This window comes from the organism of the source record quoted next, unplaced genomic scaffold (genome assembly GCF_019419815.1).
Source record: "Pyrus x bretschneideri cultivar Hongxiangsu unplaced genomic scaffold, Pyrus_bretschneideri_v1 Contig18, whole genome shotgun sequence".
NCBI classification, from domain to species: Eukaryota; Viridiplantae; Streptophyta; class Magnoliopsida; order Rosales; family Rosaceae; genus Pyrus; species Pyrus x bretschneideri.
Window position 1 is genome coordinate 7177000 of NW_025999479.1, and position 72089 is coordinate 7249088.

General features: G+C 35.7%; 5 protein-coding genes and 1 pseudogene across 8 annotated transcripts; 2 read left to right on the forward strand and 4 right to left on the reverse strand.

Moving 5' to 3' along the window:
- Positions 1-7106: 7106 nt before the first annotated feature.
- On the reverse strand, positions 7107-10448 carry LOC103967762 (annotated as a pseudogene).
- A 1551-nt stretch (positions 10449-11999) lies between these two features.
- On the reverse strand, positions 12000-14778 carry LOC103967754 (cyclin-D5-1). Of its 3 annotated transcripts, none has more exons than XM_009381054.3 (6): positions 14444-14778; positions 13539-13828; positions 13363-13449; positions 12962-13256; positions 12745-12878; positions 12000-12670 (listed from the first exon to the last, which is right to left on the reverse strand). In XM_009381054.3, the coding sequence occupies exons 2-6, from the start codon at positions 13803-13805 to the stop codon at positions 12464-12466; spliced, it is 990 nt and encodes a 329-aa protein (XP_009379329.2). In that variant the 5' UTR covers positions 13806-13828; positions 14444-14778; the 3' UTR covers positions 12000-12463. The 3 variants fall into 3 exon arrangements, with proteins under 3 accessions (XP_009379329.2, XP_048437999.1, XP_048437998.1); XM_048582042.1 differs by having other exon boundaries at positions 13539-13876; positions 14442-14775; XM_048582041.1 differs by lacking the exon at positions 14444-14778 and having other exon boundaries at positions 13539-14428.
- Positions 14779-26026: 11248 nt separating this feature from the next.
- Positions 26027-30428, reverse strand: LOC103967753 (formin-like protein 6). Its single transcript, XM_048582043.1, is given in 6 exon segments — positions 26027-27325; positions 27421-27662; positions 28713-28912; positions 28996-29030; positions 29032-30302; positions 30305-30428. Coding segments are annotated over 6 exon segments (2664 nt in total). The 3' UTR covers positions 26027-26533.
- Positions 30429-42844: 12416 nt separating this feature from the next.
- Positions 42845-44801, forward strand: LOC103967752 (glucan endo-1,3-beta-D-glucosidase). Its single transcript, XM_009381052.3, has 3 exons — positions 42845-43190; positions 43307-44443; positions 44538-44801. The coding sequence occupies exons 1-3, from the start codon at positions 43130-43132 to the stop codon at positions 44567-44569; spliced, it is 1230 nt and encodes a 409-aa protein (XP_009379327.2). The 5' UTR covers positions 42845-43129; the 3' UTR covers positions 44570-44801.
- A 116-nt stretch (positions 44802-44917) lies between these two features.
- Positions 44918-48206, reverse strand: LOC103967751. Its single transcript, XM_048582044.1, has 5 exons — positions 48078-48206; positions 46084-46236; positions 45914-45986; positions 45766-45831; positions 44918-45220 (listed from the first exon to the last, which is right to left on the reverse strand). The coding sequence occupies exons 2-5, from the start codon at positions 46113-46115 to the stop codon at positions 45125-45127; spliced, it is 267 nt and encodes an 88-aa protein (XP_048438001.1). The 5' UTR covers positions 46116-46236; positions 48078-48206; the 3' UTR covers positions 44918-45124.
- Positions 48207-66101: 17895 nt separating this feature from the next.
- Positions 66102-70601, forward strand: LOC103967749 (BTB/POZ domain-containing protein NPY2-like). 2 transcript variants are annotated; one of them, XM_009381049.3, is made up of 5 exons: positions 66102-66514; positions 67494-67619; positions 68129-68198; positions 68445-69605; positions 69764-70601. In XM_009381049.3, the coding sequence occupies exons 2-5, from the start codon at positions 67558-67560 to the stop codon at positions 70349-70351; spliced, it is 1881 nt and encodes a 626-aa protein (XP_009379324.2). In that variant the 5' UTR covers positions 66102-66514; positions 67494-67557; the 3' UTR covers positions 70352-70601. The 2 variants fall into 2 exon arrangements, with proteins under 2 accessions (XP_009379324.2, XP_009379322.2); XM_009381047.3 differs by having other exon boundaries at positions 66103-66514; positions 67449-67619.
- Positions 70602-72089: the final 1488 nt, after the last annotated feature.

The window sequence follows — 72089 nt, forward strand, 5'->3', positions numbered from 1 at the left end:
GCCAAAAATGAACCAAATTGGTTTATAATAGCAAAATGTTTTCCAAAATAGTAGAATGTGAACAAATATATAATAAAGAGCAAGTAGAAAAACGATACTTACCAATATTGACAATGGATTGTTTGGAGAGAATGTTATACACAATATTTTTATAGAAACTTTAATGAAACACTCCCAATATTGTTAACTTTGACTGAAAAGGACATTTTTATCTTAAAAAGTCACTCCTAATACTATTCACTTACACCTTTATTTTGTCATTTTCGTTAAAACTAAAGTTTTTGAGAACTTTTTGTTAGTTTTGTATCTTGAATTTTGTAATAGGGATAGATAAAGATGTGATTGTCCTATATATATTTTGGTAAATCATTTTGGTTATATCCTTCTGTTATCATGCTTGCTCTGGATTCTACAAGTTTTTTTAAAGTTTATTTGGTTGCTGAAAAAAAAAACTGTGAAATGAAGGGTTTCAGAGTTTGATCATTTGTGTCTTAAATTTGATAAGGTTTCTTTCCCCTATATAATTTTGGTTGGTACTTATAGATTTTCATCGTAAATTATTGTGTTCTCTTACAAAGAAGTTCATTTTTGACGCTTATGTAAACTTCACTACATAACTCAATTTCAATTAGAGAAAGAGGAAGAGAGGAACTGGATTAAGCTAGCAATAAAGCAATTGGAAGCAAATAGAGTTCTTTGATTAATAAACTCATAGAGTTAAAAATTGTCTTACCTCCAAAAATTGAATACATCTCCCGCTTCTAGCAAACTGATAGGGAACTTTGTTATCACATGTTTGAAATCATCTATATAGGTCGATAAACTTTTAATAACACATGATTGATATTGGTATATAGACCCAACATCTTTAGCTAATGTTATAGTTTTAGACATAAAAATTGATTGTACATATCAGTTTTAAATCTATCAACCATGTCATTCAACAGATACTACAAACTGCCATATTTTTTAAACTCTGTGCAAAGGAATTTACATACAACCCAATGGTCCAAATTTTCTATCTTTCCTACAACAATTACCCGTAAGCATCCATATCCATTTCAAATTTTGATCCTTAAGATCAAATTTTTATCCATTAATTATTGACATTGCTTAATTTAGTTGTAATTTAAAGTTCTGATTTTTTCAGTTTTTGTTATTTCCTTTACAAAACAGCTTTGATCTTCCACAGGACTACTTTGTCTGGCTTCCAAAAGATCTCTGTCTCGATGTGAGTAGGTTTTTTCGATCTGTATGAATTCCCCAACCATCTGTTATGCCTATATGTTTGTTCCTTGCTATAAATATGATGAACAAATATACATATATGTACAACTTTTTATAAATTTTACACATTTTTAAAACCTGCAGCAACGCGCAGGCACAATTACTAGTATGTACTAAAAAATGGTGAGTATACTAATTCTCTCCCGAAAAAAGTCATAGAAATTTAGATTAGTGAGTCATTAAACCACTAAAAAAATACCGAAATTCGTCATTTTCTGTAGGCCACATCATATTTGTGAATTTTTCAACTCCTTCGGGAGTTGTCGCGTAATCGACTCCCAAAAGATTCGTAAAGTGGAAGGAAAAAATGTTGGCCAATGTAGCTGTGGTAAGGCTTGTCACTAGGAATGGGCAAATTATTTAGGGTATAAATGATTACGGTTACCCATTTATTTAAAATTCACTATTACAGTTATGAGTAGGGCTGGTTCAGGTCGTGATTCCGAACCGAAACCCAAAGTCCGAATCCCAAACCGACTCTCTTCGAGATAGGATTCAAAAACCCGAAACCGTACCAAAATTTTGATATTCCCGAATTTCGGGAATCCCGAAATTGTTTCGGTTTTTCGGTTCGAGATCAGGAATGAATGCAGTCAGAAGATGTCAACCTAATTTTAGGAAAATCTAATGAATGTAGTCCCCCAAATAACAAATTTCCAATCCCTTACTCCCAAATTTGCGACATCCCATCAAAAATCAAACAGTCAAGGTGCGAAGAAGTCGTCGATCAAAATTCAAAAGCAGAAAAATACAAAGAAATCAGGCAAGCAGTAACTAAAATTAGGGGATTTTCAAAGCAAAAATCCTAATTTTAATTCTAAATCCCCAAATTGAAAGTTCAAAACCCTAATCCTCAATTTCAGAATCCAAATCCAAATCAAGGTATAATAATTTCATGAAGTTTGGCACCTTTAGATTAGAGAAGCTTCGATTTGGAGGTTGTTGGGGGTGGAACCGTGGAAGTTTAGATTTGGGATATGGTGTAGTGGTCGATGACTCGATGGACGACGTGTTGAGTTTGTGACAAAGGGAGGAGGAGGAAAGCAGAGAGTGCAGAGACGATTCGAGGGATTAGAGAGAGTGTTGAGTCCGAGGTTGTTGCCATAGCAGAGGAGGAGATGAGAAAGTGCAGAGAGATCCAAGAGGTTAGAAAGAGAGAGGTCATTTGAGAGATAAGAGAGAGTGTGAGGTCTTTTAGCCAACAGTTGAGATTTAATCTCAACCGAATCCAACGCTTATGGTTTATTCAAGTATATATAACATATAAATAAATATATATATATATATGTATGTATGTATATATCAGCTCGGGATTACCGAACATTTGACAACCCATTCCCAAATCCCATACCACAGTCTCAGGATTATTTCGGCATGGGTTACCAAACCGTTCGGGATTTTTTCGGTCGGGTTCGGGTAATTTGGGATTTTTTTTCCAACCCTAGTGATGGGTAATTCTTTAAAAAATTAAACATTTATGTGTATAACATTTATCTGTGAAAATTTAAATAATTAATAATGGATATTACCAGTGATAATAAACGTATACCCATTTAACTGATTATTTTAATATATGTGCAGAAGTTAAAAGTTTATTTTGTTCTAACGAAAAATAGGTGACCAGAAAAATCAAACAAGCAGCTTATGCATGTTAGAGTTTTGACTGAATGTTTGTAAGTCCCCTTCCCCAATGGGGCTTATAAGGAATTTTCCCTTTAGATTAGTAAAGGGTAAATTACATTTTACCTTCTCAAGTTTAGAGTCGATTGCAACTCCTTGTAAAATCTTTAAAACATTTCAATTTCATACATTTACTTATCATTTTATTTCAATTACATACATCCGTTAGAAAATTTGTTAAGTAAACCGTTAAGTGATGACGTGGCAAATATGGATCCACATTTATGCTGACGTGGCTACCAAATTTGTGTCATGTAGCAAAAAAAAATTTATACCTTTAAAATATAATAATTTACCCTTCAAAAAGAAAAAAATAAAAAAATAAAACCCAATACCCACCTTCTCCCTCTCCTCCACTTTCTTCACCTCCCCTCCCATCCAAAAACCCCGCCTCCTCGAGCTGGCCCAAGCTACAGTAAATCGCCACCAGCACATGCAAGCTCATGGTCAGGAATTGCCATTTAAAAGTTATAATAAGTTTTTCAGTGGGATGTGAAAGACATCTTTTGTTCAAAATCAATTGTCCTTTACTAGATCTCTAGATTGATTAGAGGATCCTTTCAATTCGCTAGAATCCGTTACTTGAACGAAGCTAGATCTTGTGGAATCATACCTTGCTAAAAAACCGATCATTATTTCACAACCACACTTTGTCTAACCAATTGCCTGTTGATATGTTCCTCAAAAAATCCGATCCCTGCAGATTCTTCCTTCAATTGGGGTTTTTGGTGCGTACAAGTACTTTTGTTGGAACTTTGATATATAAGTAATGGAATGTTTAGAGTATCCCCATTTCCCGATAAAATGATCTTGTCAATATCAGTATAAATGACCTCATTTCCCGATAAAATGATCTTGTCAATATCAGTATAAATGACCTTTCTCTCATGATTGGCTATAGCAGTCATTCCGAAATCTAAAGCCACTTGGCATTTCAATCCTTTTCCAACAATGCACTCGGTAGCACCACGAGGTGCATTTAGTTATCTTACATGAGACTCGGGATATTCCTCACTCCGTGGCACCTTTGGCTTGCCTCTGGTTGTCTCACAATCCCTTATACAGCCTATCCCTTATCAGTACCTGACCAACCAGGTCCAATAGAAGTAAGCCCGACAGCCAACCGAGCAACAATAACAGAAGTGACAGAAATCAGTATATTCATGTTAAGTTCGTCGCATCCAAAAAAAAAAAAGATTTACTATTGAACTAGGACCAAGATTAAAATATAAAAATAAATAAAAAATCCTTCACTCGAGGAGGCCTGCTCTTCTTTTATTGAAATAAGTGTCAATGGTTTGATTCAAAAATAAATAAGCTTACATAAAAAAGACAACATAAAGATTCCGAAAGAAGCTATGCTAACTTAAAAAATTGCTTTTGTGATAAATTCATACAAATCAATTGAATGTTGAGGTGCAACAGCTGACTGGACATCTAGAGGTAAAACACTGTTTTGAAGCGGGCCAAGAAAGCGGTACCAAATCAAGGCAAACTCTAAATACTAGATATGACCTCAAAATAACAGGGGTCAAAAGAGGACCCATATGAGGTGAAAATCTCAGGATTCTATAGAGTGGCCGTAAAGGTGAGTTGTGATAGAAATGTCTTGTTTATCTAGACGAATAGGCGGAATGGCTATCGTAATTCCCAAAAAAAATCACAACTTTCAGTAATAAAATTTTTAAAATAGTAAAACCAAAACAAGTGGCACAATATGTGACTCGCCCAAAACAATATCTTAGGGCATGCAGTATGTCGTTGGACAACAACTATGTTGTTTCCCAGAGTGCAAAGAACCAACCAAACTAACCTAATAGATAAATGGGGCTTTTGGATCTAGGTCCAAAAACTTAGATAATTTTTGGGACCGAGTCCAGTTATCCAATTACATATTTTGATATCAATTTTGCCCTTTCAGATAAAAATATTTAAATTCTTTAATTTTTTATCATTTATTCAGTTTTTAAATTTTGAATATTTAAATACTCAAACTAAAATATTATCTAGTAACTACCTACCTATTGTCTAGGAAGAAAATGCTTTATACCTACAAAGCAGATATAATCTACCCGCAAAACAAAAATAAACTACCTATTGTATTGGAAGAAAAATGCTGGGAACCTACATGGCGGAACATAAAAATATAAATATGATATAATATACCTCCATTAAAGGAACGAATTTGGAGGGAAGAACACAAAAATATCACCCATGAAAAGAAGAGACAAAATAGAGGAGGATTGATAGAGAGAATTGTTTGGAAGAAGGAAAAAATGAGGGATGAAACAGACTGGGGGTTGAGATGATTATATGGCTATAACTAATTCTACAATTAAGGGATTAGTTAAACCACAAATTATCTCATAATTAAGAATTTTTGTGTATTTACTACAATTCGTAAGCCTAAGGGGTAAATATGGTACAAACTACAAATAAACATACATGGAATCTCAATTATTGGACTTATTTCAATGAAGTGGACTAATTCTACTAATCTCTCATAAAATTGGATCTATATCAAATTATCCCTAGATAAATTAGGAATACATAACCAAAAATAGCAATTGGATTGGAGAACACGATTGCATTATAAGGTCGCAATTGAACAAATTTTAATATATTTCACTTACTAAATTGTATAGAAATGTATTCATTTCGTATGTATTGACTCCATTTATGATACTATCGAAGTGAAACAAGAGATCTAAAGAACAACCAAGGCTAGAATATATTAAATGATACACCTTACATATAACAAAATTATTAGTTCGAATACTTTAATTGGAGTACAAAATATTAAATTTCAGTATTAATTAAGAAATTTAATAATAAAAAATTATCAAATCCTTCCTAAAATCATGCAAAAATTAATACCGAATAACCGTATTTTATTTGTATATATTAGTACATTTTAAATTCAAAAAGGGTACATTTTATTTCAAAATATGGGCGAAAAGTGAATGGATTTTACATTAAGAAAATTGGTACATTTTACGTAAAAAAAATTGGTACATTTACATATATATATATAACAAATTGGTACATTTTTTAATTAACAATGGGAACATCATACATAAATTATGGGTAAAAGATTACAAAAATAAAAGTACAAATAAAAGTTTAGAAATATGGGCCAAAAAAATAAATATACAGGTACAAATTAAATTTAAAAAGAAAATTGGTACATATTAAAAAATGGTTACAAATTGACAATGGGTATAAATAAAAATAGAAATATATGATACAGAATTCATAAATATAAATATAAGTATGTAACGGTTCTAACACTAAATTGATCTACTTGGAAATGGTTAAACAATTTTTAATTATAAAATGAGCTGACATGTAAATTTTTTTTATTATTGAAATAATGATGTGGATAAATATCAAAGGACCTTGATAAAAAAAATTTAAAAAGAAATAAATGAAGTAGAAAAATCAGGAATAAAATCCTAATTTCACCTTTGACAAAAACAAAACAGCGGAGGAGAGAGATGTTTACTAGTGGACCTTCCCTTACTATTGTTTATTCACATCATTGATCTTTCTTTTTTTTTTTTTTATCTTTGAATAAAACTATATGCATTAATAAATAAAATTCACATTGAATCATATATTACACAGTGAAGATGATGAGTAAAGTTGTAGCAAATAGCACGAAGATTTTTCATATCTATTTTCTTTAGTTGGCAATGTCATTCTGTTTTGTTTCCCTATTTTCTTGTTCAGTGGTGAGAAGTTAAAACTTACTTGCTCCTTTTGTTTCCTCTTGAATAAACATACTGCTTGCATTTTTTTGCTCTTATCTGTTGATGTCTCAACATTGCTTAGTTTCTTAGCCTTTGGAATATCAAAGGCCTTACACATATTGTTGAGAGCTCACCTTCAATTGTGGGATTCCTCAATTAAGTATATTTAAATGACCACACCACATTATATTTTAACGTTTTGCACTGTTTAATTTTTAGTGCTTCCTCTAGATATTATCATTGGTAAAAATTCATTCAAATCCGAAATCAGTACTCAAGCATGATGAAAGGGATTGCAAATTCATACTAAAAAAAACACATTATAAAGAAAGTAAACCATAAACCTTATTTATTCAATGGAAGCCAAGAAGAAACTAAGATCAACAACCCTCAAAAGAGCCATATTACATGCACAACCAACACTTAGGTACATAATTGAAGATCATACTAGCTAGCCTGCGGGCGTTTCAGAGAATTATTATGCAATATAAAGTAAGATAGCCATTGCCCCCCTCCCTCCTAAACCAAAAGAGATCTCAAACTCCACGGTAGGTTTTGATAGCACACTCGGATTGCATTGCCTCTGGTGTTTCAACGAAGTGAAGGTAACTGACATGATCAAATGGTTTATAGGATAAGGGGTGTTTGTCGTCGATCAGCTCTTCTGGAACTTGTACAGTTAAGGAATGAGAAGAGTCCCATGGATAATCTGGTTTTGTTCAGTTTCAGACCACTTGGTGAAAACAAGACGGCACTCTGCCATTGCACCATGCCAGCAAAGACAAAGTTACTTAAAAGATGGAAAATACTTAAACTCTCTATATTTCATGTCCATCCAATTAAATCAAAAGATAAAATAAAAATTTGAAACTCCATAATTAATTAATCATACACCCCTTTCCTTTTACTAACAAGTTGAAATTAAGAAAGTGAGTTATATACGTACCATGAAAGTGTCGCCTGCCATAACTATAAATGATGTGGGTGAAGGCTCAGCACAAACCACTGACCATCCTTTGTTTTCACTTCCAAACCATTCACCTCCTTTTGGTGAAGAATGGATATGAAGGTCTTGTCCGTGTGAGGAGTAGTCCCACGTTGGTTTCATTCTCCGTCTGTTCTTTATACTTAAAGCATCTGAGCAGGTAATTTGTTGACGCCATGTGATATTCATAAAGCCTCTCTACCCCATAAACATCAAACACCATTTTTGTCACCAGTTGAGTCAGCTCAGCCACCAGATTTGAGAAGGTACAAGCTTTTTCACTACTCAAAGAAATAACACAGTATTAGCAAGGCATAATATATACGTACCAAAAAAATGGTGAGTATACTACATTATATCCTGAAAAAAGTTACAGAAATTTAGATTAGGTCATTAAACCAATAAAAACATACCAAAATTAGTCATTTCCTGCAGGCCAAATCATATTTGTGAATTTTTCTACTCCTTCAGGAGTTGTTGCGTAATCGACTCCCAAGGATTTGTAGAGAGGAAGGAAAGAATATTGGCTAACATAGCTGGGATCACTGTTCTTCTGGCATTTGGTTTCAACTGGAAGATCAAATAGACCTTTAATCACAGAAAACATGTCGTTGTGAAGGCCCAAAGGTACTCCGTGGTAAGTGGCTTCAAAGCAGCCAGAGTCTTCAACTGCTTAATTGCTGGACTTGTTTGCATGTCGACTTCCATGCCTCAGTTCCAGGCTTCAAATTTTCAACATTGGTTAAATCTACAACAGGAAGCTTGGCCTCACCTTCTGAACCCATGATAAGTATCCCTCTCTTGAACTGTATATTTTAGCTAGTTCTTGGAAATATAAGTAACTATCTTACCAAGTTTTGGGGAATTGGTGCACTGATATGCATGGTAACGAAAAGATTATATATAGCAACAATTTAGACAAAGCTTTTTACCAACAGAATGACAAATCTAGTTAATCCAACGCCCTTCACGTATTGATAATGTTATCATCGCTATCCAATATTGACTGAAGATCCTTTTTGCATTATTAGCTTGCCACTAATGTAAAAATAATGCAAGAGAGATGTAAAATACCACATGGTCCGATTTTTGTTTCTTTTTTTCTCTAGGTCCTTGTTCCGTCCTTTAGTATTTAGTTTTCTTTGTTTTTGTGTGTGGTTGTTTCTTCCATATCAAATTAATATATCTTTAATTTCAAGGTTCTTTAATTTCACTCTGGTAGTTCACTACTTTGTCGAAGTTCTGATTCTAAAGTTTTTAGTTACAATTAGTGCTGATAGACCTTATTTCCTGTCATCATTAGTTACAAGTTAGGGGGGAAAAACACCGGAACTCTACACACAATCTCAACAGGATGCATGGCTAAAGATCGAAACAGGGATGAGCCAGGAAGAGGGATATCCACAGGGGAAGAGAAACAGTACAGATCAGTAAAGAAATTAGGGGGGGAAACAGTAGAAGCTAAGAAAAGAGAAGAGGAAGAAAGAAAGGGGGAAAGGCGACCGACCCCGTCGGCAGCTAGGGTCGGAGCCACCAGATTTGCTCAAAATTAAAATCCTCATACTAAAAGTGAGAAGATCTCAACATAGAGAGAAAGACTCTCATTCGGAGAGAACTTTTTTTACCAACAAAAATATGACATTTTGAAGCTTTGGAAGAAATAGTTTCATTTCTTGATCCGAGTTCATATTGGGAGTGCCTAAAACCGTACTTAGTTTTGTGTGTTGGATTTTGTGTACCTTTTTTATTAGAAAATGATAACTACTCTTTTTTTTTCATACACATCACTGTTTAATCATGTTTATTGTTTTTAACTCAACGAACGAAAGTCAAAAATATATATGTATAGAAAGAGTAAAAAACTGTGGTTGTCATTTCTCTTGCTTATTTGTTATCACCATATGAAGGGGTTATTGAAAACTTTGCAAACTCGCTAGTCGTCACTAGTTACTGTTAAAAAATTTGGTTTATTTGTTTGGTTCAAACAGTCAAACACACTAGGGTCCCCTGCTAAAAAAGTGTTGTGCAGCAGAGATTGGTAAAAACTAACTAAAGTTGGCCCTTCCAACTCACGATACACTGCTTTTGTGAAGCACCATCACTCCAACCCTTGAGATTAAGTAGCTTCTAGCTTGTAACCTTGGTGGGAGCAATAGGGTGATGGAACATCAACTGGGTTCTATTGGTTTGCTAATGTTGCCTTTTCCAAACCAATAGAGAGATGGAGATTGCATGTTTACAGCTCGGAGCTTTGCTAAGTAATTGTGAGTCGTTGATGCGTTGTGAAAACGTCATATTCATGACAATTTGAAATTCTGCTAGCATCAGTAGCTCACATGTGCATAAGTGATTGTGAGTCGTTGATGCATTGTGAAAACGCCATAACTTTGTGATAATGGAATGTCGTGCTAGTCCTAGCTAGGTGAAAGTAACCTTTGTTTCTCTCTAACTACCATGCTCTCAAGATGTTAATGTCCAACATTTTTCTTCTTTCAATTTTCCTTCAATCCCCCTCAGGTTATTTTCTTCTTAAAAGAAGTGAAATGTTTGTTCATACCATAAGCCAACAACATCCATCTGTATGAAAGCGTGGTCCATATTCACCTCTGAGCATCCTAGCCTGCAATTCTGGCAAACATGGTTGCAAATTACATAATTACCTAATCACAATAACCATCTTAATAACATAATGGAACTTCATTTTGGTGTTAATCTGGAAACTAAAAAGCTTTTGTTCCCTACATTATTGGTTTTGACTTTTGGGACCCTAAAATTTCTGAATTTGTTATCATTAAAGATCACAAAATACCACTTTCGTTGCGACTTAGTACTACAGTCGAGAGATATTCCTCTTCACTTTTAAGTGAGAGGTCTTAAGTTTGATTATCGACAAATGCGTATTTGAACTACATTATTACTAGCTTATTATGAGGATAAGCCCACCTCTTCCTCCTTTATTGTAAATAATATTGTTTGTTAAATATATATATATATATATATATATATATCACTTTTGTTTAACCGTACACATCTCTGTATTAATATTTATCGTGCCATGTGACATCTCTTGCCAAATAATAATCCAAGACAAATTGTGTGTAGATTTTGGGTGGATTTTGTGACCACGTTTGACCCCCAATTCTGCACAGGATTAAATACAAGGCTATTTTAGGGTGAAGGTGCTGAACTGTCTCCAACCCAAGGGATTAAATAGAGATGCTAAAACTGAAAGTAAAAACACACAACCAAAAACGACAGCAGCAATTTCTGCAGAATGCAATTTAAAAGCTAAACAGAATTTATGTATACTTTCATTGATGAGGTTGGTTTCCTTCCCCGTGATACAGTGAGACATATTGGCCAGAAGATGAGTCTGACCCAAATTTGCATCACAAACTCCCAGCCCTAAATAATACACGTCTTTTCTCCTTCTACACACTCCAGTTAATTTTCACCCACTAATTCTCCTCCCAATTCATTCAATCCAAAGACCGGAAACAGTAAGGGGCGCACAAGGAAAGAGCAGGGGGTGTGCAAAAATCTTTTCCATTTTTTAAAATTAATTTTACACGAATATATATAGAAAACAGAATTATGAAGCAGGCAGTGTGGTTTTCTGGTTCAGGCTAAAATACAATGGTGTACTATGACAGACTGGCCTATGAATCCTAAGAAAGCATGTGAGGCTTCTGACACCATTTTTGCTATGAATCTTATGCACCCAAATCCAACCGCCCTACCCCAAATGTTTGGGTCTCTATGTTCATAATGATGGTTCATTTGGGTCCTACAACTTCTCTCAAATGGTTGCAAATATCAGCAATTGCTTTTCTGGTGAATTCAAATGCCCCATCCATGCAAATCATACCCCGACCTTCATTCATTTTCTTCATTCATTTTCTTTTGTTGTATAGGGCGTGATCTACCTAAAGATTCTAGAGAGCACACATATTCTCAAATTCACGTCAAGAGTTCGATTCTTGCACCTTTACAGGCGAAAGTGCAACCCCTAATAGTGAAAGGGGAGTAGTTTCCCACTCATCAAAAGGGAAAACACAACATTCCCAGCAAATATAATCACATCACCTTTATATATGTATATAATTTTTTGCAGTGGCCCAAATACAACATAGACATATCAAATCAAGCAAAAACAATTCTTCACTCCTCATGGCTTTCAGCCTTTAGAAAGACAGATAGGAAGCATCCCAACCACCCCCCGCCCCCCTTTTTTTACCATAAAAGTAGGGTTAGCTAGTGATGTATAAGTACTTATAAATTAATGTTCTCTATCATGAAACACAAATAAATAAATTAAATTAAATAATCGCAAACGAAAATACAACTGTTTTCTTCAAATCGTCATGGCCACGGATTAAAAAACCATGCCCAAAACAACAACAAATTGAAGAAAATAAAACGTTGGTAAGCAATAGTGGCACTCTGAAAGCAAATACTACTCAAAATTACTATCCACAAACTTCAGTCAACTTCTTCTTACTTTTTACTTTATTTACTTTTTCACTTTTCTTCCCGTCCTCTTGGTTGTCACCAGCTAAAATCTTTTGTTTGGTATTGGAAATTGGAACCCCAATCATCAAATCCCAAACCACATATACCATAAATTGGTAGAAATTAATTATGGCACTCATTAGACCTATAATTTAAACCCCCCCCCCCCCCCCCCCCCAATCTTTTAAAATATCATGAGTCATTTATTTTTCCCTCTCTATAATTCAATAAAAAACCAACAAATTAATCAAAAACCTCTATCGTAAACCTTCTTGGTTGGGCAACTTTGATCAGAAGAGTCGCTGAATGTAAGCCTTCTCTTAGTGCCAAATGATGAAGTTTCAAGCACTTCCATCGAGCTTGATGAAGGGGAAATTGAAAACTTGGGTGCTGGTGTCTTAGCTTTTCTTTCCACCACTCCCTGCATAAAATTATAGCAGGAATATATACGTTCCTGTTCCAATGGAAATTAATTAAGATTAGTTAACTTAAAAAAATCAGTGAACAGTGTATAATTAGTAGGCTCACATAATCTTGGGACTGCAAGAATGAGATCACATTCATCTTAATCTCCAGAATCTTTCTAGTTAACCGACCATCAAATGCTGCTAAAACTGCAGCAGCTGCAATAATCGACGGCCGAGTATCCATTAAATCAATTTCTGCATTACAGAAATCAGGTTGATTAGGAAATGCAACAAATTATGCAAATTTAATTATAATTGGGAATATGGGATTAGATTACCTTTTGCCATTGCCATAATAAGTTTTATAGCATTAGAAACTAGTCCTTCTGGCCTTGCTTGATCAGCACAAAACTTATTGATGAAGTAATGCAGATAAGCAAAAGGAGTGATTGAACCCAACTTCCATTCCAATGTATTCAACACCAAAAGCTCCATTCTTTGAATGACTTTGCTTTCAAAATCATAATCCGAAACCGAAAACTCTGATAAAGTTGGTATTTTGCATTCTTCCATCTTAGCAGCCAAGGATAAACATGCCACTGATAACAATCTAATAGCCCACAATTTCTCATCCTATGTATTAAAACAAAAAAACCAATAAAAATCCAAATATTACTAGCAAAACATATATACTACAGAAACCCAGTTTGCAAAACGTTAAAAGTATTAGTTAACTTACATCAATGGATAGTTTTGAAAGAAACCTATCAAAGTAAGTCACTGATAAGTAAGCTGTTTGCAACTGGAACCCAAAAACTGCCCCCGTCTGCAAAATCCACAAACTTTCAGGGACTGAACAAGAAATATAAAAACAACAATCTGGGAAAGTTAAGAGCTTTAGGGAGAGTGACATGCATTGAAAATCCAATCAATGGCATCCAGTCGAGCAGTTTTCAACCAGCTCATGCCAGAGGCAGAGTAATCCATTAACCCATTGGATCCAAAGCAATAAGCTTCTTTCTGAACCAAGTTTTCGACATATTCATCATCGTTATCAAAAAGAAAGCATGGGTTGAATTCTACGGATGTGTTCGATTCGTCTTTCAACTGGCTCAGACAAGTTTCATCTTCTTGGCAGAGAAGGCTGGAGAGAGAGAATGAAGTTTGTGCAGAGTCCCCCATTTCCCCCTAGTCTCTCTGAACATCTACGATGAATGAACAATCAACAGATACTAAAAACTATCGAAACCAGGACGTGCATTTTACTAATCAACTGATAAATCCACGGTGATTAGATTGTGCAAAAAAATTAGAGAGAGAGAGATAGAGAGAGAGGGAGACAGAATGGAAAGTGGGGAGTGAAGGAAAAGTGGCGGTTTTGGTGCCGCCAAAATGACCGGATGAGATATAGGGAAGGGGAGGGGAAGTTAAATAAGCGGTTAGAGTGTATAATGTGTGTAGAGTACTACTAGACTATACTGATACTCGTCCTACGATCTCTGAGTTTGACACGTGTCCACCCTAACCCCAATTTTAACACTGTTAACTTTTTGAAAAAAAATGAAGAAAAAAAAATTAAACCCTGAAACCCAATCGTCCCCGCTTACTCCCACCACCATGATCCCCAATACAAATTTAAATATATATACATACAGATTCATATATATACAGTTACACACGCTCATCATTATAATCCCAATTTCACAGGCAGATACCAAAACAATTGGATTCAATTTTACAGATCTGTATCAAAGATCAAAACTTCAGAAAACCCAAATGATTTCATCTAAAATTAAAGATCGGATCAGCGAGACTGTTACCATGGTTGCGGGGTGTAGATCCAGTAGCTGGAGTGCGTCGCTGGTGATTACTCCGCACCTCCCTTGTCGAATTCTCTCTGAGGCAAGTTCTGACTGTCGCCCTTATTTTCTCTTTCGCTACCAGACCACCACCATCGCACTGCAATACCCAGCGCAGCACCATCGCACTGCGTCGTTTCCTTCAAAAGAGGCGGAGGACGATAGAGAGAGGAGGAGGAGAGGGATGGGTTCGATGGTGGTTGTCTGGTTCTTAATTTTTTTTTTTTTTTTTTTAACGTTTTTGGGAGAGTTAACGCTGTTTAAAAGTGATGTCAGTGATGGACAGGTGTCAAATTTTGAGATGGCCACAGAGAGGCCGCTGAAAAGTTGGGGTGCGGAAGATTGGAACTCTTTCGCTCCAATAAATGCAATTTAATTGTGTTGGCATTTTAAAGGCTAAATATTTTCGAGAAATTAAGATGATAATACCATAGCCATGTGATACATATCTTGACTTGCATGGGCATATCTTGGTCCTTTCAAAATACTAAGTTGGTTAATTTGTTAAGTATTTTTACTTTTTAAATTAGATATTTTTCTTTCTAATGTTTGAAAAAAAAAAAATTAAGTTGTACGTGATCAGCTGCTCTAGCAACGCCTAGCTAGGATAACCTACATTCAAGTTCGAAAACCCTAATTGCAAATAACTCCCAACTTGTTGGGGGAGATCTACATTCATCCAATCAGTTTGAAACCTTGATTTTGAAGGTAGAAGTAGTTCCCAAATGGGTTATGCAAATAAATTGTTTATACTATGTATTAAGAGAATCATTTTTGTAATCGAAAAGTCTTAAATGCTCCTTATAACGCTTACAGTCAGACGAGTTTTTTTTTTATTTTTTATTTTTTTAAAAGTATTATAATAATTCAATTTCAAACTTTACGCTCATGCTCTCACTCCCTAATTTCTATCAATATATATACTAAGGAGTGTGAAACTTTAGCTAAGTCATGCAATAAATGAAGATGAATGTTACTAAAATAGTTATTTTATGAAAAAAATCAAAATATAAAACGAAGTATTGTACTTATGAGTTTCAATTTTTTTTAAACAAACCATATTTTATGTACTAGGGGGTCGGGGATTGAGCTAAATCTCACAATTCAAATTCATCTTTGACAAGAATGGAACCTAAGAACTCTCATTTATAAGTAAAAAAAATATCACTAAATCGTAGTAGTAAGTAGTCTATTTTTTTTCTAATTTAATATCAAATCTAAGAAGGAGTGGCTGTGCATACCTTAATATAAAATGAGTGAGTATTCATTTATGGTATTCTTTACATGGGAAAAGGATCCTTGTGGGATCATTTTCCTGGGAATCCTAGGGATTCAATGATAGTGATCGTAGATCGTACATCGTGCGGTCAAAAATCATTTCAAAATTTAAAATTTAACATTAAATGTAAATAATACCTAACAAAAACTAACCGTACAATGTACAATAAACGATTACGATCACAAGATTCTTAAGATTTCCAAGAAAATGATCTATCGAGGATCCTTTTCCCTTTACATAGTATACCTTTTGGGGTGTGCTATCCACACACCCCATTTTACTTCTTACACATCCTTAGTTAATTTATATCATTTGATCTTTTTCAATTCAACCGATCCGACGGTCGAAAATTAGAAGGTGTGTAAGAAGTGAAAAAAAAATGTGCAGATATCATATCCTAACCTTTTATGGGGTACCCTTAAATTTTGGACAGCTGTAGGATGGGAAGTTTTGTCCTATCTGATTATAAGGGCCTTATTTGGCACTTTGGTTCTAGGGTTCATCATGTTCATTGTCCTCGACAGTTCTCTCTGTGTGCCTTCTTTTTCCATCTTTCTTTGAGGAACAAGAGGGAGAGGGCCCGACTCCGTGTGAAGGATGACAGAATGTGTGTCGTTGGTGTTGGGGTATGAAGTTGAGCATGTACAACAAAAAATATATAAATAATCGAGTTAAGAATTCTAAATATAGTAATCACTCAAAACAATAATATGATAATATTCATTTTTACTTGAAAGTGAAAAGTTTAGGTTTGAATCTTTTGAATAGCAAATTTGATATCAAATTAGATTATTTATTATGTGGCATAACCGAACTCTCCTTCATCTCAGCGTAAAAATATATAGATATACTAAAAAATATAAGAATTCTAAATGCAGTATTGATCTTTTTAATTTGACTTGTTAATATTTATTTTTAGTTTTCTTAAAATAAAAAAGAACGGGGAAAACACCTTTTACCTTGCTTGTTTTGTATCGGCTGGAACTATTTGTCTGCCTTTGTTGTGTAATGTCATGCAAAATTATTGTCATGGTACGAAACATATATTCCTATTCATGATTTTCCTCCCAAAAAAAAAAAGCGCTACGAAAATTAAAATTAAAAATATATAAAAAAAATATCAAACCTTAAATATGTTGTTTGACCTAATTAACAAACGATATATTAGCCCAAAAAGTTTACATATAACATCAAAGTAGTGAGTTTGACTTGTCTAATTGTTCTCTGCAAAACACGATATATATCATTTAAATATGCAAAGTTAGAAGTTTATTGTTTTTAGACTTAACTTGATTAGTCTCCCATCGTAGATTCTACACCATTTAATAAGTGGTGATGAGTACAGAAATGTATGTATTAGAATTAAGTTAGGTTAAACATTTGATTCCGTTAACAAAAACTTCTTTTTAAAACCCGAAGCAAGAAGCTGCCACAAACTTTTTTTACCTTGAGATAAGGCAAATTATTATTAAGCTTTGCGTACCCAATTCGGTAAACATATGTACTTGTATTCGTATAAGCACATGAGTTTTGAAAGAATGATGGTCCAAACATGATAAACCAATTTTTAATAACTTTGTCATCTTTTCCCTGCTTGTTTTGGGGACTTCTTTTTTGTTAAGGATATGTTTTAATTAGAGAATTTATCATATATAGCCAAAATTTACACTCTAATTTCGTAAATATCAGTTTTTATAAAAACTATTAAATATATCCAAAATTTTAATGGAATAGACTTCAATACTCTCAAAGTTAATAACAAACCCTAAATCCAAACATTATTAGATAAAATTATGACAATTCCATCTGTTTATGGATGAAAATGTTTTGTTTTGTTTATGATTTTGGTTTTGCAATAAAAACTGGAATTTGTTTGCTTACATGCAATTGTGATGGGTTTTTGACAAATGGAAGAGCTCCTGATGATCGCCGAACATATGGCAGCATGCCGTCGTCGCTCCCAATTAGCCAGACCCTTTTCAACTTTGCCAATATATTTCCTTTTGATTTGTTAGGTTTCCAAGGCATACCGAAAGTACAAGAACAAAAATTAATTATTATTTTAATTTTTTTAATTGAACATTTCAAAACAATATGAAGGAAAAGGATAACAGAGGCCAAAAGGGGAGAGTGTTGCGGCGGTAGGTGGTTCGGTGACAACAATCGTGTTGTGAGTTTGAATGAAAATGAATTCCAACGATTTTAGGTGTTGTGTAATTTGATTTTAATTTGTAGGACAGTTTTGTCTATTTAAGTAAGTTTTATGCTATAATTGATCTTTTTTTATAAAAATTAACATTTATGAAATTAGAGGTTAAATATTGGTTATATATGAGAAATTCCCTTTTAATTAATCACTCTTGATTCTTTATGAACGTCTGGGATAATAGGATTTGAGACTACTTGCATCCTTTCTTCGCAAACCACAATTTAAAGAGACCTTTTTATATTTTCATTATTTGGCTTCCAATTGTATCACCACTAACAATCCATAATATAACACCTTATTTTTTTTGGAAATGATTTATCGCCTTGTTTTCATCTTTACAAACCCATATTTATTTTTAGCTATTGGATTGAACAATGATAAATAAATGAATCACAAGAATTAATAGGAGTGTAAAAAATGAACAAAGACGTGCATAAACCCTTTTTTTTATGATCGTATTACACCTATTTCGTCGCACCTATTTTACGAGTAAGATTTTTTTCCTAGGTTACAAAATTTCTATAAGTGAATTTAATTATTCGGTAGCTAGCTAGCTAGGCTACATTGAGTGTGGCCAAAAGGCAAAAGATGAAATTGAGTTGTTTTACAAGTGTAAGGTTATGGTCTGCATAAATTATTTAAAGGAAAAAAAAAAAAAAAGGGTAAGCTATATAGCTCCAATACAAAAATTAAAAAAGGACGCAAGATCCAAAATCTGGGCTGTCAGTAAAATTGGTTAACCGCCATCTTATTATTCTGCAACAAACTATAATAAGAATATTACTCCAGTCTCTCACCAGACTCATATAGCACTGGTGACATTCTATCTTTTTCGATAAGTAGAGGAAGGATATTCTATCTTATTAATTAACTACAACTAGATTTTGTTCTTTTAATTACACATATATAAATCATAAAATAATTGGTGTGGAAATATGATTATATTTTGCGATCGTACGAATAAATCTATCACAATAACCACCGTCCTGCTTGATGGTATCATCTTTAGACCGATGAATTCAGAAAATTTTCTTTTGATAACAGTCCATATGGAGTTGCTTGTTTGCTTTTACCTTTGAAATGTTTCAACAATTCTATCCACTTCACGACTTACTTGATATTAATGTATTTTCATCATGCACATATATCATGTACGGTACCAATAAAATATTTATACGATGAAAATAAGTTAATTACAATTGGATGGACAAATATTCATGAAAACTCAACTTGTTGATGCCCCCACTAGCTTCTCAATTGTGATGACCTGTCCCTAATTTTCTATGTAATTTCTCCCCGAATATGTGAATTGACATTTATGCCTTGTTGTCAAGTGACGTGGACATGTTTATTTGTTCTGAAATTATTTTTTTCTCGCTATTGTAATTAAATAGTATTCGTTGATACGATCGCATGAGCGCGAGTTTGACCCAAATCGGGTTCGTAACGAAAAAAGTACATCTCGTTAAAGTACGTAATCGTCGGGTAGAATTGTACACACGAATGTACTATTTTATCAATGTTAGAAACACTGTTTTGGATAAATTTTCTAAGCACTTTTTACTATTTAAGTCTGAAAACCCAATCCTTTTCTTCTTTAAAATAGAGACCGTGACTTGTTGTTCACCCTTCTGTTTTTCGCCCCTCCAGATCCTACATAGCTAACCTACTCTGTGGCATTCGAGGATTACCTGGCGATTCTGACATATCCCCATTCTTAATATAGGAACTTATCTCCAGTTGTGTATTAAGTACATCTCTAATTCGATTGCTTTACCCTTGTGTTATGCTCTGAATATTTGTGGTTATGGGTTGTAGCCACTACTGCGCACTCACCTTATTAGTTAATTAGGTTCTAGTTTCAGTTTTAATTTATTCACATTTTTCTTACATCACTTGCACTTTTGGTTACATTATCTTCACATGACGGCCAGCACGTCTTGATTCCGATCGGAGCGTGTCATCAATTGATCCTCTACATTCTTGCACTAAATTCATTATTATTCGAATACCATAACATGCACAAATAGTTTGACAAGAGAATACTTTTTTAGAACAAAAGAATCAATCGTTGATTTTGGCATTTTGTATGTTTTGGATATATTTTATTTTATTTTTATAAATTTTGGATATTTTACAGTAAATTCATCAACAGTATGAAGAGTTAGGAAGTTTCGAATTTGAGTACAGAGGAGATATATTGTACATTACTCTAACCAACTTTACTGAACTCAAATCTACTTGACATTTCAACTTTCATTTGCTATAGATTCAAAGGATTTTCTTGTTCAATTAGTTCGATATTAAAAGTCAAAGATAATCCTTCAGTTAACAATTTATAATACTAAAACTTTGCTTAAAAATTAACAAATAGAACATAATCAAAATGATCACACCACTTAAAACTATGGTCAAGTGACATTTCTCTTCACTTATAAGTGAAAGGTTTTAGGTACAATTCTCACCAAATGCGAATTTGAACTACATTTTATTATTAGCTAATTGTGACGCTTGGTCCACTCTCCACTCCCTTAGTATAAATAATATTATTTGCTCAAAAGAAAAAAGAAAAGAACGATCACACTCTATTAATAGGTGCTAATTACTAATTAGTATTAAGTATAGTGGTAATTATCTTCACTTAATTGATGGAGGTCTTAGCATCGCCTCATCCCATATACAAATTTGAGAATAATATATCTTTGTAGTCTTGCGTAATATTATTAATAGGCATGTTAGCTTGTTGTAAAAGTATCTTTAAAAACTTATTCTAAAGTTTCAAAAAAATAAATAAACAATAATACTACGTACCTATATAACGACCGGGTTTTCACCTTTTAGTTTTCGCACCATGATACGAGACAAAAAACTTGTGACTTCGAAATTAGTTCAAAACACATAGTCATATAGTCCTACCGGCCACTCTTGCAAAGAAATAAGTTGTAGATATTTGGAAGGGACCAAAGGTGGAAAGCTTTAGAATTGCTTTGGGTCACAGTTACAGTAGGAGATAGGGAATTATGAAGAAAATAAAACAATAAAAAAGAATTGATGAAGATATGATAACACACGTGAATAAAAATTATAATTGCAGAGGGGGGGAAGGGGAAGGGGGAGGAGCGTCTTCACGTGTTAAAAAGGCTGGACCACTCCAGCCACTGGTAGCAGAAGCACGAAGAGGAGGAGGAAGAAGACGCTCCTCTCAGGGGGACCTCATTGGTCATTGCCACCCACTCACTCATATCAATGGATATTATTGAATATTATTAACTAATTGATAAAAAAAAAAATATGTTATTTAATTAGTTAATATATTAGTAATTAGTAATATATTGTTTAGGATATAATATTGAAAGTTTGGAAGATGGGTGGCGGCAAAACTTGGGTCCTGCTGCTAAGACAGAAGTAGAGTAGGAACCTTTGACTCTGAAATGGCATGCGAAGCCCAAGATGGTCAGCAACTAGCTTTGACCGTTAACATGATGCTGCTGTATTGCTTGCAGGAGAGATGCAAGCAGGCAGAGACAAGGGTGGTTAAAATCATGGTTCCATTGCAAGACTAGGGTTTTTCCACCATCAAATTGCGAATTGTTTTGTTTCCTTATTATTTGTTCTTACCATCCTTTGAACTCTCATTTGTTTTTGCAACTTACCGTGACATCCTTTGTCACTCTTCTATTGATTTCATCATAAGCATTTCCCTTTATTTTTATTTTGCATAAGAAATTTTCACTAGATGATCAAAAAGACGAAATGTTAATGTAACAAACAAAAGATAAGAAACACAAGCGCTATATCAATCAAAAGTCCTAAAATTATTATGTGTTAAATCGCATTCTTAGGTTTAGTAATCCAATATTTCAACATTTTGTTTAGAAACATGTCTATAGCTTGTCTGAATATATACATACATACATATATATATATATATATCTTATGTTTAGTAATCCAATATTTATGAAGGGAGAACTCGAAATGCTTGTGCCGGATTGGTTATCCAATTCTCATGCTTCTCATTATTAAATTACCATAATTCTTGGTATTCATTTTACGAAGGTATCACATCACATGAGAATGAAGAGGGAATTTGAGGATGACGATCCTTTTCAAATATCTTTGTAAGGATTATGGGGATCTTCACATCTTATTTATTCTTCGTACATTGTATGGTCAAATTTTGTCAGGTACTATTTGTATTTAATTTTAATAAAAATTTAAATGATTTTTCGCCGTACGATGTACGATGAACAGATAGAATAAAATGATCTCTAAGATCCTTACAAAGAGGATCTAGATAGGATCTCTTGTACGCAATTCTCATGCATTGGGAATGAGTTTACGAGTCTCGATCTTTTAAGTTCATTCACTGATTTTTAATCTCTATTAATTAATGAAACTCTCTTTGTCAACCAAAAGAGGATGAAAATACAACTTAGTCTTCTATCACTCAAAAAAAATGATGGGCAATAATGTAATTTCACAGGTTCAAATTTTATTGCTTTTTATTGAAGTCTCACCTACCGGTGATGTTAAAATATCTCTAATATTTAAAATTAAAAATAAATTTTAAAAATAAAAAAAAAAAACCAAAAACAAAAACCTCTGTCTCTCTCACTCATTTTCTAAAAAAATGTGTTCATACACACAAAGTGTGTAGGCAAATGTTAGTTTAATATCTAAAGTTGAGATTTTATTTTTTTATTATTTATTTATTTATTATCGAAAAAATTTTAATTTAAAAGTTAAGATTAAAATTTTAAAAGCATAATTTTTTGTTTTCCACCATTTAATATCAAATTCAATGAAGAGTGATCGTGCATTTTTCTGCCACTTGGTAACCAAGTAAACATTGTTGATACATTTACCATACCCACTAGGTGACCCTATTTAATATTCATTTTGTTCTCCTCCACTGATATCAAATACTGACTCTTACAACTGCGCAAACCAAACGTGAGAATGAAAACAAAAAGTGTACTACCTAGTTATCATTTTGTAGCATTTTCACTTCCAAAGTGAATAATTTAGAAGCCATTTGATAATAAATTTATTTTTGTTTTTAGTTTTTAGGTTTCATATTTGAAAATGGAAAATTGAAAACCCATTTGGTAATTACTTTTCATTTTTAAAACAATTAAAAAACTAAAAATCAAAAGTTGAAAACTGAAAGGTAAATGTTAAAAACTCAAGAAAGTAGTTTTCAATTTTCGAGTTTTTTTTTTTATTTCTAAAATTGAAAATCAAAAGTAACTACCAAACTAGTTTTCAGTTTTAAAAAAATGAAAGGAAAAAAAAAAAAAAAAACTAAAAGGTTATCAAACTGCGTTAGTTTCTAATTGAAAAGGAAGATCATGCTTAACTCCAAACTATACACATTTAGCTAAATAAATCTCAAGTTTACTTTATAATGGTAAGTGAGATTTAAAAACCCACATGCATTCCTATCCTGGGTAAAGTCCCACAATCAAACATAGCTTAAATGGGTAAAAAATTCAAAATTTTCATTGTAATTCTTGCGTGAGATTTGTTGTTTCCTAAGGCTATTTCCAATGTAAGTTAAAAATATAGTCATATTTAACTTCAAAAGTGATCTCCAACACACATTTTAGTTTTTTAACTTTTAAATCTTGTGCATCTGAAATGACTGAACTTAAAGCTAAATTTTTGTTTTATTTCAAATCGTAAACCACGATAACATGTATATTTTGTTCCATGACATAAAAAATCATCATCGGGGTTCTCCTTGTTGATTCCACAGTAGAAGCATCCTGAGTAATACAAAGCCAAGCCTTATAAGTAGCAATATCTTCTTCATGAGAAAATGATAGACCTTTTGACTCTTTTGGTTTCCTGACTCGAGTACAAGTAGTTTCCATGTTATGAAGCTAATTGGATAGAATGTACTTTGGATGAAAAGAAAGGTATGCATTTATAGGATATTTTAGAAATAGTCGTTTCTAATTTTTTGCAAGATATATGTTATGGCCATTGAATACATGTTAGGAGGAACTCTTTAGAAAAAAAAAATGGCAGTAAATATTTGAAATATTATAGCCGTAAAGCAAGAATTTTATGGTATTGATGGCAGTAAATAAAATTATATTTTGTGTAATTCAATGTGGATCCCACTTTAACTCTAGAGTTAAATCTCAATCAAATATGACTCAACACTTGACTTCAAAGTTATATACAAGTTCAATTTTTCGGTGCACTGGAGAGAGATTGTTTCAAATTTGGAGTCAAATCTTTAGACTCCAAGCTTTTCGGCTCATTGGAAATCTCCTAATTGGGTCAAATAGTTTTTCGTGAACCAAATTTTAAAAATTCAATAGTTTTTCGTCACAGCAAAAACGCAGTTATGAAAGGCACCAAAAACCCTGCTTTAAATTAGCTTTTTTTTTTGGTCAATTGCTTTAAATTAGCTTTCTCCCACCGCACATTAACCAAACACCATAAAACGTCAAAACTTTCAGAAAAAGGAGAAGCAACTCCACAAGATCAACCCCTAACGGCCACTTAATCTTCTCTATGCAACTGCCATACGGGCCATGTTTATTTTTATTTTATTTTATTTTTGATAACCTCAGAGCATTCGTCACGACGATTAAAGAAGCCTTGCAAGTTTGCAACTCTTAGATTGGATAAGGAATTTGCAAGTAGTAACGGATTTAAGGAAAATAAAGTAGAAATGAACAACAAAACATGGGACTGAGAGATTTAAACTGCGCTCTACATGATCATTATAAGGACATAAACAAAGAATACAAATAACTCATTTCAAATACTTGTTTGGGCCAAGTAGGAGCAGAGTTAGGTCTACATATAAAATGGGTGCTCGGCCCACATTGGTTGGCTAAAACTCGTTCGTGTTTCAACTCATTTTCAGAGGCAAATGGAGCTCCTGTGCACATATACAAAGATGGTTGTGAACAATTCGCCATTTTGCTGCCTGCAGGTTGAGAGTCCCAGGCGGTTGCTTCCTTTGCAAGGGAATGCGGCACCTGCAGGACTTAAACTCTCGCCTTTTTTCTAATTCCCATCACTGCAGGGTTCCCTGGTGCAGGGGGGACGCGAGAATCAAACTCTTGGTGTGGGCACGGCAGTAGCAAGTGATCCAACCACGAGACCCATAAGCCCCGATCTTTCCCCCCATAGTTTCATATTAACATTGCATGCTTGAGTTTAGACCATCTAACCGAAACCAACAATGGGCTATGCTCTCAACATGCCCCCTCATGTGTAAGACTTGAGCCAACATGTAGACAACTAATATTGGGCCGACATTGACTGTCTATTTTATACCCTGTAGAATTAGGAGTGTCCAACCAAAACCAGTTGTCAATGGGATGGAGAGGCCCGCGACCATATATATTGCGAGACGTGTAACACAAGGCTCGAGAGTTCCCGATGTGAGATTCTATACTCTACAAGTTTAGTTAAAGGAAGCATGGAACACTGAGTTTTGTTTTGCTTTGTTTCGTTTCAAACCGCACGTTGTGACAAGAATTTAAATGGGACCATTCCTTTATGATACATTTACACTATGCTCGTATTTGATTGGAAAAGTGTGATTCGAAATTGAAACTTCTTAGGCCCTACCTACAAGGAATGAGATCATTCTCATACATGCGTTTACTAAGACCTAAGGAATGAATAAATATGTTAAGTCCCACATTGATCTTGGTGACAACCGAAAAATCAAGGTACGGGATAACCAAAGAGTTGTTTGTTTCATACCCATTCCTTCTCATCCCCGTTCATTCTCATACGGTCAGACATGTAACAAGTAAACTTGTCATTAAGATACGTACAGAGCCCGATTCCCTTCAGTGTAACAACAAACAGTTTCATTATTTCTAGAATTATTTTTCTTTTTCATAAAGGTGATTAGATCTTTAGAAGGATGTAGTCTTTGTTTGCTTTCCTTAAAGTGGTTAGTGTTAAGAAGTGGAGCTTGGTTTGTCCTTAAAGTTTAAACATAAATATGAAGACATTGACAATATGTCTCCTCCTCCCCCTCAATTATTTTCATCGAACAATAAAAACAAGACAATACTGAAGAATAAACATAGCTACTAATTATTATTGAACTATATATTAATTTGTGAAATAAATGCAGACACCACCACCAAAACATTCTGCTTTTCCCTTCAAAATGTGTGGGACTCTGGATCAAGATGAAGAATCCTACCCTAATTATAAATGTTTGTAATTTCCAATTTTTCTTTCCCTTTTCTTTTTCTTTTAGCATGAGTGTAATGCTCTTCTAAGTATCGTTCAATGCTTAACTTTTCGGACAATGCATCCGATATTCTCATACAAAATCTCAAGAGACTTACCTGATAAACTGACTGGGGAATCTCTCCGTCTGAATTGGGATTTTGTTTATACTGGAAAGAGAATCAAGAGTGCCCTCCCTCCTGCGTTTCTTCTACTCCTTTTACATGCTTGTAACAAAACAAAACAAATATACTGGTGGTGCCGCTTCTTCAGTTTGGACGTGTTGATGACTGTGGTACTATCCTCTAACTTATGTGTCTTCGTGTGCTTCATATACATATTTTTATGGTGACAAGCTTTCATCATCCGAACTGTTATCTTGTCTCACGTTATACCTGCTGAGAACTGGTAGAGGAGCGGTTGATGTTATGCGGAATGATCTAGCAGAGCCCACCAGTGTTCTATCCTGCAGCATCCCCACTTCCTTGCAAACTTGGTCCAGTACATTTAGAAAATCTCTCACGATCATGAAGATTCTGAAAGGATGGGCTTCCTCCTTTGTTGTATCCCCATGAAAATATTCGGTAACCTCTTTCACCAGAATTAAAGCCTTTCTTTCATCAGCCTTGACCCTAAGAATTTCATCCTCGGCCTCTTTTAGAAATACCTTCATCGAGTTGAAGAATTTCCCTTGCATATCGGGCTTCTCATACTGCAAAACCAGTTTGACCTTCTGAAGCCCCATTTCAAGCTTCGACACGTAGCTACTTAGGACATCTGAGTCCATTCCTGCTGCTTTCTTGACGTTGCTGAGGTCTCTGCCCAGCCCTGCAACCATTTGCAATCCTTGCTTTCTGAAACCATCTTCCTTGGTATTGACAGGCATGTTTTTAGCATTCTCATTTGTAGAATCAACAACTTCACCTTCGGATTTTATGATCTCTTGGACCACAAAATGGAGCAACGTGGTCTTTCCATCTGTTGCCTTTACGTCAACTAGTTTTAAAAGTGTATCAAGTTTGAAAGATTTAGCATCACCACGATTAGTCCCAACATTCATTCGGTTCCCTGTCTTGAGAACAGCTTCAAGGAGTTTGAGGAATAATCGACTGCTCTTTAGTTCATCACTTGCTTCCTGAAGAATGACAAGATATTTTGTATCAGGTTTTATGTCAATATTCATGGATTTAAGAGGTCAAAAACCAAAAATTTTAATTTCAGCCAAAATACCTCCAACGTTTGAAAGGACTTTCTCAGGTACTTCACTTCTGTATCAAAATTAGCTCTGTATAGCATTGCCTCAACTCTCTTAAAGGCAAATGGGATATCGAGCACAGCTTTTAGAAAGCGTTCAGCAGTCCCTAATTTTGAGACGTCACCCTTGTAGTCTCGAAGCTTAATTTCTTCTTCCTTTGTTGGAGCCATCTTCACCAGAGTTTCCAACAGCTCGGCGCCCAAGCCTTCGGGGTTACCTGTTATGTATAAGCAAATAATGCACATGATGTAGCAAATGTAAATACCACCAAAAAGCGGAGGATCGAGAGAAGGTCAACTAGTGGCTGTGATACGTTGACGTCAAGTGATCGAACTTTCTAGAGGTGAATATGCAACACCGATAAAAAAGAGAATTTGTTTTTGTTTGATGTAAGCTTTTCTGTGTGCTTGCATTTTGAGTTCTGAGGAATAAGAATGTTTCGACGATTGTTCCTGTTTATCGGAATGTGATTACATAATGGGTTAAACTGTTTGTGCAAATCAGATTTCACACATTAATCAGATTTCTACGTGGCTAAAATTGAAAGCAAACCAAGACACGCTTGCATGGTCGCACCAGAGACCTTTAAGAAAGCCATTGATAGGAGCACAACCAAGTATAAACATCAGTTGCAGCAATTATTGCGTTTGCAGTTTTAAGAGAGGATAAAACTTTAAAGTATTCCTCATAGTGTTAACTTCATATATCTATTGAAAGTTTTAATCAACAGGGCAATGCATTCCTGTTGACAAAGGTTTCACCTGAATCTATTGCTTCTAACAGAACACTTCAATTTTTACGATATGAAATTTTCACAAGGGAGGTTGTTGCTCGTATGGCTCTACAGTGCTTTCGTTCTCTCTTCTTCCTTACAAACCAAAACTGACATAATCATGTGTGTGGTAATTACTGTTAAACTGCTTTTACTCTTATTTTCCAAGTAACAATAATGACTTCTTGCTTAAGCCTTTAACCGTCACTTCTGTATTGACATCCTCCATTATCTCCTTCTCTTGTTTCCTTTCCCAAACAGTGGCTCGATATACAATGTGTGCATCCGAACAGTTTGTGCCACTAGAAACTCATTTAATTTATAATTCCAAAACGCATTAAGAAATTCATGATATCCATATTAGTTTAATGGAGCCCTAACATTGATATGCTTTCAGTAAATTACTCAAACAATTTGATGACAAAGTTTCTATATCGCTACGCAGAATTAAGGAGCTAATTACTCATCGGAAATGGGAAAGAAGTAATCACTTACCATCTAAAAGCGCTTCAGTGACCTCATCTCGTGCTACATTCAGTGCTCTCAACAGTATTGCTATGTTCTGTGACTTCTTTGGATCCAAAACCCTGTTTTCCAGCTCAACAGGAGGAAGAACTGATCGTCTAGTAGTCTCTTTCGGGACTGAATTCGCTGGGTTACACCCGAAAAGAGTCTCCATCATGTCCTCATTTAACCTGCAAACAGATTTAGACATCACCAAAAATCAGATTGCGCACACATTATGCAATTAGCTTGATTTCGGCTGAACTTTACTTACTGGAATGAGCTCGATTTCAGCTGATCCCACACGGTAGGCGCGGTCGGAGGTTGCCCGGACCTTGTCCCAGTGCAGAGGCTTCAGCTTGGGCTTTGCCCCTCCTGAATCTTCATTCTCAAAACTCTCTGACGACGCCAAGCTCTCATCAACAAATCTCTCAGCAGGTTTTCTTGTCCCATTATCGAAAGGCCCTTTTGGGACTGCTGCAAAGGAGGATTGTGGCTGTGGCTTTGCCGGAGCTTGGGCTGGCCTTGCAGAAACAACCCTTTCTGAATCCCCAACTTGCCTTAATATCGTCGGTCGTGACGGCGGCGGTGGCGGAGGAGGCGGAACAGGGGCTCTAGATACACGCACCAAATTTGGTGGAGGTGGTGGAGGGGAGGAGAATTTCGGCCTCTTATTAGAAGACGATGGAGCTCCCTGTTGGGCGTCGTGGGTTTGAGTCTGAATTTGCATTGGCGGAGGGGGAGGTGGCTGGGGAGGCGACGGAGCGGCATGGTTCCTTGTGGTGGAAGAAACCGAAAGCCGCGATTTCGGAGAAGTTCGTTTCGAGTGGGGAATTGAACTGGCGACGTGAATTGGAGGACAATTGGCGACTCCATTGTTGCTGCTCTGCTTCGGCGTGTAGTAGCTGTCGTCGTAGCTGATGGAGGAGCAGTTCGGCGAATGAAACGCCGTTTCGTTGCTCTCTTCATCGGAAGACGACATAGCTGACGGCGAGTTGAGGTTCTGAGGAGGTTTGGTCAGAGGAGGAAGCGGCTGCAACTCGGGACTCGGCCGGTACCGATCCGATCTTTTGACAGAGTTCAGTCTGTGATACGGAGACCGGTTCAATTCCACAGTTGTTGGTCCGCTAACCGCTTCGCTGCTCGTCGTCGACGTGTGGCTGGGTTCGACTGTGCCAATGTAGAGGAAGCTCGAGGGTGGGACTCTCGGGTCGTCGGCGAATCTCTGGGAACCGGGTCCTCCGCCATTGACGAGTTTCTGAGACTCGGACTGGTGTTTGACTCGGTGGCGGTAAAGGAAGAAGGCGAGTCCGGAGAGCATTCCGAGAGTCACAATTCCGACCGAAGCAGCAATGGCGACTTTCTTCGTCCCCTTGGTCGGTTGCGGCGCTTGTGGGTTCTGCACAGTGGTGGCGTTCGACGGCAGCGGTGCGGGTTGAGTCTGAACTGGGGTCGACCCAGATGGCAATTCATGGAAAAATGGCTGGTCACTTGAAGTGTCCGGCGGAGGCGGCGGTGGAATCGGCGGCGACGGGGTGTCCGGCGGAGGGGAGGAGCTGTCTGGAAACAGGGGCTGGTGAGAATTCTTCTGTGAATTGCAGTGGGCGTTTGAAATTGAAGAGCGTGGAGGGGAGTGAGGGAGAGAGAGAGGGAGAGGGAGAGAACAACGGAGAAAATGAGATGGTGAGGAGGAGCTTGCAATTTCATGGTGGAATTTTAATGGCGGAGTGATGGATTCTGGTTTTGTTTTTGTTTCGGAAAATAAACCCAATTCATCGTCGTCGCCTTCTTCCTTCGTTCTCTCTGTGGTTTTGTTGTTGGGTTTTGGATTTTTTCTGTTTGTTTTGGTTGGATTGGAAAGACAGAAATTGGAAGAGCGAGAGGGAGAGAGAGAAAGGGTGAAGTGAGAGAGTGAGTCGAAGCTTCTTTTGGCTGCAAGATCTGGGAGATGCCAATAGTAGCCGCTGACCTCAGCAGGAAGCCACATTCTTTTTTCTTTTTTTTTCTTGTTGCTTTTCACCTAAATTTTATTGAGAGTTTTAACGAAACATTTCTGTTACTGTTGATTTTTAACGTTAACGATATTTTTATTTTAAAAAATCACTCATAGTACTATTCATTCACAATATTTTTTTATGCTTTTGGTCAAACTCAAAATTTTCAACCTATTTTCTTTAGTTTTCTTTTTATTTGATCATGTGGATTTGTTAACAGTCTTAGACTAATGAAATTATACATAAATACTTTATTAGTGGTTTTTTGTTTAAATAATCCCTAATAGAAAACTAATCTCTATCAAGAAAATTATAATGTATTATGAACTATATTAAGATGATGTCATCCGGTTCAAATAAAATTGAGTTTGTAGGGTAATGATTGTGGTTGAGATGGATATACCAAGATTTGAGTCAGACTGTATTCATATAATAATTTGAATTATTTGATTTTTTTATTTTAGTGAAGGGGATGCAAAATTCTTATGTAGCTTAAATCTGACTCATTTCTCACTCAACATCCATCACAGCCGACCCAAAAACTAACGATATTAAATACAAAATCCTCGTCTTTTTTTTTTTTAAACAATATTATTTATACTATAAGAAAAATACTATGAATTAAATCTCACAATAGATCAGTAATAATTTAGTTCAAATTCGTCTATATCGAGAATTAAACTTAAGACCTCTCACTTACAAGTGAAGGGAAATACCACCAGACCAGTATTAGTGGCAACAAATTAGTGTTTTAAATCAAGAGGAAATGATTAGTAACAATGATACTAGAGGTGTTTTAGAGTGTTGATATTAAATAAATAGGGTAATGCTAAGGAGATTAAAATTGTAGATGAAATTTACAAACTAAATGATGTGTCATCAAAAAAAAATTAAGTGCATTTAGTATCCCTTAAGTAATAATCTAATAATCAACTTCTATGTCATTTAGTTTACAAAATTTTATCTACAAATTTAACCTCTCTAACATTACTCAAATGAATGATACGAAATAAATGAAGAAGTGAGGAGAATTTAGTTTGGTGGTCGATATCAAATAGATGAAGGGACTATGATGACGATGTAGTGCTGATATTAAAAAGTTTGAGTGTGATATCTATACACTTCTTATTAATTTCTATCATTTGATATTCTTCAATTCGACTTTTAAAAATTAAAAAAATATGTAAGAATTAAGGTATGTAGGCAGCACTTCCCTAAAAAGTTTTGTTGTCCATTCTTTATTTTTAACTCTTATTTTACCATTCATCGAGGTGGAGGCCGATTGTCACATCCCGGGCCGGGCGGGACCACTTCCCGGGCCTGCTCCACCACCGTAGCACGATATTGTCCGCTTTGGGCTTACCATTCCCTCACGGTTTTGTTTTTGGGAACTCACGAGCAACTTCCCAGTGGGTCACCCATCATGGGATTGCTCTAGCCCCCTCTCGCTTAACTTCGGAGTTCCTACGGAACCCGAAGCCAGTGAGCTCCCAAAAGGCCTCGTGCTAGGTAGGGATGGAAATATACATATAAGGATCACTCCCCTGGGTGATGTGGGATGTCACAATCCACCCCCCTTAGGGGCCCGACGTCCTCGTCGGCACACACGCGGCCAGGGTTAGGCTCTGATACCAAATTGTCACATCCCGGCCCGGGCGGGACCACTTCCCGGGCCCGCTCCACCACCGTAGCACGATATTGTCCGCTTTGGGCTTACCATTCCCTCACGGTTTTGTTTTTGGGAACTCACGAGCAACTTCCCAGTGGGTCACCCATCATGGGATTGCTCTAGCCCCCCTCTCGCTTAACTTCGGAGTTCCTACGGAACCCGAAGCCAGTGAACTCCCAAAAGGCCTCGTGCTAGGTAGGGATGGGAATATACATATAAGGATCACTCCCCTGGACGATGTGGGATGTCACACCGATGCCCAACAACGCAAAGGTACATAATCCCTTCACCCTCCCTACTTGCGCTTTAGTCATATTTTTTTAGAAATTTTAACGGAAAATCTACGATATTGTTGGCTTTAACGAAAAATTATATTTTTACATTGAAAAAATCATATTTTTACACTAGAAATTCAATATTGTTATTATTCACTTTACCTTTTATTTTATCCTTATCATTAAAACTCAAAATTTTCAAACCATTTTCATTATTTTTTTTTTCAATTATGTAAATAAAAAGTTTTACGTTTAACTTTTATGGATAACGGACTTAATAAACAATTATAATCAGTTTATTGTATTCTTTTTTTATTAAATCTCTTTTCCTCTAATATCGATCGTTAATTGTAAGTAAAAAAATCAAGAAAACTACAGTGAGGAACTTAATACTCAATCAGTTAATAATAATTGTCCTTGCACTTGAACATCTATGCACAATTCTCCCCTCCTCGACTATCGCTTATAAAAAAATTCAAGGCTCGAGAGGCTAATGTCACAAACGGAGAAGAACTAAGCTATATGTTTAGTGTGTTAACACGATATCATGTGTTTAATAATTTTTACATAATTTGTGTATTTGGTTCAAGATGCTACAGTCCAGCATAAGAGAGTTTAAGTGAGTGTCTCGCCTGCGGACAAGGATTGTTTGCCCTTCCACTTTCAGTGCCCTCCTGTGCCCTCCTGTTTTGTGTGGTCACGGTTAAGCTACGTCAACATTTTATATTATTTTTTTATAGAGATAATAAGATAAAAATGAATAGTAATATAAATGTTGATGTGGCTTAACCGTGACCACACAAATAAGAAGGCACGGCACCGAAAATGAAAGGGCAGACAATCATTGTCCTTCCCCTACAAAAATGGCACTACATGACCCTAAAATGTGGTCCATCCAGTAACCCCCACGTGTTAGTCTGATAGAATAAGACCCTTTTATCGTTGTTATTGGTTTTGGGTTTAGATTTTGTGTTTTGTATGTTTGGTTATAGTCATTCCTACATATAAACTGTTGGCATTATACATGAAAAATATAAACCGTCAAATTGTACATCCTATCTAAGAAGAATTAACATAATCGATAATTCACTAATATGTAAATTTTACGTCCTATCTAAAAAAATTAACATAACTAATGACTGAATAACACACGAATTTATAACATGACACTGTAAACGTATGTAATTTAGGACTACATGCACGTGATTTTGAAGAAATTAAATACAGTATTTAAACTATTTATATTATAATATATGAACTGATAATATCTCGTATAGTTGTAACCGCGAAATCTAAATTTTTTTCGGTGATTTTAGTACAAAGTTAAATGGGCTAAGTTTCAGTGTTTTGTTTGTCAGTGCTTTTCTTAGTTTCTTTTGCTGATTAGATTTGATCCACCGACCCTCTGTACACCTCCTTTTCTTATGGTGGGGACGGGTGGGGGGACTCACACACGCCCAAGGGCATATGCTTTCTCACTCCCTTTTCCTTTTGTAATGGTATTTTTTCGGACAATCAACAGTGTTATCCTTCAAAAACCTTGGTTCTACTAAGGTTTTTTTCGTCAATGCATTTTATGTCCCAATCTCCAAATGTCCTAGGGCTGTCCAAATTGTGTTTTTCAATCCCAAACTCTCCATTCAATCTGTTGTGAGGGATGCTAACGGGATTCTCACGAGTGAAATTTTTTATAGATTCTCTGTTATTTTATAGTTTAATATTAATTTTCGTATCAACATTATAAAATATTATGCAAAAAATATAAAGAGACAAAGAGTTTATGAAGATTTCCATTTTTGAGAAATGTTCTTAGTATTTCTCATCTTTTTATATAAGAAATGCTAAAGAGACTCTCAAAAGTGAGATTCTTTATAAACTCTCTGACACCTCATATTTTTTGCACAACTGCCAATATTATAAAATATTATGCAAAAAACATGAGGTTGCAATACTTTTGAAAGAGTCCTTTTTATACAGTAATGTTGGAAAAAAAATGAGAATCTTTTTTATACACTAAGGGGTGAAAGAATAAAATGGTAGTAAACTCGTTATGTATGAAATTCTGACATCTTACTTACAAATAAAGATAATTACTACTTAACCGTAATTATAAGTAAAAGAAAATTGAGATTTAAGATTTAACTGTTGAGATTAATGTAAGAATCTAAAACCATCCATTTTCCTGTCCTTATTGTTTGAGATTTAAGATTGAGGGTTATAATTTGCATGTCCTTGTAGTATGTATAAAGATTGAAAAGCTATGCAGACTTCTTATGGTGCAAGCATCTCAATCCATCCAATTATGTTCATATGGATTCAACAGTTGAGATTATTGTAGTCTCCACAAAACAATATATTGGCTACAATACTTATATGTATTTAATACAATCATCATCTAACGGTCAAATATAATTCTTATGAATATATGTATTTTATACAATTTATCTGACCGTTAAAACGATAATTGTGTTAAATATATGTAAATATTGTGACTAAAATCCGAAGTGAAAATTGATCCTATTCTTAAACCCTATTCAGAATGAGAGGGTTGAAAAATTGTAATTGGAATTAAACAAGATGGGTTCTAACGTATTTTTCTCCTCTGTCTAGAGTCTAGTGCACTAGTACCATGCCATAAATACTAATAAGAAGAAAAGCAAAAATTGACTCCTTACATGCAATGTAAAAATTCTAAAATGCACCAGTGAATGAGTTGTATGTGCGTAAATGTTAAATTTACATGATTAAATTTGAATGACTAAATTTTGACAATCACTAATTTAACGGTTCAAGCACTCGTGCGTCTCATACTGATCTTAGTGAAAACCAACAAGACGTCACCATCTTAGACCATATATATGTTTGGATGGTGGAGTATGCTTCTGCCAGTGTGTAAATAAATACGTAGTAGGAATAAGATCAAAGGAACACTCCTTAAAATCACGTATATTATGCTAAAACAGGGGGAAATCGACGATTAATTGGCTTTTAGCTGCCATGAGATCCTATTGACCGACACTTTTATTTGGCTTTTGAGTTTATTTATCTTTAAAAAATGTCACTAGCTATGTTTTATTGTTACAATTTAATCGTGGAAGCTCCAATTATGCTTTATTGTTACAATTTAATCGTGGAAGCTCCAATTATGCCTTTTAAATCATTGAAAAGGATAACTCTAGGATAAGTTTATTGTCGTTGTGACAACGTTATCAAACAAAATAAAGAAATAATATTCAAGAGAGCAATTATTAATCATGGAATGTGGTGGAGGCAAGCAAAGCAGTGTGTGATTTCTTTGCACTTGGGGGCCTACTGTCTTGGAAGTAATTGTGGGCTCAATTTATTATTTAATGGCCGAGGCATAAATAATTAAGCAAGAGATTTTCCAATAAGGAATTGGAATATCCATTAAACAAGTAAGCAATATTACTAATTAATTAAGGATTAAGGCTAAGCAAATGATGTTTTATCGCAATAACGGAAGTAATTATGCATATGCATCATGGTGCGAAATCAATTTTCATCGATTCCCTCCCCCCTGACAACGAGTAATTTAAATTTTAACCCAAATGACGATGTTTTAGAATATAAGTGAAAGAATTAATGATTCAAGGCTAAAAGCAGTAGTCAGTACACTACATCTTTAATATACGTAAAGGAGCACTAAAAGATATATCTGCTCTTTAATTATGTTATGACACCTGATATACTAGCTCGTGCTGAGTACACGAAAAATCTCTCATTCACTAGCTATATGTGACGGTTTTGTCTGCATCCCTCCTTACTTTAAAATGCCCAAACTCAAACAAAATATAGAGTAGATTATATATGTATCTCTTATCACGTTAGGAAATTTCTTATACATACAAAAGGAGACTAATTCTCGTAATGTGGAGTGCAGAGGTTCTAGTCTCCTATGCCACGTCAAGGATCTAGGTTTGCTTCATTGTCATGCAATCAGAAATAAAAGTGAATTGGCATTTGGCAGAGAGGTGGAAGTAAATTCCCATATTAGCCATAGTGCAAGCACCAAGGTACAATCATTAAGGAAAGTCTAAACACACACGTCAAGTTTGTCCCATTACATCATCTTTCCTTTACTTTTATTCTCAGGTGCATACATTATTAGAAAAGAAAGATTAATTCACAAGATTTTGTAATTTGCCACCGTAATGCTTAAATGATACCAACTAGTATGTACTGTATAGTTGGTGTAATTGTAAGTTGCCACCGTAATGCTTAAATGATATCAACTAGTATATGCTGTATAGTTGGTGCAGCTTACACCACATATTTCACGGTCTTACCAAGAAAACATAGGGAAGTAAGGATGGAAACTGTCTGAATTGGATCAATTTCAACCCAAAATCATAATCAAACTAATTAAAATGTAAGAGTAAACCGTCAATTTCCTCTCTAAACTTTCACCTTCTCCTTTGAACTTTTTAATTGGAAAATCAAGGACTTAAGCTAATTTTTGGCCGATTTTGTAACGACCCGTCCCAAATTCTACAAAACGTTGAGGGTATTTCGGTAATTTCACTTTGCTTGGGAGATATTTTGAAATGTTGCTTTTGATCTTAATACCTTTTTGGTTTTGTCCCTAGCCCAAATCCCTCTTCTTCTTTTTCTCTCTCTCTCTCTCTCTCTCTCTCTCTCTCGTAGACTCTCACTCTAAAACTCTCTCCCAACTATCTTTCTTCTTCTTTGCAAGTAAGGACCGTAGCACCACCCTCGCCAAAACGGCGAGGACCACCACTGTAAGCGTAGGGTAGTCACGAACCATTGCCATGATCTCCTCTCCTGCACTCTTTACCTCATTCTCTCCCTTTTCTTCCTCGGCAAGCACCGAGATGGTGCAATGGCAAACTCCGACGAGTTCTACCTTTTCCGACTAGGCAAGGCTTGAAATATTATCAATTCTTCTTCCTTTTCAACGTCCTGGGTTGTTTTAAAGGTTATAGGCATGTTTTGTGGACGTTTTGTGACAGAAAACTACTCGGGGACACTTTCCCAGTTTTCTGGCTAGAACCCGAGCCTTCCAGGCCAGTTTCCATCCACGACCCAACTCCAAACTGGTACGAACCTCTTCCTCTATCTCTAAGCTTCATTTCCATAGTTTGTACGTTGAAAATGGTGAAGAAATGCGCTCGAACGGAGCTCGGGAAGGGTTGCCCAGTTTCCGAGCAACCCACGACCTGAAACCTGGTCGACCTAACCCGATACCCTTTAAACCAAATCCAAAACCCAACTGTGCAGCCGACTCAACCCAGACCTTTAGGCCATACTACCAAGCCCAAACTTAGGCATGCGGCCCACTAAACCCAATCCAAAAACCTCAGGCATAAACCCAGAAACAAGCCAGAGCCAAAACCCAGATCCAACCAGACCCAATCGAATCCCAATTTCCAGCCAGCTTGTAGGTCGCCCGTGGCCTTGCGCATAGGGGCTCGTGGCCACCTATCTTGGCTGGTGAGTAGAGCACACGCACCTTCGCCGGAGGTACTGTGACGGCGTCGACGACTTTTCAACCAACTTTTCGACTACCCAACTCTGCACGTGGCTGCTCGTGGAGGTGCCCGAGGTCCCCCCTTATGTTTTTCGACGTCCTGAATCCATTTATGACGTCTATTTTCCCAAATTTAATCGTTATAATAAGTTTTAATAATTGGTCCCTTTATGTGCTTAGGTGCATTTGTTAGTGGCATTTCTGTCTTCTCTTGTTTGCACGGTTCTTCGACAACGAAGTAGGGTGAGTGGACCCCTTCCAAAGTGCATGATTTTATTACTAGAAATGCATACATGAAAAGCATGATTTCATGACTATGCTTTATGAAACGTTTATGAGTAAATTGGATTTACGCTTTATGAAATATCATGCTTTATCAGATTTACATTATTTGAAAGATTTATGATTATATACTATGAATATGATTTATGATATGATGTTTGAGCTATTAAGCTTCGATGAGATACATGTTGGAAATATTATATTTATGATTTTCTATGCTTATATATGGCTATGGGCGAATGATATCATTAAATGGCTTCGATCGGGTGATGAAGGGCTTACGAGCGAATGATACTTATATATGGCTTCGGTCGGGTAATGTAGGGTCTACGGGCGAATGATACTTATATATGGCTTCAGTTAGGTGATGAAGGGCCTTCGAGCGAATGAAGATTTATATATGCCTACGGGCGAAAGATGAAGAGCTTCGGGCGAATGAAGATATATATAAATGCCCTTGTGATACTACTAAGCACACTATACGATATATGTTTTATGAAGGTTTTATGGCATGCTAGGGTTTTTGGAAAACCTATTACTAATTATGATATATGAGTTTTCTAAACTGGGAGTTAGTACGTTGAAGAATAATTGTTTTAGTACTACTTATATATATAAACTTGGTCCGCTCATATTTTGTTTTGTGCCCCCTCAGGACTTAGAATCGAGGCGTACAACCTCGGCGTCAAGGCACTCTCGCAGCATATCTTCGAGTCTTCTCGATGTAGGACCCATTTCTTTGTTCGTACATTTTTATAATATTCCTTCTTCAATGTTCTGATTTTGTTGTATGCTCTGAACATGTTCCACAATTGCATATTCATTATAATTAAATTTACGAGTTTTATTTATGTTCATTCTTTCTTCATAGTTCTCATGCATGTAAGTATGGCTTCGTCACCTTCGGATGTCGCCCAGCACGTGCCTACCCTGATGTTTGGAGGATATTGGGGTCGGGCATGTTAGATTTTCCCCTACCGTTAGTTTTCTATAAATTTCATTCAAATTAACATTAACTCTTATCATGTGCACACCACGTGACTCTCATTTGAAGACAACAAATGTCACTCGCTAGACCTTCAGACACAACAATGATAGAATCAAACATATTTGCATAGGTCGACATTTTAGAAATTTAGAGTTTTCAATTATTTTAAAGAACGAAGCGACCGAACTACCTTCATATGCTGTGCACATGTTTCCATTTAATAGAAATTTGGATGGAATGAATGAAAAACGAATAACATAGGGAAAATTAGCCAAAAAAAATTAGTTTAAATCCTTAATTTTCAAATTGAAACATTTAGGAGGAAAATCGAAAGTTAAAAAGTGAAAATTCAAGGAAAAGAATCGCAGTTTATTCTTAAATTGTAACAATTTAATTGTGACTAAATTACTAAACAAACCAAACTAATGTTGAACGATTTGATTTGGGCCTAAACTCAAATTGTTTCTTCCTTTTCATTTTTTAAACTTTATAGCACTACAACAATAAAAAAAAAATCAGCAATTTTCTACATGGAAAATTTCTATGGTACATCAAAAGCATCCTAAAAAATTCAATATACCATCCCATCAAACTTGAAAGTGTAGTAACTAAGATAGTTACAAGTCAAAGATCTTTGACGCTCTGTCAACCTTCAAATTCAACATCCTTGTCTAGTTATTACTTATTAGCTAATAAAAAGACCAACACGTGTAAAATAAAATCGTTTAAAAACCAATATGTAAGTGTGATCAATCCGGTTCAATTTCGGTCGGTTTACAAAAGTTAAAAACCTTAACCATATGAATCGGGCCCCCATGATTAGGATCGGCCGGTTTAGGACATAAAAAGGGAAAGAGGCCCAACAACCCAGTTCATTTGAAAACCAAGCTTAAGCTAAAATTGGAATTCAAAACCAAGTTAGCTATCACGCGAGCTGTTCTAACATTAAAACAGTTTAGCAATAAGTTATGTCGTGACTGAGTCGCTACACGAAGCTTGAGGGTTTCAAGTCCATTTCAACCGACAAAATTGAACCGTAACGAACCTTAAGGGCCAATATAAAATTGGGATGATTGGATCAAATCGAGTGGTTGCAGGCCATTTTCATTTTTACAAGTCTAATATGGCCCAACCCTTCGAATCTCTCTCTCTCTCTCTCTCTCTCTCTCTCTCTGTTTAGCAAAAATAAAAATAAAAACATATATTCTCTCCTCTGTCTCTGTTGTCTGATATTTGCTTGGCCTCCAAGTTGCCAGATCATTTTCCAGCAAAGACCACATCGGTGCCGATGTCATATCCTCGAGGAAGCCAAACTCCAAGCCGAGAAAGTAGACACCAATGATTTAAATTCATCTGAGGACCTTGGTGAATAAACCGTTGAATCAACCAACGGTTAAATTCAAACCTTTTTTTAATTTTAATTTATAAATTCATTAAATTCAACGGTTGAGATCAAATCTAACGGTAAAAAAAAAAAAATTTGATGTTCCAAAATTAAATTTAATGGCTAAAACAATTAAAAAAAATTATTTAAATTGAAATTCACCCAAAACCACTATAAATAACTATGTATTTGTTCAAACATCCACACAAAATGCATTTTCCTCATACAATTCTTCTTTTTTTTCTTTCTACCCACTTCCAAAACTATTTCTTCCCATTTCCAAAATTTTCAAGATGGCAAGAAATCATATTGGAGGACCTAATTGGTCGAATGATGAAAATGTTGCTTTGCTTGGCATAAGTTTCTACTAGGGAAGATGGTGTCATTGGTGCAAATCAAAATAAAAAGGTCTTGTAGGCTAAAATTGCCGAGAAGTTCAATTCCAACTGCAACACCTACCAAAGGGAAACCACTGGTAGAAAATCATCAACAAAATGTGCACTTTTTGGAATGGAAGCTTAGAGAGAGCCATGGTTGACATGTATAGTGGAAGGAGTGCCCAAGAAGTGGTGAGTGTCTCCCTTCATACTTTGTGGAATGTAAAATTCGATTGGTGTCAAGCTTTGTTTCGAAGTTGAAAATTTGTTTGAAGGTTGAGGGGAGACCAAGGAAGAAATTGTTTGAATGCGCTTACTCTTTAATAAACAATAGAAAAAGGAAAATGCAAGAGATTGTTTATAGCAGGAAAATTTCGATTTTGATGTAATGAGGGAGGACCTCCACAAATACACTCCAAATAGAAAGAAGTTCTTCCGTAATAAGCAAAACGAAATCTTATGAAGGAATGCCGCAAGGAATATCTTTGAGGATGATGATACATCTCATGTCTACAAGTCCACCACGAAAGCCACCACCAAGTCAAGAACCAAATCAGCCAAATGATGATAAATATTATTATGATTAGTAATTGTAGTAATTTTTATGTAGTGTTTTAATTATCGTTTATTAATCTTTATTTAGTGTTTTAATTATCTCTTACTAGCATTTGTCTACACACTTTGTGTGTATGAACACATTTTTTTAGAAAACAAGAAAGAGAGAAGGAGAGAGAGAGAGAACGTTGGGGGGGGGGAGTGGGAGGTTTTTGTTTTTGAATTTTTGTTTTTGTTTTTTTTTTTAATATTTGAGGTATTTTAACATCATCTGTAGGTAAGGTTTCAATAAAAAACAGTAAAATTTGGACCTATAAAATTACATTATTGCCTATCATTTTTTTTTAATGTGATAAAAGACTAAGTAGTATTTTCACCCTCTTTTGGGGTTTCATTACTTAATACAAATATTAGTAATTGTTGTAATATTGAAGCATATTTAATGATTTTGTATTCTTTATCAGAATTTAAACATGTTTAGGTTAAAATGTTCCTAAAAATAAATTAGGATAATCCACATAATTTAAAAAAAAAAAATAAAGTTTCCGAAAAAAAAAATTAAGCTAAATCCAATTCTTCATTGGTTTCGGGCTAAATTTTTAAGCTAAAATCATTGAAGAAGAAAAATTATTTTTGGGTTAAAACTTAAATTTTTTTGGACAAAAAATTTAGGTTTTAGCCTCAACTATTGAAGTTGGTCTTAGAAGAGATAAGGACAAGGGTAAGGACTATTATTATTCACATTACCTAAAATGTTAAGCCAACACTCAAGCAAATAAAGTCTTCCCTAATCAACCAATTTGCCCTTCACTTATTGTTTTGGCAAAATAAGGATTTGGAAAGTGCAAACAAATATATAAAATTATAGTAAAAATGAATATTGAGTTGTGACGAAGAAATGAAAAAATGGTGGATATTTATAGAATAACAATATATAGAAAAATTCCAAATTAAATTTTTTATTTATTGTTGGATTAATCATGATCATGGATTTTCAAATTGATGTGGATTGGACGCACCAACAAATGTAGCCATATCTCCCATGGTGCTCTAGAGTATCTATATTCCGAGATAAAACATGTAAAATTGCAGAGGGTAGATCTGCATAGAGCTGACAAGGACAACTCTGTTGGCTGGGTCTTGGACTCTTGAGTCTTGACCATGCCAATACGTCCCTCCTTCCAACTTCCCTAGGCAAATGTATTGGATGCTCTGCTTCGATGGCTTCTTGCCAAATTTTCGTTGCTTTTTGTACTCTTTACCGGCATCTTCGTCTTTTCACTAGAAAGCACCTTTTTTGCTTTGTTTTTCGTACTATTACCTCCACTCCAAGACGTAAAACCAGAGAGAGGGTTGATCCTCTGCATCTGCAACAATGTTGAAAAAGATGGTGTTCTTCTTTCATCTTCTGTTTCTCCCTTCGTTTTTTGTTTCTGGTAAGCGGAAGCTTCAAAAACTTCAAAAAATCTCTCATTGTGTTATTTAATTCTTGGTTTTTGTTTTTTATTTTTTATTTTTCTGAAAAAACTCTGGGTTTTTGTTTTCTGTGCAGGTGAAAGGCAAGACTCCATTGTTTCTGTAAAATCTGGAGATCTCAGCGAGGTCGCAAGCAGCATTTTGAAGGCAGAAACTTGGCTTAAAACCCGCGTCCTCGCTCACTACCCTTCCATCCCCATCACCGCCATTGTCGTCGGGGCCGGCCGCGGCCCTCTTCTCTGCCGGAAACAGCAAGAAAACACTCTCGCTCTGGTCCTCCCAGCCCTCAAGAACTTGCACCACTCCCTCACACGGTGGGGTCTCCAGGAGCACATCAAACTCTCGGCCACCTTCGCTCCTTCTTGTTTCGACAGAAGCTCCGATATCTTTGGGAAATTTGTGAGGCCTGTCCTAGATTTTATCAAGGGAGCATCTCCAACTGTCTCTCCAACGTTGGTGTCTTCTCACTCTGAAAGCCTTGAAGATTTGATCGGCGTTAGCTTTAACTCCGACGATGTTCCTGTCGTTCTCGACAACCCAGGAGAGAGAAAACCCAGCGGCAGAAAGCTCTATGCCGACCCCTTTCCGGCGAGACCGACTCCGTTGCCTGAAATCTCGGAAACCCCACTTCACTCTTCTGTTGGTGTATCAGTTCCCGCCAATGTGGCTAAAAACCCTCATCCTCCACAGCCCCAAACTGCCTCTCCCCCACTCCAAGTGCCTTCCCCACAACCCCGAACTGCCTTTACTTCGCCGCCACTAATGCTCTCCCCGGAGGCACAAACAGCCTCTCCACCACCACCGCAAATAGCCTCTCCACCAGATATGTATTTCTCCTCAGTGCCAGAAAACCCTCCTTTTGTTGATGAATCCCCTCCTTCTCCGCCTTCCCCTGCCACATTTCCACCCTGCCGCAATCCGATTCCGACACATGTGTGGCCTCCTGCCCCTGCCCCTCAGATGGCGGTGCACAAGCTGTGGTGTGTGGCCAAGCCTACCGTTCCTTCAGACACTCTGCAGGTGGCAATGGACTATGCCTGCGGAGACGGCGATGCTGACTGCAAGGAGATCATGCCGGATGGCAACTGCTACAACCCTGATTCTGTTGTGGCACATGCTTCCTATGCCTTCAACAGCTACTGGCAGAAGAACAAGAGGACCGGAGGGACTTGCAACTTCGATGGCACTGCAATGCTGATCAACAATGATCCAAGTAAAAAAGTCGTTTAGTTTTCGAATTTTGATTAGTTTGCCAATGTTCCTCTTCTGCAAGATTGTTGATATGGAGTTTTGTTTTCCGATTGCAGGTTATCTTCAATGTCGTTTCGTTCTTACTTGAATGCGTTCGGAGCAGAAACTGAGACTGGTGGCTGTTGTTCTATGATGAGGATTTGAATTTTTGGGAAATCATGTTCCGAGGTGACCCTGTAATTTTGCAGCTGTTAGTTTTATTCTAAGTAGTTACATGTGGTTTCTTTTGATATGTACGCCTCCTCTTGCAAGTGCGAGGAAACTAATGTGTTATTGCCAAATTCCGAAAGACGAGCTAATTAGGAAAGAAATCTTGCGTATTTCGAACGTGTTGTTGCCAAGTTCCTCCTCTTGCTTGATTTCTGTTGTTCGAATTTGTTTGGAGTGACTTATTTCTCACGAAAATTTTGAAATTTTCGTGTATGGGATGTGCATCTGTATGTTGGACGGTTGGATTTTGAAATTTCTTCAAATCTGGATGTTCAAACACCGGTGCACCCCATCACTTCTTTCATCTTGTATAAGCCAAGTGCAAATCTTTACATGATCAAACATTGATCGAAGCTTGGCTTAAGCAGTAAAAGGGGTGCAACATTCAAAACTATATGTACAGTCATTCGACAATGAGAAACAGAACTTGAAGTCATCGGCATTCCTCATCGTTAGTTGTGTCGGCTACGGCTAACGCTGTGGAACTTCCAATTTCACCATCATCTGAAACTTTACCACCATCTCCATTCTGCAAAAGCGCACACAAATCAGACAAACCAAAAGTAGAAAAGAACTATACAATTAAAGTAACAGCCAGGATTGAAAAAAAGTGTCCACTCACTTAAGGAAAGGTAATCAATGGAAAAGATTAACGTGAACCTTACATGCTGACTGAAACAAACTACTGGTCTAAATGCCAAAAAACAAAACTCCGGGTTCTTTTCTCACCAACCATGTATAGTCATGGACTGAATTTTACCAAAGTTTAATTATACGCATCAAAAGTTGCTGCTAGTCAGATACATCAGACTTTTTCTTTCCTATATCAGTTATTTCTCACTCCAAAGTGTGATCACTCTCCAGACGGCAATGTGTAACCAGAGGCTATCGCCATGGTTAATTCACGGAATAGGCACATGATAGCCCTTCCTTTTATTGGTTCCTTGGTTATGAAAATATAAAATATAATTATACAAACAATTCAGAAAACCTAAAATGGTTGGTCCAGATTCCAGAACTACGCAACCCATGTAAGCAGAAGCATACGACGAGAGAACTACGAAAGAATTGTACCTTTTTCACTTTACCATGAGCTGACATAATCTCATAAAACTTACGCATCAGCATTTCCTCTTCTACCTGCAGATTGAACAGCACACTAAATTAGAACCATCTAGAATCTGCAGATTGTACATCATAATTTCCTATAAGAACAAACAACCTTCAGTTGATGCAATTCCTCAGACATTGATATTTTGGCTTCCATGAGGAGCTCGTTTTGCTTCTCCAAATGCCTATACACAAAAAATAAACCAAAATGAACTTACAAAAAACAAAAGATAACGTATCAAAATTAAATTTCATACAAAGAAAATTGGTAGAAATTCTTACTTCAATATCTCTCCTGTGTATCTAGGGTCCATGTTAATAATCTGAAATCCTAGTTGATGATGTGAGCTTAGGACAAAGATTACGACTTTAGGATCCTTTGGGTACGTTTGTCTAGTGTTATGTTGGACTGGGTCAAGGCATTTCCGCTCTGTCCTGCAAATATCAATTAAGCAAAGAAAAGAGAATCAGAGACGGATTCAAACTGAATTCAAGCATAAAATCCAGCAGTAACACAAAATAAAAAACTATAACACCATTTCACAAGCTGACAGTGGCTAAAGAATTATAATGAATTTACAACCCAAATCTACACAATAAGCCAAATGTCTACCACAAAAGAGCTAACACTAGGGTTCACGGTCAAATCATCACTGAGAAACAAAGAGTTTCTATTAGTCAACAAAAAACAAAGATTTTCTGTTACTGTCGAATCAATTAATTGGAGAAACCAAGTAGGAGCGGAGCCAGCCTGCGGTACAGAAAGATGCAAAACAAAATAATGAAAGAAAAGAAACCAAACAATACTGTTCACCAATATGAAAGTCTGTTCAATACCTATAGTGATTTAAGATTCAAATTCTGAAGCTGTGAGAAACAGAAGAAGATATAATGCCAGAGTGCATTCAAAATCTATACAAAAATTTTCTAGCCATCTGATTCGTGTATCAGCATATGTATTTTGATTTCAACTGAAAATTTAACACGACCATACAACTTACATGCTCCAACTATTTTAGTAACAAAACTAGGAAATTCCTAATTCTTACTGCTAAGGTATGCTTCCATACATTTATGGTTCCCTATTCTGACTTACCATGAAGAATTATGAGCCGCTAAGGTCACCTTGATGGTAGAAGATGTAGAAATTCATGAGCTACCGGAATATAAGCAGGAGGGGTTTGTTTAACAAGATAAAAATCAATCTTTTTTTCTTTTCTTTTTTTGTCAAATACGAGAAAGTCTGAGCTGATTGATTGACACGGGAGCGAACAGAAAGTCAAGATCCAAAAACATGAACAAACCTACCAATCCGCCATTAAAAGCTATGAAATTGAGGAAAAACTTACAGTGGAGAAAACCTAATTCGAGAATGAGATTGCATGAGGGGAAGAGATTGAATTACAGCGGTCTGGAAGCTTTCAGAACAAGCAGAGATGAGAAAGAAGAGCAACATTGAAAAGTTTTTAGGGTTTTCATTTTTATTTATTAGAAGTTGACGAATAAAACAAATTGTTAAATGGATAGCCACGAGTAACACCTATAATCAGTAATCACCCGTTTATATTTTACGGGAAACAGTTTTACTCATAATCATGTATTTGTTTAAATAATTATCTATAACTGTAACCATCAAGTTTGAATGGGCAAATAACCACGGGTACCACTGCCGGCGAGTACTTCCCACCCTAGGCTAGAGGAAATACAGCCTCTACTTGAAGATGAGGAGTTCGACTTGGAAAATTTTAGATCCATATTTAGCAGGAGAATATGGCTCATAACATAGTTAAGCTCAAGGGATTGTAACAAAAAGACCCTTATTACAATTTTACACCTTTTTTAATATTCTGTTTAAATCCGAATTTAAACTCGATTCTCAGAACCAATTCATCAAATCAAACATTACACTTTCAAGCGCAACCACAAGTTTACAGTTCATATCAAATTTCCTTCTGCAAGATTTCAGTTCGTATCCAAAGTTTCATAATTCAAACACGAAAATAATTAAGGTATCTGCCATATGAGCTTTCGTCCTAAAACAACCTGGGATTATCAAAGTTATCAAATTGCATACGTTGATAGAGAAAACAATGAAAACTTAGCACAATTTTCAAGGTTTTATCTAAACCCTAAACCGTCAAGAAACAGGCACGATATCAAAATTTGCACCGAAAATTTAAAACAAAACAAAAATGAAAATCAGAATTTACGCAACGAAAAAATGATAAAAATTAATCACAGAAGAATGGAAAATTTTCATGAATCCTGAAACTCACCATCGGATGGCGACAATGCAACTCGACGGCGGCTCAAGAGTGTTGACGAAACCGCGGGAAGGCCTTCAACTGCGTTTATCAGAGGGAACGCTTGAGGGTGGAGATTGGGCTTACAAAATACTGAAATAGGGCCTTGTCTTTCTGAGTTGATTGCGAAAGAGGGCCTTTTTGTTGAGGTGAACAACTCGGCCCAAACCTAGCAGGAATATCATGTGGCATATGCAAATAGTCACCGTGTATCTTTTCATTTTCTTTTTTTTTTTTTTTTTGTCAAAAAATAGATTTGTTAGATTACGGAGCGCCGTGGTGCAAGAGCAACAATACTCTCCACAACTATGGTAGAGGGCCACTTACCCGTGTATGTTTTTTATTAAGTACAAATAAAACCAACACACTTTTTGCTCTCGTTCATTCTAATGTTGGGGACATTTTCCTATACCTACTGCTTCTGGATTCTGATGGTTTGTGACGTTCACGGACAATTGCACACGAATGACATGGTTATATATGTTGAAAACCAAGAATAAGGTCCTTTTTTTTTTTTTTTTTTTTTTTTTTTAATAAAAAGAAGATCAACTAGTGGCTTTACCACAACAGTCCACTCTTGAGGAGCCGGGAAGATCACAGAGGTATTTTAGCCTCCCCTTGACTACCATTGTGTGATTCACCAGTGCCATGAATAAAGATATGTAAGGCATGTCATAATTTTCTTAAGATGGTTCAGACTCAATTTTCTACTACAACAAAAGTCTTGCGTTCTGATAATGGTGAAAAGTATGTAAATCATGATTTTTGACACAACTATGAAATTCATGACATTCTACATGAGACACCTTGTCCTCAGACACCCCACCAAAATGGTGTGGTTGAGCGCAAAATTCGACATATTATTATTTTTTGAGAAAATAAATTTGACATATTCTTGAAATTGCTCATTCTTCACTTGTTGTGCTTCTTGTAGTTATTGGAATGATAATATCGTTACTGTTGTTTATTTGTTGAATCCCTCTAAGGTCTTGAATATTCCAGACTCCATTGAAGATTCTTTCTACTTATGGCCCCTTGCCATATGATTTATTGCTTCATCCATGAATTGTTAGATGTGTTGCTTATGTTCATTTCCATAAAAATCAACAAACCAAACTTGACTCTTGTGCAACATAAAGAGATTGTTTTTCAAGGGCATGTATGGTATTCCTCTTCATTTGTAACTTGTAAGTGAGAGGTGTTAATTCGAATCTTGTGAACAGAGAGAGCTCGATACCAATTTATTCCCCACACCCATTAGTGTAATATATCGCTGTGTAAAAAACAGTCACATCATTTTAGTTTGAATTAAATAGTTACAATCTTAATTAAGAATAGTCACAACTCAAAAAAACAATTTTTATTCGAATAAATAATTTAATTACTAAATGAATTAATAGGTTAAGTTATGAAAAAACAGAGTGCCAAGATGAACAATGGTGTTGTAAAAGTTGTGGGAATGAACGTCCACACGTTTTAGCCAAAGATGAAAAGTGAGGAAGACTTAAGAATAGTAGCATTGTTGTTGTTGTATGATGTTTTCCAAGATGCACTCATTTCACTTTTATGATTCTTTACGGATATGACTCTATGTAAAGAGCATTCCGTGTATGATCACAACACACAGAAAAGAAAAGAAGTGAAAGCAATAAGATCAATATCCCTTCCTTCCCTTCTTTATCTGCAATTCTTTTGTGTCATAATTACGAAAATAAACAGTGTGATACATTACACCTGCTTCGCTCTTGTCTCTAGCAAAGGTTATCTCTCTCAATTTTGCCTATTTATAACACGTTATCAGTACGACTCTCTAACAATAACTAGTTCTCATTCCCTTTGCCGAAAATGCTTCCTCCAAGGATCTTACTGTTCTTCTTCCTCCTCTACCTCACCTTCTTGATCCCCGCTAAGATTTGCTAACACCATGCCTTCTTCTAGTTCTCAATATAACAATTACTTATATTTTTGATTTCTTGTTTGGTGTAACTCCTAATTACTAACCCAGTGTTTATTTGTATTAATTTTACTGCGATTGTAAATGGTGCGGTACAATAGCCTATCTTAAACTACAGATTTAATTTTATTGCAATTTTAGGTGGTGCGGTATAATCGCCCACCCTGCACTACATATTTAAATTTTCCTATTGCTTGAGTGGTGCAGTATAATCACCTATCCTATGCTATATTGTTTCAATGAGAGTGGTGCGGTACAATCGCCTTCCTAATTAATTATGTAAACCTCAAGCCTGAAGTTTCGAGTGTTTTATCATTTTGGTTGGAAGATCAAAATGAAAAAGTTGTAAGAACCAAAAGTTCTAACACTACATTTATTCAGAATACATATGATTGCAGGTTCTTACACATCTCATTTTCTTTTAGAAAAAAGAAAATGGCGAACTTGGCAAAGCTTGATTTTGTTGCCCTTGATATTATTGGGAAAAACTACCTTACTTGGGTAGTGATGCCAAGATCCATTTGAAAGCAGGAAACCTTAGGGACACCATCAAGGAGGGAAACAATGCATCCTCTGAAGATCGGGTGAAGGCCATGATCTTTATCCGTCGCCACCTTGATGAAGGATTGACGAGTGAGTACCTAATAGTTGAAGATCCATTAGCCCTCTGGAAGGCATTGAGAAACATGTACAATCACCAGAAAACGGTGATTCTCTAAGAGCTCGTTATGAGTTAACACACTCGAGAATCCAAGATTTCAAGATGATTGCTGACTATAACTCTGCAATGTTTAGAACTAGCTTCCAAATGAAACTTTATAGGGAGAATATCACTGAGGAAGATATGATGGAAAGACTTTCAGTACCTTTCATGCCTTCAAAGTGCTTTTACAGCAGCAGTATAAAGACTGAGACTTTACTAAGTACAACTAGCTGATATCGGTGCTCTTTGTGACTGAACAGAACAATAAGCTTCTGATGAAAAATCATCAATCCTGACCTACTGGATCAGTGGCATTCCCAGAAGTGAATGCTGCTTCCCTCGAAGTGAACATCACATCATCTCGTGGCAATAATTACAGACAAGGAAGTGGCCACAAGCGAGGCCAGTGGAATGGGAAAGGTAATAATCATGGTGTCCAGTTTTACAACCAGGGTCCAAGGCATAATTCAAGCCCAAGCTTCAAAATTGTAAATCATCACAAGGGTAAAGCTCATATGAATATCACTCCTAGAAATCCTGAAGGAGTCTGACATAGGTATGGTGGCAACTTGCATTGGGCACGTACATGTCGTATCCCAAAACATCTGGTGGACCTGTATCAAACATCCCTCAAGAAGAAGAGTGTCGAAGCCAATTTCATCGACTAGGCTAAACTAATGTATATACTTGATCCAATGTTCGATTTATCAGGGCAATTTAACACAACTCACCTGGATGTTTCAGACTTCATTGTGGAAAGAGGGAATGAAGTATATCGGTCTGATTAGATCATTTTTATGATTAATGTACTCTTATTATCTGAACTTGTAGCTTAAAGCTTGTATTTCAATTCAATAAAAAAGTGGCATTTCAATTTTCTTTTGTATGAACAAATTGTTTTTAACTATGATTCCCTTAGTCAACGAGTATGGATAAAAACTATGGTTATTTTCAAAACAAAAGCAATGGTATATATATTTGTCTTGCAAACAGCGCAACCATATATACAATACTTTGAGATCGAAAATATTTCTTAAGCTTGATGCTTACAAAAATAAGGGTAACAACAATATCAGGCAAATTAGATGTAATTGAAGGCTCAGGAAAGGCTTAGATCATGTTACCAAATGAAGCAATATTGTCCATACAAAATACGTTGTATGCTACTTGATCTACTTGAAATTGGTTGAGTTTTAAAAATATAAGTTTAAATGGATACCACATTGAAACAAAAAATGCAGAAAAATGTGGAATATCTATGCATTACCTCCAATGATACCTAGAAGCGTACATTGGAGAAGTTGCACGGTTCATCGAGTGGATTGCATTATACATACATAAAGACAATTGAAGCACATACTATCATGAACTAAAAGTTCATTGATCCAAAAATTTACATGCTTTGGCATGACCATTTGGGTCATCTAGGATCCACCATGATGCGTAGAATCATTACCAACTCTAATGGATATCAATTATTGAGTAGACACATTACTATATCAAATGATAACCCATGCAAGGCTTGTTCTTAAAGGAAGTTGGTAATTAGACCATTACAATTAAAGATTGATGCTGACTCCCCATCATTATTGCAAATAATTCAAGGGGATATTTGTGGGCCTATTCAACCACCTTGTGGACCATTTCAATACTTTATGGTTTTGGTTAATGCATCTACCCGATGGTCACATGTTTGCCTCTTGTCTACTTGAAACGTAGCTTTTGCGAGACTTCTTGCTTAGATAATTAAATTATGAGCACAGTTCTCAGATTACCCTAATAAGTCAATCCAACTTGATAATGCTGATGAATTTAGGTCTCAAACCTTTGATGGTTACTGCATGACACTAGGCGTTGATGTTGAAGACCCTGTTCTTCATGTCCATACTCAAAATGATTTGGTAAAAACATTTATCAAGCGGCTTCAATTAGTAGCTCGTACTCTACTCATGAAAACAAAATTGCTAATTTCTGCATGGGGACATGCCATCTTACATGCTACATCATTGGTTCGATTGAGACCTATAGCCAACCATTAATACTCCTCAGTACAACTCAGTATTTGGGCATCAACCAAACATTTCACATTTACAAGTTTTTTGTTGTGTTGTTTATGTGCCTATTGCACCACCACAACTCACTAAAATAGGACCTCAGCGTAGACTGAGAATTTACGTGGGTTTTGATTCACACCATCTATCATTAGATATTTGGAACCTTTGACAGGTGATATTTTTACAGCTTGTCTTACGAATTGTCACTTTTATGAGATAGTTTTCCTGCTGTTAAAAAAGAGAAAAGACCGTTCTAGAAGAACGGCAAGAACTGACATGGGTTGTACCCTCTTTGTCTCATTTTGATCCACGAAGCACTCAATGTGAAAATGAAGTGAAAATGATCATTCATCTTCAAAGTATTGCCAATCAAATGCCATAAGCATTTAATGATAATACGAAAGTGACAAAATCAAATGTACCAGCTGCAAATGCGCCTACAAAAATTGACATCCCTGTTGGACAAAATAAAATGGCAGCAAATGATTCATCCATTGCACGCCTGAAGCATGGTAGGCCCCTAGGTTCAAAAGATTCAGCCTCTCGAAAAAGGAAGATGAGGGCACAGCTGAATCCAAATAAAATCATTCAGGAAAAGAAAATGAATGACGAATCACAATTCATGATTCTGTACTTCCAGAAAAGAAAAGTTCTTGATAAGACACATGTCCCTGAAGAGACAGAAGTACATGAAAGAAAAGAAATCTCCATAAATTAGTGAAATAATCATCGACGACATGTTCGCATTCGCAGTAGCCACTGAAATTATATTAAGTGATGATATTGATGACATACTCTCCTGTAATGGACGCAATTACGTTCAGTTACTTAATAAATTTGGTGGTTTTAGAAAAACTTGACATGCAACTTGGGGATGTCATCACCGTGTATTTATATGGAGAATTAGATACTCTCATATATATGAAGGTCCCAGAAGGACTTAATTTCCCTGAAACAACTAACAAACCATGAGGTATGCTCTCAATCAAATTAAAACGATCATTATATGGGTTGAACAATCTAGACAAATGTGGTATAATCGTCTTAGTGAGTATTTGATCAAAGAAGGATATACCAACAATGTCATTTGTCTTTGTGTGTTCATTAAGAAATCAAAATTTGGATTTGCTTAAGTGGCAGAATATGTAGATGATATGAACTTAGTTGGGACCCCTGAAGAGCTCAATAAAACTGCTGAATATATAAAAAGCAAATTCGAAATAGAAGACCTTGGGAAAACAAAATAGTGTCTCAGCTTGTAGATCGAACATTGTGCTAATGAGATTTTAATCCATCAATCAACTTACATTGAAAAAATCCTAAAGCGATTTGGCATGGACAAGACTTATCCACTCAACATGCTAATGGTCGTTCATTCTCTAGAGATTAAGAAAGATCCATTTCGTCCAAAAGAAGATGATGAAATGGTCATTGGTCCAGAAGTACCATATCTGAGTGCAATAGATGCTTTATTGTATTTAACACAATGTATTAGATCAGATATAGCTTTTTCAGTCAACTTGTTAGCAAGATATATCTCTGCTCCAACAATTCGTCATTGGAAGGGAGTCAAAGATGTTTTAAAATACCTTCGTGAGACAACAAACATGGTGCTGGTTTTCTCTCTAATCTGCATAAAGCCCGCTCATAAACATGGTGCTGGTTTTCTCTCATGAGAAATCCACAAATGACCAAAGCCTTGTTAAATATACAGATGCTGGTTTGCTCTCTGATTTGCATAAAGCCCGCTCACAAGCTGGATATGTGTTCAATTATGGAAATACAGTAATTTCATGGTGCTCAACAAAGCAAACATTAGTTGCTACATCTTCCAATTACGGAAATACTTGCTCTACATGAAGCCAATCGTGAATGTTCTTGGTTAAGGTCAATGATCCACCACATCCGGAATTCATGTGATCTATCTTCTAAGATATACACTCCAACTATCATTCATGAAGATAATGCAGCGTGTGTTGCCTAAATGACGGAAAGATTCATCAAGGGTGATAAGATTAAACATATATGTCCAAAGTTTTTCAGCGCACATGAGCTTCAGAAGGCTAAAATTAATGAAGTCAGACAAATCTTTTAATACCCTGAAAATTTAAATATATGAAATAGAATATTCATAATTGTGAATATTCGGAGAAAATTGAAAATAAATCGATTTATGGTTATGAAAATTTAATTGAGGAATTTTAAAATTTTGTTATCGGAAATTATGATTTACGTATTTGTATTATTGTTATTTTTCGAGAAATTTATATTAATTTATTTGAATTTAGTTTTAAATTAAACTAGTTACGAAGTTTGAAGTTTGGAAATTAATTATCTAAAATTCGTAGACCTTTCGAGGTCACAATTTATATTTTTGAATAGAGCTCGATCTCACGAACGTGTACGAACGCATAGGCACAAACCGTTCGTTAAATGGAATTATAATGAAGAAGTTATTAACGTTTAAAGTCAGGGATATTTTTGTAATTTTAACCCTCATCTAGAAGGCTCCAGATTTTTTGGAGCAATGGATGTGCCACGTGTGTGGCTGTGATGGAAAGGAAAGGAGAGAAAATGAGGGGGGGTGTGGATGAATCAGGGGGAGAGAGGAAAGAGAAGTGACCAATGGGGGAGTGAAGAAAGGAGGGGAAGGGAGAAATGCGAGAGGCTTATGGAATCACCTCAACCTGTTACACCGCCAACCCTGACCCGATTTCTTGTAAAATTAAATCTTATGTTTTGGTAATTAAATTTTGGTTATAGAGTTTGTGAGTGATTAATAAAATTAAATAAAGAATTGTGATTAATGGTAGTTAAATAAACAAGAGTCTAAATTGGCCTATCATGAAAATTATATTCTGAAACAAAAGTTTCGGGGTGGGTCGTTACAAATCGTTCCAATGAAAACCTGGCAGACCTATTAACCAAATCTTTACCAAAGTGCACGTTTCAGAAGCTAGTGCATGGTATCAGATTAAGTTGGTTCACCATTCAGTTAAATTTGAAGAACGTAGAATCAGAGGGAGATACATATCAGGGGGAGTATCCATGATACATGCATGTTATACTCTTTTTCTTCTACTAGGATTTTTCCCACTGGGTTTTTCCTATCAAGGTTTAATGAGGCAACATATGCATACTTAACTCTATATCAATAATCCAAGTAAAGTTGTACTCTTTTTCCTTCGCTACGGTTTTTCCCATTGAGTTTTGTTGATATGTGGGCATCCAAGGGGAATGTTGTAAAAGTTGTGGGAATGAATGTCCACATGTTTTAGCCATATATAAAAAATGAGGAAGACTTAAAAATAGTAGCATTATTGTTGTTGTCTGATATTTTTCAAGATGCACTCATTTCACTTTTATGATTCTTCACGGATATGACTTTATATAAGGAGGATTTCGTGTACGATCACAACACACAGAAAAGAAAGGAAGTGAAAGCAATAAGATCAATATCCCTTTCTTCTCTTCTTTACTTGCAATCCTTTTATATCATAGTTACGAAAATAAATAGTATGATATATTGCATTCGCTTTACTCTTGTCTCTAGCAAAAATTATCTCTCTCATTTTTACCCATTTATAACAAATGGAATAATGTTGCGAACTTCTTAGATGTTTTTTTCTTTCGTATGGGCTAAAGTCTAAGTTTGACCTCTAAGGAACGCGGGCCAATTACCATACTATCTAACAGAAAACATAAAAATTGAAACTACATACTGTGGTTTTGTGTACTTTAATTATATAACAAAACAGTGGTCAGGAAGTCATGATTTTGGTTCGTACTTTGGCAGTTGGCACTCGACAAAAAAATATAAAGCTAAAAAATGAAAGCCTAACTTTCAGGGTTTGGACCACGCAGGCAACAAAGTATCGTTAACTCTTAATTAAGGTTAATGTAAAGAAACCAAATGATTAACAATACAAAATTCATGTTGTATGACATGCTTGTTTTAGTTTTGAGCTCATGGGATCAATAGGAGCTGCTTATTGAGTGTTTGTATGGCATATTATTCTTTGAAAACTTATATCTAGAATTGATATATGTATACTATACATTGTCGGCTCATATTTTAAATAGTTTAAGTTTTTGAGACCAATAATTATCTAACTGACGATTAATATGCACTTTGAGTTTGAATTCTTCTCTTCGTCCCTCTTGTTTTTGACCCAGAAGAACTTCCATTTTGTGAAATGTTATGCTGCGATTCATTTGAAAGGCCATACAACCATGTCATTCAGTAAACCAAAAACTTGAAGTTTGCAACCAAAAGAGAAAATAACTGACGTTTGGAACATTGACGTGCACACTAATGTATTATTAAGTCAAACCTTATTATTCCAACATAATTATTGCTAGACAACTAATAACTTCAAATTTTAAGTTGTTAGGGAATAAGTTAACAATGTATATCAAGTTTAGACCATCCCTTGTGTACACTCTTCTCATGCATGTGGAGAGTGGACGAACCAAAAGATAAACATATGGATGCAGTCTCACTATGCATCGTGCAAACCAACAATTAAGAAGTTGGTAATAGGACGCAGTCTCAAAAAACTTAAGCTATTAGGAAATGAAGCAAATGTAGCTGCTTGCTAAAGGATAGCATCTATGGCCAACCAGCCTTAGAAATTAATATTATTGTGCCCAAACTCACCTTAGAAACGATGGAAATAATCATTTCATGCTTTTGGGCTTGCTAATGAAATAGAAGTAGTACTTCCTAAAGGGTTTGCTCAACAAAGCGGACTCCTCCTAACCAAACATTAAGAAAGGCACGAAATGCAACTGGGAAAGATTCTAAAATTGATCTTTTTAGGGTTACCAACACCAGACTAGTTGGCTGTAAATTTAACTTTTCAATTTCCAAATGCAATTTTTATATTGTATAATCTTGGAAGATATGATTTAGTTTATCAACATCTAGCTAACTAAGTTGCTAGCTAGGGATCAAAAGGAAATAATTAGGACGCTACATGGAACAGCTTTAAAATATTTATTGAAGATATATGAACTTTGGAAAAGATTTCAGCATCAAAATATAAGGATTACAGATAACAGATCACTGACTATAATGATAATAATTTTGTAAAGAATGTCAGAAAGGTTTTCTAATTAAGCTATATATATTGTCATGAAACCATTAGCTACCATAATGAATCCATATGGTCCTCACAGCATTACAAGAACATATATATAATTAAGTTTTCTGATGCCATTAACATTAATTATATAACGATCTGTGGCCATGTGCCTTTCCATAATTACCTGAATTCAGATAAAGCGCTCTTCCTCCTTCTTTATAATGCTGTCTGCAAATAATTTAAGCCCTCTCTGATGAGTTGTAAAATGCAGTTCATCATCTCTGCTTTAACCAGTTTTTCATTTGGTTGCTTTGTTGGACTACAAATCACGTAAATGAAGTAGCTACTTTGGATCGTATGAAATTTCCACTCAAACCCTAGTGCTAAATTATCTTCTTGTTTTAGAATCTGGAAAGTCACCATCATCTGCATGAAGATAAATTGAACTATCTCAGTCACACAAACACACAGCAAGATTCATAAGGAGGGTTAATTACTGCTACTCAAGTGGTCCTTTACCTTGAACTAGGGAACTTTCCATTATGCTCGAAGGAAATAATTTTATCAGGAATAAAAATATATATATTTTTTCTCACCACCTACACTAAGTAATGATGATGATGCTCACCATCCCTATTGAATGTCGTTAGATGAGTTTAATTTAATATATGTACTATATAAATGTCAAAAATTCAAACTCATATTACGGCAATTAAAGGTGATGTGCTGAGCAAAAACATTTCCAAATACACACACACACACACACACTTATATAATCATAAAATTAGATAATGTTGGGCAAAGAAGCTCAGCTGGCTTGCAAGACCACATGGTATGTGTCACAATGCATATATATTGTGAAATCCCATCCCTAGATTTCACTATTTAAAATTACGTATTTTGTATTTTTAGTTTCGACGCATTTATAATTATGCCGTATAGTTTTTTTTCGACAAGTAAAAGGATGAAAACACCCTTAATGAACTAAACAGACTTTTTGGGATGCATGTAATTCCTATATGTTTTGTCACTTTTATTTACATATTTGGACAGAGCTCGACCTCACGAGCGTGCAGGCGAAAACCGTTCACCAAACAGAGCTATAACAAATGAGATATAAATGAGCAAAGACAAGGGTGAAATGGTTATTTGACCATTATCTGGAAGGCTCTAGATTTGCTGGAGCAATGATCTGTGGTGCCACGTATGTGGCTGTGATAGGAAGAAGATAAGAGAAAGGAGGGAAACTACCCAATGAGGAAAGAAAGAAAGGAGGGAAAGGAGAGAGAAGAGAAGCACTGGATCCCTTGACCCGTTTCCTGCACAACCCGACGCGACTCCCACCATGTTTTCCGACGCTTTTTCAGGCGATTCGTAGCCACCCACCACCTGGAAGCAATTCAGCATCAACTCATCTTTCATTTCTAAGCTAAATTTGATACCCCGATTCCATATGTGACATCAGATTGACGAAATTGCATCATTTGAACATATTTTCGTTAGAGGCCGCCCCTTGATCATTATAACAATCGACGATCTGATCGTTAGATCATTACCAAACTTTAATACGTTATTATATGCAATATTTGAGGACCTTAGGAACTTACGGATTGGGAATCTGACGTATGGATATTGATGAATTGGATTTTTAAGTTTCTAAGACTAATTGTTGACTGCCACCTAATTCTAGCAATTGGTGGAGATCTGATCATTAGATTGTTCCCAAATTTTAGGATATTTTTCTAGAAAATAAATGAGACTCTTGGAAAATTATGGATCGGAAATCCGTGGGCGGATATTCTGGATCGAATTATGTAGGGTTGTGGATCCAACAATTGACAGAAAGTTGACTTTTGGTCAACATGTCTCGAATCGTTTTAAATACTGAAATTAATACTACTAGAGACTAAGTGAAGTCTAGTGGGCCTACATTGGTCAGTGAGTGACTTTAATAAATGTGATATGGTCATTACCGTGGTTTCGTATTTATTATCCTTTGTGGATATGACTTGGTTTTATAAATGTGATTTCTATTAAAATATATTTTTGTATTTGGCCATCGATCTATTGTCATAAAATGTGATTCGATTTGTGGATTGGAAATATTTGTGAAATGTGAATTGAAATACATGTTGAATTGTTTGTGAAATGTGAGGGTTACTAGTGAACCGTTAACCCATTGTCATGGGGATTTGTTTGCTTCGATATTATTTCATTTCTCGCTTCGTTGACCTGTTTGAAATTTAGTACTTGTGCTTTGTTTCATTTCGTTTAGCCTTTGTAAATTGAGTACTTAATTCATGTTTTGTTTCTTCGAGCCGTTGTTATGTTTCGTAGATTTCCACTCGGTTCCGTTGAGTGGTCTGGAACTGGGTTTCTCTGGGGTTCTGTTAAGTAGTCCAGTTCCCTGCTCCATTTGGATTTCGTTGAGTGGTCTGAAATCCCTCGTGTTCCGCGATTCGGTTGAGTGGTCCAGAATTGTATCTTGCCTTGGATTTCATTGAGTGGTCTGATATCTATTATACACCTCGATTTTGTTGAGTGGTCTGGAATCATATCCACTCGGATTCCGTTGAGAGGTCTGGAATCCCTTCTAATCCGCGATTCCGTTAAGTGGTCTGAAATCACATTCTTCAGAGATATAGGCTTCAACTGAACTGTGTCACTTTAGCCCTGCATTTTGGTGTATTGTATGTGTTATTGATTGATGTGATTGTGGAATGGTGTTGGAAAGAACATGTGTGTATGAATGGCATGATGACAACTTTTGTTTGGCTTATGGTTGATGTGTAGTGTGGTACTCTATGTTTTCTGCTAGAAAGTGGTTTACGAAAAGTTCAGAGTTTAACAAATGGTGAACTCCGAATGACTTAATCCCTATTTAGGGTACATAAACAATCTAACAAGGAGGTTAGATGTAGCCATAAAGTATACGAAAAATTGCTATGCTATTCGAATCTTGAGTTGTGCTTTGTCCATATCCCGAGGCAGGGTACGTTAGATATACAAGTACTTGGTGACGTCATGTGTCGATCCTGGACGTATGTTGGGATCGGGTGTGACATATATAGATCAATCAAAGTACAATTGACATCTACATGTTTCCCCTATCTCCTTCTTGTGGTCACATCCTAAGATTTCTATGGTATTCCAATGCCATTGAGATTTCACAAGTCCAACTTTATATAGTTAGCTAAGTTTAGATTGTAGGACCTAAAAACTTTCAACGACTTGTACAACATGATGTGCAAATTTGCAATGTGGGATGATATAATGTAACCCTTTTTACTAAACCCTAATATTGCTTGTCTTAACCCTACCATTTCTCGTGGAGAAGATCTTACCAAAATTTATGACTCAAATTTTCTTTCAGAATTTGTTGAGAGTCCAAACATTTAAATACAGGTTTATGCTGCATAGTTGGGGTGGAATTTCATTGATGTAGTTTCGACCCCTGATGAGGAGTCCATATGTCGATTCAAGTTAAAGAAGAAATAAGACTTTTGTTCAATAGGGATTTGTAATAGGGATTGGTCTGTCTCACAGATGAATAAGATGTCCCAATTGTTCATTTCATTCAAGGTGCGTTTTCCTCAGTGGACTTCGAGACCTAAGGGAGATGGTAATATGTAATATTATCGACCACCGGGAGAGGAAAAGAAGAGTTATTTATGCACTGAACGAGCCGAAGGCATGGAATAGGGATAGATATGTCTCAAAGATCAGGTATTTTGGGAAATGCTGTTGTCACGCTCTCCTGACTATCGAAGACTCGAGCTGACGAAACCATTCGACCAGGTAAGAGGGGGCTAAAAAAGAGAAAAAAAAGAGATTTGTAAGTAGTTGAGCCTTTTTCCTTCTTTTTCGCGGTGAATTGACCCCCTTTAGAGCGGTTTTTGCTTTAAAATGGCTTTGTTTGGGCATCCTATCCCGTCATTTTCGTTTTTTTTTCTTCATTAGGGGCTCTTTTAGGCTGGTGGTGGAGTGAATTGAGGGACCGACGGATCGTTGTGATAGCCGTGGTGAGTCGAATAGTAATATTCCTTCATAATGTCATAGATAGATTCAACTTGAAAGACCAGTTTTCTTTTGTTGTTTAGTGAATCGATCCAGGTTGTTGTACTGAAAGTGGGAAGCAAATGAATCGAGTAGCGAACCTGTAGCAGTAGAAAGGATGTACTAGAGGGAAATTCAAATCCATGTTCCTAAGGACAGATGAAGCGAATGGATAGCTCGTGGGATTGACCCGTGTATAAGGTAGCGCCGGAGTGCGGAGGTTGTCCTACATTACTCGGTTGGAGTGCTCTCTTGAGTGAAATAGTGAAAGCAAAAAGTTTAATATATATATATAAAATCTGCAGGTGTGCCAAATATAAAGATATTAAAAAAAAATTACGTGTAGGTTATTAGATTCTCGATGCTAAATAATATATATAGTAAAATTAAACTATGAAAGCATTATTACGGGGATGTGTATTTGGAGGAGAATATATAATGATATACGATAAAAATAAGGGAGTTTTCCTTAAAAATAACCCTAGTGACTGAATAAAACAAATTTTGTGGTGACATTGGAGAAGTGGATTGGAGCATTGCATGTGAGAGAATTATAAAAGATTGGAAAAGATAAAATGAGAAATAGGTCCAGCCTTTTGATTGGACCAGAGAATATTAAACAATTGAGGTACTATCCAATCAAATATTTCCAGAAAAAGTAATGTTAGGGAAACTCAATTTGTAGACTAAATTTTGTAAGCTAAATGACATTTAAGTTGATAATTGGATTATCACTTAATCGTTGATAAACGTGCTCATTTTTTTTTATTGGTAACACCTCATTTAGTTTGCTAATTTAGTTTACAAATTTGATATTCCTAGCATTACTCAAAAAACAAGACTGACTGAAGTTATATCCTGCCCTTGGTTCATTGAATCAGTAGAATATATGGCAACGGAATGCACCACGTTAAAAATGTAAAAGTCCAAAATAAAAAATGTATTCGGTTTTAAAGGTGAAAAGACGTATTCGTTTAGTACCTTGAATGACAGAGTTCGAAAGTACTTGAGAAGATTTAAAATGATACTAAAAGGAGGTCACTTTCACCTATGGCAAATTTGGCAAATTTTTTATAAGAAAATAACAAAAGAGAAGCAAGACAGAAGGGCATGCATCATGCAAAAACCCCTAAAGGAAGAACGAAACAACTCAAAGAGAGAAACAAAGCACCAACTAAAACAAAAGGGCCAACCCTCTTCGTACTTAAATCTATAAATATAACAAAAAAGTCGAGTAAAGTAGTGAAGAAAAGCATCCCTTGCCCCGCGTTGTGGCGGTGGAGAATTTCATTGATCAGAACAAACACATACAATGAACGTATACAAAAAGGTATTAGGTGGGTACATTTTTTCAATGATCAAATATTTTAATATGAAGATAAAACCCCATGCACATATTCTCGCAAATAAGAAAAACCCTACACAATTACCACAACACAAAAAGAACCATAGCTGCCCTTATATATATAGCCTACATATAGCATACATTTTTTTAGTTACAAATATAATACTACATTTTTTTTATATATTCGTGATGCTTAATGTATAGATATCATGCATATTTAGTATATAAGTTGCCAATAAAAAAGAGAGAGAAGAAGAAGAAAATTAATGCAAACGTTAATATAAAATTCTAACCATACACAGAGGAGTTTTAAATCCAAGACAAATGGGTGGAAACCCAACATCATATCCATTAGGATATTGGATAACATACAAATTAACCCAGAAATCTATCAAGAATGGGATAGCTATACACATAAACAAAAATGTAGGTCAGACCTAAGGATATTCTGGAGGAGATGAGTTCGACTCTTAAATTGATTTTTGCGGGTGTGAGTTCAAATTCACATCTTTTACAAAGCAATGAGTTTATAACTCAAGTGGTTACAAACATTTATCTTTGTTTTAAGTTCAAATTTATCCTTATCAATTATCATTTGTGTTGTTGCACAAAATCATATGGTACAAACAACTTTGATAAAAACAATAATTGAAGAATGACATTTTAGATGTCAATTGATATAAGATTCTGCAAAAATGAAATAAGTTAAACGGAAGAAGACGAGGTGTGCCTACGAGAGAATGAGGGAGGAGTGAGAAGACATGGTGTCAGTGACAAAGCAGTGAGGCATATAGAATGTTCTTTTGATGTGTTTCATAGTGTTTTAGAGTAATTTGGCTTGCAGATTGAGTGAATGAAGGAGGCAATGAAAGCTGGACCTATTTGAGGTCGAATCGGTTTTAGAGTCGTACCGATTTAAATACACTTAAAATCTCACTTTCTGTAGTTTAGATGAATTTAGTGTAAATTAATCTAGCTATCTTTTGTCGAAAAGAACACAAGAGTGGAGATAGGTATGGGTTCCTATTTTCTTGCCCGCCTCATAGTTTGAGAGCTGAAAAACATGAGCATATTGCAACTAGCATTACAGTTTAATACTATTCCTTTAACTTATGACTTCAGAAGTGAAATATTTCAAGTTTACTTGATTAAGTTCAGTACTTATATTTTGAGGCTAAGCTTTAATCCCCTCTCAATAACGTTATATATATGGGTACATATATATATATGTATGTATGTATGTATAAACAACAAACATATATGTTATTGAAAACAATAAGCCTAATATTAGCAAAAGTATAAATGTAGCCTAACTGCACCTAACTTGTATGTATGTATAAACAACAAACATATATGTTACAGAAAACAATAAGCCTAATATTAGCAAAAGTATAAATTTAGCCTAACTGCACCTAACTTTCGTTTCATGCTATAAATAAAAAAAAGGAGAAATTAAGTTTACATCCTTCTTTTTGTTACCTCATTGATTAAAATCTTATTTATTTTCAATTTTTGATTAAGGTCCTTGGGTATTAATAACATCATTAATTATTTGAATAATAAAATATTTTTATTTTAAAATATATTCCTTTAGTGTTAAAAATGTTACAATTAGTATATTTATATTTATGGCTAAATTTTTTATCATATATTTTTATTTTTAGTTTGTACCTATTTTTAATTTGCAAATATTTTTTAATTTGTACCAATTTTCTTTTCATTTTTAATTTGTACCCATATATTAGTTTCTTTTTGTGCCCATATTTTTTAAAGTTTTATTTGTGTTTGTACCCATGTGTACACCTTCACATGACATTGTATATTTAATCAATGATAGAAAAATTACATATTGTATATTTATGTTTTATGCCTAAACTTTGTATCATATATTTATAATTTTAGTTTGTACCCACTTTTAATTTGCAGCATTTTTTTTTTAATTTGTAGTATTTTCTTTTTAGTTTTATTTTGTACCCATGTATTAAAATATTTTTTTAAAAATTCATTTGTACTCATAATTTTTTTAATCTTTTATCTGTACCCTAATTTATTTATAATGTACCCATTCTTCTTTATTAATGTACCACTTTGTTATATGTGAAATGTACCAATTTTTTTAACACATTCTTTTGCCATTTATTATTTCTTATTTTTGCATAGTTTTTATCCATTTATTCAATCAAAATGTTTGAATTTTTTTATTGTAACCGTTTCTAATAGTATTATAATGAGGGAATTTAAATTTATAGGATTATAAATCTCATAAAATATCAAACAATTAATGTCAAAACTATAAAACTATAAATATTAATAGTAATATAACGAGGTGTACAAAGTCAAGGGACTTTGATCAAACTTTGAATATTATTAAGGTTTTAATCAAATAATGTTAAGGATTAAGGACCGCATCCAAACTATCCCTAAAAAAAATAAAAAAAACAGTTAGCCCATTACTATATCAATCTTTGGTATTTTAATCGTATTGCAATGGGTATAGTATAGGCGATTAGAGTATGGTATGCACCACTAAACTATACCTAACAAGTAATGTTTGATGATTTATAAGTTCATTTTCACAGTTAAGTTGCATGTTTACAGGAAAAGAAGAAAAAGAAGTTGCATGTTTTTTCATATTTAACCGTTTGATTTAGACGTGTCGGGAACGGAAAATGATGTGCATGTGTGGTGGGGGCGGCGGTGTTGATTCCACAGAGAGAGAGAGAGAGAGGTGGGAACAGACTGAGGTTGGCTTTAAGTGTCTTGTTGCTCTGGTGGCTGTCAAAGATAAGCAACAGCTCATCTTTTTATGGCGGGTCTCTTCCTCTCGCTTCTGCTTGCCTGGTCTCTTTCTACTTTCTGGGCTAATTTCAGCTTTGCTAGCTGCTGCTGCTGCTCTCTCTCTCTCTCTCTCTCTCTCTCTCTCTTTCTCTCACTTCTGATAAAGGATATATTCATATATCGTGCAGTCTCATGCCTTGCCTGTCTCTCTAAACGTTGTATTTGTTTGTTTCTGCCACTGAATATTTGATTCCTTGTACTTTACCAACCACAACCCACTGCTTCCCACTCCCACACTTCAGTTTTTAACCTCACTTCTTCTCCTTCTTCTTCCTCTTCACACTTTCTAATTCTTCTTTTGCCGAATAACATCATTCAGTTTCTAAAAGTTGAAACTTTTTGCTCGATTTGGTCCGGTTGATCTTAATTTGAGGTGGGTTTTCGGTGCTTTCTTGTTTAAATTTATGCAAATTCCAAAATTAATCTTGGGTTGTGCTTAGATTTCTTGCGTTTATTGTGAAATTACTAAAATACCCCCACACCTCCAGCCCCTGTATGTATTGTACGCATCAAAGCCACGTGGTCCCATACTAGAAAATCTGCAGCAAGAGTTGCTTTGGGTGGTATTCAATGCTTTTTTTTGGTAAACTACATGGGATATTCTGAATACCAATTCTGATAATCCTTTTTTTTTTTTTTTTTTTTTTTCCACTTGTTGGTATTTGATGCTGATGCTTAAACACCCGTAAAGACTGATCCTTCTGTCTACTTTCTTGGTGGTTAATTTAATTCGACTAATACCAACAAATCGTATTTGCCATTTGACATTGCAGCAGGCGTTATGATTTCAAAAAGGAACATTTTTTTGTGAAGGAATGTGGACTGTGGAGGGTTTTGGGTTCCTAAAAAAAGTATAAGAAGCCAAATATCTAGAGTGCGAGAAGCATAAACAAATAGGGGCAGAGGGTGGTGGTGTCAGTTTTAAGCAAGTGGTTTTTTTGTTTTATTTAAAATATTTTTTTCTGGATATTTAAGAATTATATATGTTTTGGGAAGGTCGGTAATGGCAAATGTCTCCTGAGATGGCTCTGTTTGTCCGGAGTCATTGGGATGTGTAACCATTTCAGGAAGCAACCCCTTCCCTTTTGGTCTCTTTTCATTTAAGAGAAGTGAACATTTTGTTGAAAAAAATCACTTCATCACATCTACTCTTACTACTTTCTTTTGCCGTGGTTTGTGGGAAAGATTCGGTCATACTAGGAACAACACGACCAAAGTTTTCCTAAGATCTGTTCTTTTTTTACCTTTAAATCCAAGGTTTTCAGTTGTTCAATCGCCACTTTCGGGGTGTTTCCTTTTGTTTTCAGGGGGATTTTGGCATTTAATTCGAAGCAGTGGTCGGACATTTGCAGGATTAGTAGGATTCAAGAATTGTGAGGGGACAAAACTAAGAAGTAGATCTCCTCCTTGCCAAAAATGAAGTTCATGAAACTTGGATCGAAACCGGATTTCTTTCAGACCGATGGAGACAATATAAGGTTAGTATCAGATCATGGTGTATTTTGCTTTAGTTTTTGCTGGAAAATGAACCGAACGTGTGCTATTTACCCGGTGGTTGGTAATTTTAGCCCTCTGCCAATGTTTGTGAGATATGTACCAAATTACCAATGTACTTTACTGAAAATTTAGATGTAAAACATTTAGTGGAGGCATAATATTATTGGTAGAACTGTGAATAATACAATAGTTGACCTTAGGCTTATTTTAGCCACGCCCTGGAATTTGATTTTGATCCCACTTTACCCCCTGAAATTCCGAAGTCACCACTTTACTTCCTAAAACTCAAAGTTTTGAGTTTTGGGGAGAAAGTGGTGACTTTTGAGTTTTAGGGGGTAAAATAGGATCAAAATCGAATTTCAAGAGCATAGCTAAAAATAGCCTTCACTCAAATTGAATTAGGTAAAACTTTCAAAATTTGGGTGAACTTTCTGCATACCATAACCAATGTAATTTCTGCTTCATGTCATGTGAAAATTTGTGGATCTAGGTACGTCACAACTGAGTTGGCAACTGACGTAGCTGTTAATGTCGGAGATGTGAAGTTCTATTTGCATAAGGTATGAAGCTTGTTTGGTCTTAAACCTGTTTGTTCAGTAGCTTTGTTATTTTCTAACATTATGGCTTGATGGGTACACAGTAATGGCATCTGTTTGATTGCCAAACCTACTTAACAATTGCCAAACTTCAATGGATTTAGACACATTGATGGGGTTTCGGGATACCAAAAATTTCTTAGTTGAATTGTTCAGCTTTTTAAAACATTACTTATGATGCATTCTAATATATCTGTAATGCTTCTGTAGTTTCCTCTTTTGTCCAAGAGTGCACGCCTGCAGAAACTGGTTGCAATCACAAATGAAGACAACGATGAAATCCACATCCATGATATTCCTGGTGGACCTGCTGCTTTTGAAATATGTGCCAAGTTCTGTTACGGCATGACTGTCACTCTCAATGCATACAATGTGGTTGCAACTCGATGCGCAGCAGAGTATCTGGAGATGTACGAAACTATTGAGAAAGGAAACCTATTCTACAAGGTTGAAGTGTTCCTAAACTCTAGCATCTTCCGGAGCTGGAAAGACTCGATTATTGTTCTTCAGACTACGAGGTCTCTTCTTCCATGGTCCGAGGAAGTTAAGGTGGTGAGCCATTGCCTTGATTCCATAGCTTCCAAGGCTACCATTGATACTTCCAAGGTTGAATGGTCGTATATGTATAACCACAAGAAACTACCATCTAATGGGGATGATTCACACTGGAATGGAGTGGCAAAACAACAGATGGTTCCGAAAGACTGGTGGGTGGAAGACCTCTGTGGGCTTCAACTTGATTTATACAAGCGGGTGATAACAATAATCAAGAGCAAAGGAAAAATCTCTGGTGATGTTATAGGGGAAGCGTTAAAGGCATATACTACCAGAAGGTTATCAGGTTTTAGCAAGGGTTTGATTCAGGGCGATGTTGTAAAGAATAAATCATTGGTAGAGACTGTAATCCACTTACTTCCTGCACGCAGTGTCCCTTGCAGTTTCTTACTTAAATTGTTAAAAGCGGCAAGACTGTTAGAATGTGGAGAAGTCGAAAAATGTGAGTTAATTCGCAAAATTGGCCAGCAGCTTGACGAGGCTACAGTTTCTGATCTTTTGATTCAAGCCCCAACTGATGAAACAACGAAATATGAAGTTGATATGGTGCAAAGCCTAATTGAAGAGTTTGTGACACACAATCGAAGTGCTCAGACTGATCCTTCAATGGAAACTGAATTCCAGGAGATTAGAAGTCCTAGGTTATCAGATACTTCCAAGGTGAAGGTGGCAAAGCTGGTTGACAGCTATCTTACTGAGATTTCACGTGATCCCAACTTACCTGCGTCAAAGTTTGTCTGTCTTGCTGAAATGGTATCAAGCTTCGCAAGACCAACTCATGATGGACTTTACCGTGCCATTGACATGTATCTAAAGGTTAGTTCATGATACTCCTTACTGCCCCATTTCATTTTTCGGGTTGTTGAGGCTTCAGTGTACCTTTGTTCCAATGAGACCTGCACAACTGCCAATAATAAGTAAGTGCTTGAAATTTTGTAAACATAATTTTAGTCTAAAATTGAGTGTTGATGCAGGAACACCCGGGGATCAACAAGGGTGAGAAGAAGAGAATGTGCAAATTAATGGACTGCAGGAAGTTGTCAGTAGATGCCTGCATGCATGCTGTGCAAAATGAGCGGCTGCCCTTAAGAGTCGTTGTGCAGGTACTCTTCTTTGAACAGATTAGGGCTTCAGCGTCCGGTGGCAGCAACAGTACACCTGATCTACAAGGCTCCATCAGGGCCTTACTCCCGGGTGGGTCTCATGGGAGCTCAAGGTCAACCACAACCAACACAGAAAATGGCTGGGATGATGTGCCGACAGCAGAAGAAATCAAGGCTTTAAAATGTGAGATTTTCACACCTAGGCTAGGCGAAGTGAATGGAGGAGTTGGCAGTGATAGAAATGGGAACCCCGGTGCTACAAAAAATCTTGAAAAAGTTCCATCTGGTAAAGTGAAAGGTATGATCATGTCGAAAAAGATATTTTCTAAGCTGTGGTCCAGCAAAGAAAGCAGTGGTGAAATCAGCAGTTCTAATACATCAGAGAGCCCTGGTTCTTCTAGCAATGCAGAAGAAACAAAGTCCACCCGTTCGAGGAGTAGGAGGAATTCGCTGTCTTAGGTACAGGCATGCTTAGTAGATTAAAAGTATAAATTGTTGACTTGTAAAACCGCCTCGCGTATCTGACATGAGGAGAACAGAATCAACTGACATGTTTTAGCTGATTTTCCACTCTGATTCATGTTGTTAGGGAACAAAAGAGCTTAGGTATTTCATTTCTTGTAAGAAGAGTTCATGATCACATTTATGGTCCCAGACTACCTGTTGGATTTCAGTTCCAACAGCTAAGTAACAGTTTCTTGTTGTCCAATTGTCCACCGCTCCATTAATCTCCCCAGACGGAGGGAATATTGATAGAGATTTTACCACACACGCAAACGGGTTAAAAACTCCTATATTACTTGCAAGAATGACAAGGTTGTTGTAGTATAAACGGTTCTCGCAAGGTCGTTCTCCACAGGGATTATTAAATAATTCAAAACAAACCTAATTCCAATCAATTATTGTAAAGCAGAAAGTTGAGATGATTGGTTTTATAACCTACTTAAATTAAAACGAATTTAATTAATAAAAATAACCTAATTTGCAATATTAAAGATGAAGGGAAAAGAAAATTGTTTTGGAAAAATCAAATTAAGAAAACACTAGGGTTTCACCATCACCTAGCAATCCTATGTATTTTTATCAATTACTTATGATCTATACATGCCACTTTGAAGGTTAGGTTTTCCTAATTTATATTCTACTTGGAACCTCCAACATAGAACATATATCTAACATGCAACCCGTCCGGACGTTCGGATCAAATCTGAACATGAGAGACTCATTATGCTTTATGAAAACCCTTTGAAAAACCATGCAAATGTGGTGTTCATCTTAAGTGAAATTACAATTATTAATCACAAGAAGCCAGCATCAATTTCAGGGAACCTTCCGACCAAAATTGCATCAAATTACTTTTCTAAAGATCCTAATGGTGATCAGGCATTAAGACAATTAGATAGTTTTAATTACGGTGATCAATAATTCAAGGTATGCATGCAATCAATCATAAGCAATTAAATAAAAATCACATATTCATGCTAAGGCTTACAACTTCATCCTAGCAAAAGGAATTAGTTACGCATATTCATAATTGAAATCATAGAATATATTATTAAGAATAAAAGGAATGAAAACACCTTAAAGTAGAAAATCTCCAAGAACCCTAGCCCAGTTCTCTGTCTCCCCAAAATTGCATAAAAGAAAGCATCCCCCAAGATTGAGAACGGCCAAGCCTTTTAATATCTCCCTAAAGCTAACACACAAACCCTAACCCTCCAGTATTTTATTCCCACTAAGAAACTAAATAATAATAAAATAAAATAAAAAATAAATTCCTAATTAACCTAGGAAAAACTGCACAGAAACTGTTTAGCCACGTTTTAGCCTCAAATCTCCTCCAAATCCGGCCCAAGATAGCTTGTTTTAAAGATAAGAACATTCTGAAAACATCTCCAGAAGGCCATAAACCTATATGAGGTCATCTTGGGCTCCAAAAACGCAATTCAAGCCCAACACGTCACTATTCCAACACTGCGCATGGCTCATTTATTTTATTGCCAGAAAATCATCGCTTGGTAGAAAAAACTGATATTTTGACACAATCAAGCTAAGTGACTCACGAACGTCCTCCAATTGGAATTACTCCAAAATTCATCCATTTGACCATGTTTTGCCTCAGAGGAAGTCGAAAATCCTATATTGGAAATATAATTCAAAGTATCAAAATTCTTTCAAATTATTAACCAAAATATAC

Coding starts and splice junctions, on each gene's coding strand:
- LOC103967754 (XM_009381054.3), bottom strand. CDS start 13,805: ATGGGGGACTCTGCACAAACTTCATTCTCTCTCTCCAGCCTTCTCTGC. Junction 13,450..13,538: donor CCATTGATTGGATTTTCAAT/GCATGTCACTCT, acceptor TGGATTTTGCAG/ACGGGGGCAGTTTTTGGGTT. Junction 12,879..12,961: donor TATTATGGCAATGGCAAAAG/GTAATCTAATCC, acceptor TCTGTAATGCAG/AAATTGATTTAATGGATACT.
- LOC103967749 (XM_009381049.3), top strand. CDS start 67,558: ATGAAGTTCATGAAACTTGGATCGAAACCGGATTTCTTTCAGACCGAT. Junction 67,620..68,128: donor ACCGATGGAGACAATATAAG/GTTAGTATCAGA, acceptor TTGTGGATCTAG/GTACGTCACAACTGAGTTGG. Junction 69,606..69,763: donor CCATTGACATGTATCTAAAG/GTTAGTTCATGA, acceptor GTGTTGATGCAG/GAACACCCGGGGATCAACAA.
- LOC103967752 (XM_009381052.3), top strand. CDS start 43,130: ATGTTGAAAAAGATGGTGTTCTTCTTTCATCTTCTGTTTCTCCCTTCG. Junction 43,191..43,306: donor CCCTTCGTTTTTTGTTTCTG/GTAAGCGGAAGC, acceptor TTTTCTGTGCAG/GTGAAAGGCAAGACTCCATT. Junction 44,444..44,537: donor GCTGATCAACAATGATCCAA/GTAAAAAAGTCG, acceptor TTCCGATTGCAG/GTTATCTTCAATGTCGTTTC.
- LOC103967751 (XM_048582044.1), bottom strand. CDS start 46,115: ATGGACCCTAGATACACAGGAGAGATATTGAA. Junction 45,832..45,913: donor AGGAATTGCATCAACTGAAG/GTTGTTTGTTCT, acceptor TTCAATCTGCAG/GTAGAAGAGGAAATGCTGAT. Junction 45,221..45,765: donor CTCATGGTAAAGTGAAAAAG/GTACAATTCTTT, acceptor GCGCTTTTGCAG/AATGGAGATGGTGGTAAAGT.